A 72,089-nucleotide genomic window follows, 5' to 3' on the forward strand; every position below is an offset into this window, starting at 1 on the left:
AAAGCGATAGCAATCAAAACAATACAGTATTGGCAGAAAAACAAACATCAGTGGAACCAAATTGAGAACCCAGAAATAAACCCACCTGTGTATGGACAATTAATTTATGACAAAAGAGCAAAGAACATACAGTGGAGAAAGGATATTCTTGTCAATAAATGTTTTGGGGAAAACTGAACTTGCAAAAGAATGAAACTAGACCACTATGCCACACCATACAAAAAGTAATTCAAAATGCATTAAAGTCTTGAATGTAAGACCTGAAACCATAAAACTCATAAAAGAAAACATGGACAGAATGCTCTTTGACATAGATCTTAACAATGTGTTTCTAGGTATATCTTGTGAGGCAAGGGAAACAAAAGCAAATAAGTGAATGGGGCTACATCAAACCAAAAAGCTTCTGCACAGCAAAGGAAACCATCAACCAAATGAAAGACAACCTATCAAATAGGAGAAGATATTTGCAAATCATATATCTGATAAGGGGTTGATATCCAAAATACATAAAGAACTCATACAACTGAACAACAACAACAGAACAAACAAACAACCTGATTAAAAGATGGGTAGAAAAGCTGAATAGACATTTTTCCAAAGAAGACGTATAGGTGGCCAATAGGCACATGAAAAGATGTTCAACATCACTAATTATTAGGGAAATGTAAATCAAAACCACAATGAGATATCACCTCATGCCAGTTTGAATGACTATTATCAAAAAGGCAAGAAATAACAAGTGTTGGAGAGAATGTGGAGAAAAGGGAACCCTCATATACTGTTGGTAGTAATGTAAATTGGTACAGCCAGTATGGAAAGCAGAATGGAGTTTCCTCAAAAATTAAAAATAGAATTACCATATGATCCATCTATTCCACTTTGGGATGTTTTTGTGAAGAATATAAAACACTAATTTGAAAAGATATATGGATCCCTATGTTCATTACAACATTATTTACAATAGCAAGATATGGAAACAACCTAAGTGCCCATTAATGAATTGCTGTATAATAAGATGTTGTATATATATACAATGGGATACTACTCAGCCATAAAAAAATGACATCTTGATATTTGTAATAGCATGGCTTGGCCTCAAGATTATTATGCTAAGTGAAATAAGTCAGATAGAAAGACAAGTATCATATGATTTTATCCACATGTGGATTATAAAAAACAAACAAAACACCCCAAAATAAATGAACAAACCAAATAAAGCAAAAACAAACACAGAGATATAGAGAACAGAGTAGTGGTTACCAGAGGGAAAGGAGGTAGAGGAGGATGAAATGGGTAAAGGGAATCAACTTTGTGATGATGCGTGGAAACTAAACTTTTAGTGGTGAGCACCTTATAGTGCGTACAGAAGTCAAAATATAATGTACACATGAAATGTATATAATGTTATAAAACAATGTTACCTCAATAAATTAACAAAAAGGAAAATCAAGAGTCAAAAATGTGTCCTTTGAGAAGGTCAATAAAATCAAAGAGGAAAAAAAATCTAGCAAGACCAGTCAGAAAATAAAAAGAGAAAAGACATTCCAGTAATAAGAAAGAGATGTGACATTCTTATAGATAGCTTAAATATTAAAAGGATAATTATGAAGTACTATAAACAATATACAGCAGGCCCTTTGTTTCAATGAGTCTGCATCCATGGATTCAACCACCTGCAGATTGAAAATATATTTTTTAAGTTCCAGAAAGTTCCAAAAAGCAAAATTATTATAGCTTACTTTTGGTAATCATTTGCATGGTATGTATTTTCCCATATTTTCATTTTTAACCTATTTCTGTCTTTAAATATAAAGTGTGTCTCTTGTAGACAGCATACAGATGGATCTTTTTTCTTATCCATTCTACCATTCTCCACCTTTTGATTTGAGAATTTAATCTATTTATTTTCAATTTAATTAATGATAAGCTAGGATTTATATCTGCTATGTATTACTTGTTTTCTATATATCCTATGTCTTTTTGTTCCTCCCTTTCTCCATTACTGACTTCTTTTGCATTTGGATATGTTCTAGTATACCATTTAATTTCCTTATCATTTTCTTTTTTTGTTGTTAATTATTTTCTTAGTGGTCTCCCTGAGGATTAAAATTATCATCTTAACTTAAAACAACCTAGTTTGGATTAGTATCCATTTAATTTCAGTACTATATAAAAATTTTACTTCAGTATATATCCATTAACTGATCCTTCCTTTGTAACTTTATGGTCATCCAAATTGCATATGTATATATTATAAACCCATTAACACAGTTTTTTAACCCTTACTTTATGCAATTATGTTTTAAATAAAATGGTAAAATAAAAGATATCAAAAACATATTTATACAGTCTTCTACATACACCTATGTAGTTCTCAAGTACTCTTTAGTTCTTCATGTTGATTTAACTTATTGTCCAGTGTCCTTTCATTTAACATAATGGACTCCCTATAATATTTCTTATAGGATATATCTGTTAGCAAAATATTCTCTAGAGTTTTGTTTATCTGGGAATGTCTTGTTTTCTCCTTTTACTTTGAAGGACAGTTTTGCTGGCTATTGAGTTTGTATTTGACAGTCTTTTTCTTTCAGCACTTTGAATATATTATTTCACTGTCTCCATTGTTCTTTTTTTTCTGTGTTTTTATCAATTTTTATTTAAGTATAGTTGATTTACAATGTTGTGTTAATTTCTGCTATACAGCAAAGTGATTCAGTTATACATATATATTCTATTTTATAGTTTTCCATTGTGGTTTATCATAGGATACTGAATATAGTTCTCTGTGCTATACAGTAGGACCTTGTTGCTTATCCATTCTATATATAAACACTTACAGCTGCTAACCCCAACCTCCCACTCCATCCCTCCCCACAAATCCATTGTTTATGATGAGAAGTCATCTGTTTATTGAGAATTTCTTGTATGTGGTAAGCTTTTTTCTCTTACTGTTTTTTTTTTATCCTCTCTTTGTCTTTGACTTTTTTACAGTGTGACTGTTTTAAAATTTTACAGTGTGACTTACTACGGTTTGTAATCTTAAGAGTACCAATGAGAAAATAACAGTTTGTCTTTGACATTTTACAGTGTGGCTTTTTATAGTTAGATAGTTTGAGTGCCTTTTTTTTTTATTCCTCACAAACTCACACTTATTCACTGACAGACAAAGAAACAGGGATAGATTTGCTCATTGGGGATCCCCAGGGTCTGGAGTTCAAAAGAGGTAATTGTTTCTAGTGTGTATGTGTGCACAGTGTGGGACATGCAGACAAGGGAATCTCCACCAGCCTCTATATCTGTGTTTAATTTTCTTCCTTCTCCAAGTCATCTTCCCTTAAGACGTGTTAGGATAAGTAAGAGGTTCCTAACCACCAGCAGGGCACCTGAGGATTGGCAATGGAGAGGGAGTTGTGTTTCAGACTGTATCTATGTGTGGACTGCTTTTAACTTGTACTACTTGGGGTTTATAAGACATCTTAGATATGTAGATTAATGTTTTTCATCTGTTTGGGCAAGTTTTTAGACATAATTTTTTCAAACAGTATTTCTGCCCCTTTTCTCCCTTATCTCCTCTGGGAAATTTGTTATGCATTTGTTAGTACAACTTGATGGTGCACCACAGGTCTCAGAGGTACTACTCATTTTCTTCATTATTTTGTTTTCTGTTCCATAGTTTGATGATATAAATGTTTCTCTCTTCAAGTTTGCTGCTTATTTCTTCTGTCAGTTCAAGTCAACTCTAGAGCCCCGCTAATGAATTCTTCATTATTGTTATTGTACTTTTAAATTCCAGAATTTCTATTTGGTTCTTTTTTTAAATTTCATAATTTAATTATACACATTTAAAACCATGTATCATATAAAATAATGTCATTAAAAATACTGCAATTTTTCAATTCACATTCAAGAAAACAATAGTATTCTAACTATATTCATATATCATCCACATAAGTATCTTCATCATCAGTTTTTGAGTCATCTTGTATGATTTTCAGAGAGTAATGTTTCCCTTATAAAATTTCTGTCTCTTTGTTGATAGTCTCACTTATGAATGATGAGAATCATTGTCATGTCTTTAATTCTTTAGACATGCTTGTCCTACTTCTTTGAATGCACTTATACTAGCTGATTTAAGTCTGTGTCTAGTAAGCTTAACATCTGGGTCCTCTTAGGGATAGTTTCTATTGAATGAATTTATTCCTGTGTATGGGCAATACTTTCATCTTTTTTGTAATTTTTTTTGTTAAAAAATGAACATTTGAGATAGTATAATATGGTAAGTATAGAAATTTCTTTCTCCCTCTCCCTTAGATTTGTTGTTATTGTTGCTATTCATTTGCTTAGTAACTTTCCTGAATTAATTCTATAAAGTCTGTATTCTTAACAGTGTGTTGCCACTGAAATCTCTGATTGATTAACTTATTGATCAGCTAATGATTGGTCAGAGATTTCTTTAAATGCCTTGAACCAGTAAATATTTCATCCTTTACAAAGGGTATCTGTATGTCGGTTAAGACATGCCTTCAGTGCACAGGCTGTTCAAAACTCTGCCTTATCCTTTATTTCCTGTTTGGATAGTACTTAAATTTCAGCCACATCTGAGAGATTGGGGTGCTCCCATGTTTTTCTTGAGCATGTGCACAGCCTTGAACATGTACACAGAAGTAGTTACAGAACTATGTTAGAAATTTCCAGTGTTTCCTTTGGACATTTTTGATCCTCAAATATCACTTTTAACTTTTTGTTAGGCCCATATTTGCCTCAATGGTATTGCAGATTTAGAAGGCTACAATGATTAAACAATTGCCATTGATTTTTTCCAACAAAGGCCATGGAGGTAGAGATTCTATAGTGCACTGAGCTCTGAGTTAGGTTAAATTATGACAATTCCCTGTAAATCAAACTTTTCTAGATGTATAAATCTAATAGTAACAATAGTATGGAAAAGGGATGTTCTGAAGAGCTGAAATCCTTATCTGCTCTTTCTGGTTGTTCTAAGACTCCTAGCTTTTGCTGCTATTGTGGTTGTGAGGCTACTTGTTTTCAAGACTACCGTGAAGTTTTAAAATTAGATTAATAATGAATATATTTGGAGAGAGGAGTGGGAATAGGCCAAGCATAAAAGCCAAAAACCCTGCTTTTGTTACCAAGGTGCAGCAGTTTTGTTTTGTTTGGCTTTTTAACAAACACTCCTCTCACTGTCACAAACCAATGAATAATTTCCAGAGTCCTGAGAAAGTTGCTTTTGACATTTTTTTTTCTAGAATTTTCATTGTTTTATGGAGGAAGACTCAGAGAGGTTCTCAAGGTATCCATTGGGAAGCCCTATTCTTCCATAGCAATTTTTAAAATAGAAATTGAAACATTGATTCTAAACTTCATTTGGAAATGCAAAGGACATTGAACAGCCAAAAAGTAATCTGACAGCAAAACTAAGAGCAAAACTGGAGTACTAAGAATGTCTGAATGTAAAACTTATAATAAAGCAATAGTAATGGAGGCTGTGTGGTATTTGTATCAAAGTAGACAAATAGATGAATGAAACAAGCTCACATATATATTGACAACTGATTTTTGACAAAGTTGCAAAGTCAGTTTAGTGGAGAAAGGATAGTATTTTCAACATTGATTATTTGTATGCAAAAACAAAAAACAAAAAGATCTTTGATACATACCTCACCCCATATTTAAAAAGCTAACACAAAAAAGATTTTGGACCTAAATGTAAAACCTAAAACTAGAAAACTAAGAAAAATACAGAGGAAAACTCTTGTGATTTGTGTTTAGGGAAGGATTTCTTAGATATGACCTCAAAAGCATAGTCCATAAAAGAAGAGATTGGAAAACTGAACTTCATATAAGCTAGAAACTTTGTTTTTGAAGCATACTATTAAAATAATGAAAAGATAAGCCACAGCCTGGAAGAAAATATTTGCAATTATATATATTATAAAGTATTTATATCCAGAATATGTAAAGAACTCTCAAAACTAAATACCAGGATAAAAAAAAAAAACCTCAATAAAAAGTTTTATTTAAACAGATATTTCATTATTAGAAAAATGAAAGTAAAAAGTATAATATAATACCACTATATTATAATTGCTAAAAAATTTTAAAAAAACAACTATACCATTTATTGGTAAGTATTTGGAGAAATTGGAATTCTCATACACTGCTGGTTGAAATGTAGAAGAGTACAACCACTTTGGAAAACAGTTTGGCAGGTTTTGTTTGGTTTGGTTTTTGTTTATTTATTTTTAAGTTAAACATACATCTACCATATGATCTAGCCATTTCACTCCAGATATTTACCCAAGAGAAATGACAGAATATGTCAACAAATAGACTTGTACATCAATATTCATAGCAACTTTATTAACAATTGCCTGAAACTTGGAAACAATTAAGTTTCTATCAGCAGATGAATGGATATAATGTAGTAGTATTCAGCAATGAAAAGACAGGAACCATTGATGCATGTTACAAAAGGGATGAATCTCAGAACAATTGCATTTAATGGAAAAAGTTAGACCAAAAAAAAGATTATATATTATATGATCCTATGAATGTTAAATTCTAGAAAAGCAAGCTAATCTGTATTGATGGAAAGCAGATCAATGCTTATATAGGACAGTGTGAGGGGAAAGTGGGTGAAAGAGACAGGAGGATAAATTACAAAGTACATGAAAAAAATTGGGGGAGTGATGCATAGTTTCATTATCTTAACTATGGTAATGGTTCCACTGGAGTACCTAAGTCAAAACATGTACAATTTGTTATATGTCAATTATATTTCCAATAAAGTTGTTAAAAATAATTTCAGCCATTTTGATAAATGAAGTATATGTTTTTTAGGTTAGTGATAAAACAATATTCCTGGATTAGCAAAAAGTATAGAGTATCATTAATCATCATGGAAATGAAATTAAAATCACAGTTATAGAAAGACAGCCCCCAAACTCCTGGAACTGCAGCATTTTAATCTCCACAGACACTCCCCGTGGTGAAACTGGGGAAAAATGGTGAAAACATAACTGGAAAAATTGTCTTTTTTTTAAAAACCAAACAATTTAAAGTTTCTGGAAATCATCCTAACAAATAAAATACTTTTTCAAGAAAATCTATTAAATATCAGTAAGAACACTGAAGGTTCTACCAATTGACTGAAAGAAAATCAAGCATAAAGAAAATGTTTTCCACCAGGAGGAAAACTGGAGGAACATTTACTCTGAGCTATACTGAAACAGGGATGGTTTAAAGCAAATTGCTGAAGGTGGTTTAGATACAAAGTCAAATAGGTAAGAAAATAGGTCCTTGTATTTCCATTTGAAGGTAAATATATGACTTCCTTAAAGAGGAAGAATGAGTTATAAGTCAATAGGAAGGAAACAATTTAGAAAAACACATGATATATTATTTCTTTAAATATTTTTTTGTTTTTATTGTGGTAAGAACACTTAACATGAGATCTGCCTTCTTGACAAATTTTTAAGTGCACACTGCAGTATTACTAACTATATTATTAGCTATATTGTTGGCACAGTGTTGTGCAGTAGATCTTTAGAACTTATTCGGCGTGCATAACTGAAACTATGTACACATTGAACAGCAACTTCTCATTTATTGGTTTGCTCTAAAATATCTCTTTGAAAGTTTTGTCTGTTTTAAGGTTTGTTAAACGTCACTCAATTTTGATTATTTTTAGAGAGGAAGCTATATTTGAACCTTAAAGGTATTGGCAATCCATGACCATGTATACTTCAATATGTGTGCAATTTCTGAAGAGAAGCTTTGTTCTTGAGGAAAACTATACAACACAGACATGCTGCTACTTGGTAACAGAATTTGAATAAAACAGGTAAGGTTTTAAAAAGTCAGATTACCACATTGACCCTGAAATTATCAAACAGGCATCAACAGCATTTCCTTTTCTTGGGCTTCTTGGTAAGTTACCATTTTTTTTTTTTTTCTTCATTTGCACCTGGAATGTGATATCAGTGTTTCTCTAAAATTTTTTTCAAAGAGAGCTATACTTTCCAATGTCATAGATTTTCATGCTTGCAGCATTTAGTTTTTCTTTATGTGAGGCAGCAATTTAATCCAAGTGAGAGTGAGTGAACCGCATCCGAATGGTGACAGTAGGAAGGAGTTAAATAGTTGGTGGGAAATTTGACCTTTACTTTTACATGATCGCATGGTTACTCTCTTTTTTATTACAGAGTTTCAGTCATGGGAATTTATAGTTTTCTTGCTATTCATGAATAATTTTAATTTAATATTTACTTTTTAATAATATAAAGAAATGACATAACTTTGAATTAGATTTGTTCAGTATTACTGTGTGTTACTTACATTTCATAAACTTTAGAGACTAATATTTCATTTAGACAGTACCATTTTAAAATGGTACAATTAACAATTAACAATTTCAGTCTTAGGAATACAGAGGCATAAAGTTTTAAGACGGTGTTTTCTAGTTGGGTTGGCTCAAATACTTGGGTTTGTGTCATTAATATCTTTCCAGCCTATGAGTTGACTGGCAGAAGTGTTTGTAAGTGAATCAAGTCCACGGATAAAGAGTAACCATTGCAAATCTGATTTACCCACATGGAGATATTCAATTTTAAATCACAATGTTTTTTCTCTCTTTATACCATGGGGCATTGAAGCTGGTATAGTTCTCTCATTCTTGGCAGACAGGAGGGTATCTTTTCCAGGTAATGTAGGTATACATTTCACTCATGTCCTTGGAGTAGAAAGGAAACAGCATAATACTGCAGTGTGGTATCATGCAGAGGCTTGAATTTGGGGTTAAATATTCCCTAAAAAGTGGAAGATGAATATAGGTCCCAAAATAGCTGGGTTTGACTCTTGGCTCTGTTACTTGTGAAATGCGAGTTTGATCAAGTTACTTAGCATTTTAAGCCTGTTTACTTATCTGTTAAATGGAGAAAATAGGGTTATTTTGAGGAATAAATGAGATGAATGCATATGAAAAAGTGGCCACATAAGTGTTTAACAAATGTTTGCTAATATTATATTCCTTTTTGAAAAAGCATGTGCAACTTTTTAGCATTATTACCTCAGTAAATTACACTAACATATCAGACACTAAATTTACTTATATACAAAGTCGAGGTAGTATTATTAAACCATTCTGAGAAGTTTTAATTAAATAACATTGTTTATCATATTTTATAAATGAAAAACACAGCTATGTTAACTCTGGAGATGCCTTAATGCAATGTCTCAGTTGGAAAAATTATGTTTATAATAACTGATATTTATTAAGAACTTATTTATGTTCTTTGTACCACTGTAAATACTTTATGTACTTTATATAATCCCTGAAACAAACCTATACATTTGTTGAATTTGAAATTTGTTGACCTATAACGTAGATATGACTATTATCCTAATTTTACACACTAAGAAAACTGAGTCACAGAAATATAAACAGTAACAGTGTGAACCAGGAGTCTATATGAGGGGATATATTTAAGCTCAGGCATTCCATCTTGTTATAGAACTATCTCCTGATAATGTGGGGGGAAAATGTTGACTTCACCTTTAAAGAGCAGGAAAATGGAGGAAAGAGAAGACAAAATGTACAATGTGAATAAAGTTAGTAGAAAAGAATGACCAAATCATAGTGAGAGAGAAAAAAGCTAAATCAGAATATTTATTATGTGCTTATTTTACTCCTTGCAGCAGATAAGAGTAATGAAATATACTACTGTCTTGCCATGTAGCTGAAAAGATGAGATAAAAACATGAAATAATTGAAGATAGTATAAAATCATATATTTAAGTACTAAATATAATTATGTGCATATGTGAGATTGAAACAAGTTAAATATTTTCCCTCATTCTTTCCTTTATTTTTTTAAAATTTGATTTATAAAGATTGAAAAGGATAGTTGCTATTGTATGAAAAACTCCAAGAAAAACACAGTTTAAGACACTGTTTCTAACTAAAACTAAAGGTACTGGTAATTGGAGGAGAGAGTCAAAGTGACCAGTGTTTCCTCAGACATCCCAAGATTTATCCCATTGACAGAATGCTCTGAACTGTAAAACAGAGAAGTTGTAACACTAAGGAAACCAAGTATTTTAATGTAATCTTTAAGGACAAAATAATAATAATAGGCCTCTTTCTCTAAAAACTATTTGAAAAAGGATGAAGGGAGGAAGAGAATTGAATCCCTCCTCTTCTTCCCCTGATGCCATGTCATTTTTTAAAAATTCGTACTTTAGATACAAAATCAAATGCAAGCCAGTTTAGTCCCTGAGCACATCTATTGCATTGTTTTCAGTATAGGGTCTACATGCCATCATCTTCAAAATCATCTAGGGTGCTTATTAAGTAGATTCTTTTTTCTAGATGGCCAACAGATACATGAAAATGTGCTCAGCATCATTAATCATCAAGGAAATGCAAATCAAAAGCACAATGAGAGATCACCTCACACATGTTAGAATGGTGATCATCAAAAAACAAGAGACAACAAGCTTTGGCAAGAATGTGGTGAAAAGGGAGCTCTTGTGCACTGTTGGTGGGAATGTAAATTGGTACAACCACTATGGAAAACAGTATGGAGGTTTCTTAAAGATTAAAAAATGGAGCTACCATATGATCCAGCAATCCCACTCCTGGGAAGGTATCCAAAGGAAATGAAAACAGGATCTCAAAGGGATATCTGTACTCCCATGTTCACTGGAACATTATTCATATTAGCCAAGATATGAAAACAATCTAAGGTTCATCTATAGATGAGTAGATAAAGAAAATATGATTATATATTATTCAGCCATGAGATAATGGCTGGACCTTGAGGGTACAATATGGATAAACCTTGAGGGTATTATGCTAAATGAAGTTAAGTCAGAGAAAGGCAAATACTATATGATACCACTTATATATGGAATCAAGAAAAATTTGATTCACTCTGGTGGATGAAATAATACACAAGATTGTGGGCACTCTGGGTTGGGACAGAGTCTTGGGCATCCATTTGCCTGTAAATGGCAACATTTCCCCAGTTCTCAACCTGTGGCCCCAAGCAGCATGCCTAAGCTTCCCTCAGTTTCTTGCTTTTGTGAAAACATCCTTGCCCTGAAGTGTAGAGAGCCTAAAGTGGTTGAAATCAAAAACCTATTCCTCAACTGATTCTTAAGGTGTGCTTGTAACCTCATTAAGAATCATGTAAAACTCTCCCATAATCAGAAATGTGATCATAAAATGCTTGGAAAAAATATAGGCACTGAAAGTAACATATCGGGTTCTAACTAAGTATTAGGCACTGGTTTAAGCATTCTCACATAGTCCTCACTGCAACCCTGAGGAGGTAATATTATAACCATTATACAAATGGGAAAACTGAGGCCAGAGGGATTAGGTAATTTGTTCAAGTCATTTACTTGATTAGTTGCAGCCCAGATATCAAAATCCAAATAATCTAGTTCCTGAGCAAGCACTTTGAACCAGCATACTGTATTGACTCTTCAATAAAGTATAAATAAATACAGTTAAAAATTACATAAACTTGTGATAAAGAAGATTTCTACATGTAGCACCAAAGGAGAAGCAACATGAGAATACATAAATAGTGTGGAAATAAATGAAGACTAGCCAAATTAGAAGAGCAAAGTTATTTATACAGAGCTTGCAATGGCAAGGGAGTCAGCCACCATCACTTGTGTTTTGCCAGAAACTCAGGCAGAGTGAAAAAGCTGTATGGTGGAAAAAAGGGAAGGATTCTGGTATGGACTGATTGAGGCTGTTGGCAAGGGGAAGCTCTAAACTGGATAACAAGAAGTGGGACATCTTATGTGAATGGTTAGGGGTACATATTTGGCTTTCTCTGCTTGGTTCTAAGTTGGAAGTGGGGACAAAATTAAGGAAGCTGTCAGTTACTAATCAAATCCTGTCCATTTCGGGCTGATTGATACAGAAGTCATTGTTTAGCTTCCTGGATTGGCACTAGGCATAGCAATCTCTGTTCCTTCAAGTCTGACTTGTAGCAAACTAGCTTCCTAGTTGTTTATTGTAGGAGTTGGTTTCCTGGGAAGGGGGCTGCACATTGTGGATCAAAGTTCTAGTTTTATATATGGCCTGGTCATTGTTCATTTATATGTTTAGTCTGTCAATCTATTTAAAAATAAAATGTAAAACTTCCTTGTCTATGGGAAAAAACCAGAATAAATGAAGTTGAGACTGAACACTGAACTGGGAAAGATAATTACAAAATATATTAATATATGTTGATATACTATCATACAAAGAGTTTCAATGGCAATTGTTAAACATCTCAATTGAAAAAATACTCTGGACAATAACAGATAATTTAAGAGAGAGAGAAGAAAGTATATTTAACTTCAAAAAATGCAAATAAGATGAGATTTAATTTTTAGCTTACTACACTGACAAATATTAAAATGACTGACAAAACTGAGTGGCAGCATGGGTTGGAAGAAACAGACATTCTGATACACTGCTAATGGTAGTCTAAATTGGTCCAACTTTCCTGAAAGACAATTTGGCAACTGTATCAAATGTCTTAAACATATGCCTTCCCTTTGGGCCAGCAATGCTTTTCTAGGAATTTATCCTAAGAAATAATGAGACAAATGCACAAATATGAAGGGAGAAGGAGGAACATAAAACAACCTATGATTCCAACAGTAATAAACTCATTTATTATGGTACATTTTATATACAGTCCTTAAAATAGTAATGCAGAATTATATTAAGTGATATGGAAAGTTATGTATTAGGTGTTAAATTAGCATAATCTATTTGAGAAAACAATCTGGAAGAATAAGCATCTAAAAGCTAAACAGTTGTCTTTGAATGGATCATGGGGTTTGAAAATGTTTTAGTAGTATTTTTTTTTGTCTATCAGTTATTTCTGATTTTTAACAATGAATGAATATTGCTCAAAAATAGCATCAGTGCTTTTAGTACACAAAAGTATAAAAATGAAAAAATATATAGTTCACAATCTTTCCACCTACAAAATACCTATTGACATTTTAAAAAGGTAATCCATGTACCTTATTAGAATATCCAAATAATTGTTCAAAATGTTTATAATGGGTATCAGAGCTTTCCTCCTCTGCCTCTTGTCCCTCCCCCAAAGATAATTATTGTTAACAGAATTTTACGTATTGTTTGGTCACATTTTCGAGGGTGAAAAAGGTCCATCCATCAAAAAGGAGAAAAAAATGAACCAACAATTTTAGCCTGATGTTAGTTGGCTCAGGAAATAAATCCCACCTTCTGTTTCTCTTTAGCTCTTGTCTGAATTCCCGAGTTTCCAACTCAGTGGCTTCATATTAGGATGATCTAAGTTATACCTTACGATCTATATTAGAATACATAGCATTTTATGTCTTTGAGTTCAAATACCCATATTTTTCTACCACTCATATTAAAAGTGCTTTTAAAAAGGCACAGCATTTCCTGTATACTGACTATATATTCATTTTGTTGTAGTCCCAATGCAGAGTTGCATCATTTTGCAGATTATCCATGATGCTAAAAATTCTTCCCACACTTGCATTTGACACAGGAATTGAAATAGAAAACTGAACCTATTTAAACAAATTTAGAGCTACAGTTTCTGTGCTAAAAACAAGTTTTGATTTTTTTTAGTGTTGTTTCCTCAAGAGAAATGATCATCTCATGTCCAAAGCACAGGCTTTCTCATAAAGAGAATTTGAAGTGGGCTCTTATTTTCATGATGAAAACATTCAGATATGAATTACTTCATCAAAAGAAGGAGATGACTCATGATTAGGCAAGCACAAAGCACCCAGAGCAATATATGGTGGATTTTCAAAAAGAAATTACTTCTCTCTATATATGAGAGTTCTTGTATTCATATTTAATTCTTCACAGGTAAATTTACTGCCTACACAAACTGGTAAACAGTTATTTTGCAATGTGTATAAAGCTCCTGCTGAAAAACTTAATACTGATTTTTTTCTTCAGGAATTTTGGAACTAAATTAAAGAAAAAAATTCTTGACTGATGGTAGATTTAGTTTAATAAAGTTTCTAAATACTCCTTATCTTAAAAGTGGATTGTAAATATCAGAGCTAAACAAGAATCTAAGAGCTGTAGGTTTACATGAAGAAAGTCTATAGTTCTGCTGCATAGTTACATGTGTCCTCAGGGCATGGATTCAGACTGTGAGGTTTGGCCTCCTACCCTGCCTTGTAAAAAGGCACGATTGCATTGATTAAATGCTCAGACTCATGGCCAATCAGATCAGAAAGTGCCCTTGACTTTGACTGGAAAATCTAAGCTTCAGCTCTTCAGTAATCTCAGTAGCTCCTGCCATATGCCACCATGCCTGTCACTTCTATGCCCTGGATTCTGAACATACATGCTAGTTACAGTCAGGAGCTTTCAGGTGAGGAGGTGCTTTCCCTAGATTACAAAGGACAGACATCTTGCACAATATATAGATAATACATTGAAGTAGGCCTTGTTAAGAACCTTTACTCCCACTGCTGGGACTCTAGTTTCATTAGAAATAACCTCCTCCAGGACTGTTTTGGCCTCAAATACGTCAACCCCTATGACTATTCCTAGTTCTGATCATCTGAAAATCTGAAATACTGAGTTATGGAAATCAGTCTTCTAAAGCCTACAGCCTCATGAATATCCAGAAGCGATACCATCTTCCATCACCGTTTCCTCAATGGATTACTAAATCATCACTGTCTGGCATCAGCTTATGTCTTGATTTGGCAGCACTGCATAAGGTCTCAAGGTTTCTGTCTCTCATCTATTATTCTTTTATTGATGGAGTAACTATGTACAAAAACCTGGAAGACTACTACTCTTATCCTTCCTATTGATAAAACACCTCTCCATAGTTTAGACCAGCTATAATAATTCATTGTCTTCTCCTTAAGAATTGGCCTTTTCAAAATAATCATGGCTGCTTTTGCCATTAGAGTAGCTGAGTTGCATGGAGTATATGCTGAACAATCCAGGGGATACCATTTGCATGATAATATTAGTGTCGGCCCTGGAGTTGAGCAATGTGGTACTCTCACTAAACACAGGAATGTCACATCTAACCAAGACATAGAGGGTCAGAGGAGGTATCCCAGAAGTAATATAAAAGGATCCTTCTGACAACCCCAGTTCCACTTAGATGTCTGTCATTTTTCTATTTCCTTATCACACTGTGGTATAATTGCTTATTTTATTTCTTTACCTTGTCAACTTATCATAAGTTTCATAAAGACAGGGATTACTCACATTTTATCACTAAGTGATAGCAGGTGCTTTGCACATTTTAAGACTATTTGTTGAAAAAATAGACTAAAAGGCATTCAGTGGTGTGCGAAATAGAAAGAAAAGGAAGTAGCTCTGGGGGATGAGATTCAAATAATAGGTGTCACGTAATTGTTGCCCCAGTGAAAGTTGTGTGCTTATGTCAGTATCTATAGGTCTATATCTTGGAATGGTTAAAGATGAAAAAGGTCACAAATCCTCAAAGTTTGAAATCCAGCTGCCCTCTCCAAGTGCATCCACCACATTTCCATAGCTCTTTTAGATGCTTAGAACACTGAGGCTGCCACTCTCTCTAAACCCAACATTACACCCCAATGAACCAAAATAGGACAATATACAATGAAAGTTGTGATAGGCACTAGTAACACCATGGCTAGAACTAGTACTTAGATCTGCTCTATGGGTATATAGCAAAGGATCATGCATATGAACTTGACTTTCATCTAGAAATATACCTGAGACTGAAGAAACCCTTGCTGGGGAAATCTAGAAAGTTTTCAATAGCTATGCACCAGGATGTACATACCACAAGTGCAGGGACTATGCTTATTAATTTATTCATTCTCTTATTCATTCATTTAAATCTATATTATCTAACTTCCATATTCTAGGTATTATACTATACTACTATACTAGGTATATACCACAAGTGCAGGGACTATACTCATTAATTATTCATTTTCTTATTCATTCATTTAAGTCTATATTATCTAACTTCCATATTCTAGGTACTATACTAGGTTTAAATACCCAGTGATGTGCAAAATGGGCATAATTTCCATCCACATAGAACTTATGACCCAGAAGCTTTTCTATACACTAGTAATGAACTTTCAGAAAGAGAAAGCAAGAAAACACTTCCATTTTAAATTGCATCAATAAGAATAACATAACTGAGAATAAACTTAACCAAGGAGGTGAAAGACCTATACTCTCAAAACTCTAAGACATTGATGAAATAAATTAAATATGATGTGGAGAAATGGAAAAATATCCTCTGTTCTTGGATTGGAAGAATTAATATTGTGAAAATGTCCATACTACCCAAAGCAATCAGCAGATTCAATGCAATCCCTATCAAAATATTTGACATTTTTCACAGAACTAGGAGAAAATAATCCTAAAATTTATATGGAACCATAAAAACCTTGAATAGCTCAAGCAATCTTGAGAAAAAAAGAACAAAGCTGGAGGTATCATGCTCCCCGACTTCAGATTATACTAGAAAGCTACAGTAATCAAAACAATATGGTTCTGGCACAAAAAAGACACAGAGATCAATGGAACAGTCAGAGAGCCCAGAAATAAACCCATGCACTTATGGTACATTAATCTACAACAAAGGAGGCAAGAATACAATGAGGAAAAGACAGTGTTTTCAGTAAGTGGTCTTGGGAAAACTTGTCAGGTACATGTTAAAAACGAAATTAGAACATTTTCTCACACCATATACCAAAAAAAATAAAAACAAAAACAAAACTCAAAGTGAATTAAAACCTAAATGTAATACTGGAAACCATAAAATTCCTAGAAGAGAACCTAGGCAGAACATTCTCCAACATAAATTGTAGCAATATTTTCACAGATCTGTCTCCTAAGGCAGAGGAAACAAAAGCAAAATGAACAAATGGGACCTAATTAAATTTAAAAGCTTTTGCACAACAGGGAAACCATTAAAAAAACAAATACAACCTAGTGGATGGGAGAAAATACTTGCAAATGATATTGTTGACTGTGGGTTAATATCCAAAATATATAAGCAGTTCATACAACTCAATATGGAGAAAACAAACAACCCAATTAAAAATGGGCAGAAGACTTGAATAGACATTTTTCCAAAGAAGGTATACAGATGGCCAACAGGCACATGAAAATATGCTCAACATCACTCATCATCAGGGAAATGAAAATCAAACCCACAATGGGATATCACCTCACACCTGTCAGAATGTCTATCATCAAAAAGACCACAAATAACAAATGTTGGTGAAGATGTAAAGAAAAGTGAGCCCTAGTATATTTTTGGTGCTAATGTAAATTCTTGAAGCCACTATAGAAAACAGTGTAAAATTCCCCCTCCAAATAAAAAAAATAGAACTACCAGATGATCCAGTAATTTCATGCTGGGTGTATATCCAAAGAAAATGAAAACACTAACTTGAAGAGATACATGGACCCTAATGTTCATAGCGACATTATTTACAATAGCTGAGATATGGAAGCAACCTAAGTGTCCCTCAACAGATAAATGGATAAAGAAGATGTGACTGATACACACAAACACACACACACTTAATGGAATATTACTCAGCCATTAAAAAAATGAGATTTTGCCAATTGCAACAACATGGATGAACCTGGAGGGTATTATGCAGTGGAATCAATCAGACAGAGAAAGACACATACTATATGGCATCACTTATATGTGGAATCTAAAAAAGAAAACAAGCAAATGAATGTAAAAAAACAGAAACAGACTCACAGATATAGAGAACAAACTAGTGGTTATCAGAGGAAGGAAGGAATGAGGGAGGGCAATAAAAGGGTAGGGGACTAAGAGGTACAAACTATTATGTAAAAAATAACTAAGCATCAAGGACATATTGCACAGCAAAGGGAATATAGCCAAAATTTAATAATAAATTTTAAAAGTATAATCCATAAAAATACTGAATCACTATGCTGTACACCTGAAACTAATATAATATTGTAAATCAACAATACTTCAATAAATAAATAAAATAAAATAAATATAATGAGACTGGGAACAAAGAGTTTATACTGTGTGTAAGAAAAATATCTAAAATGCATAGGTATAGAAAATGCTGAAATTCAGTGCATGGAAAAAGACACACCATTAAATCTTAATTAAAAGGCTGTTGATATAACACATTAATTGGCAACAAAATATATCTTAAGGCAAATAGAATTAGTAGAATTAAAAGGAATCATTTGAACTGATAAAAGATTCAATGATCAGAATGATACAGCAATTTAAAAATTATATGCCTATATTAGCAAAGTATCAAATTATTTAAAGCAAAAGTTGACAAAAGTGCAATGAGAAATTGATAAATTTCCAAAGTTAGGAAGTTCAACACTCTTTTCTTAGAAATTGATAGAAAAGCACTTAAAAATATCAGGTTATAAAATATTAGAAAATATAATTAACAAAGTTGACTCATCAACTGCAGAATGTACATTAATTTCAATCATGCATAAATCATTTATAAATATTTAACACATACCAGGCCATAAAACATGTCTAAACACAAACTCTTCCAGAAAATTGAGGAGACTATTTCTTATTATCATTTATAAGACTGGTGGTACTCTGATAGCAAAACCAGACTAACTCATTACAAGAAAAGACTACAGAACAGTATCCCTCATGAACATACATGAAATATTTTCAACAAAATTTTAGCAAATTATATCCAACAGTATATAAAGAAAATAATATAATATGACCAATATGGGTTTATCCCAGGAATGCAAAGTTGGTTTGACATTTAAATATCAATCCATGTAATTGACCTTATTAAAACTAAACTTACGCATACACACACACACACTACCACCACCACCAACAGCAACAGCAAAGGAAGTGATTATTTCAATAGATATAGGGAAAGCATTTGAAAAACCCAACATCCATTACTGATAAAATCTTCCCAGAAATCAAGGAGTAGAAGAGATGTCTTGAATTGGATAAATGTCATCTACAAGAAGCTTTCAGCTGATGTCATTCTTAATGGTGCATAAAGTTAGTGTTTTCTCCTATGATCATGAACAAAGTAAAGATATTCATTCTCACTACTTTTATTTAACATTGTACTGGAGGTTCCAGTCAGTCCAAAAAGATAAGAAAAAGATTAAATAACATTGTAGGAAGGGAAGAATTAAAATTGTCTTAATTTACAGAAAACACAATTGGTTATGTAAAATATCTTATGGACTCTAAAATAAATAAGACAATAAATCTAATATGTGAGGTTAGCAAGGTTGTAGGATATAAGATCAGCATACAAAATTAGTTGGATTTCTATGTACTAATAATCAGTAGTTAACATACTAAAAATACCATTTACAATAGCATCAAAAATAGCAAATACTTAGAAATAAATCTGATAAAAATGTACAAGGCCTTTACACTAAAAAATAGAAAATTCTGAGAAAAATTAAGGAATCTCTAAAAGGATGGCGATACTGTGTTCCTATATTGGGTGACTCAATATTTTTAACTTGTCATTTCTCTCTAAATTGCTCTATAGATTCCATGTAATATCAATTAAAACCCTATAAGGAGTTTTTTGTAGGCTAGTTTTTTGAAAGGCTGATTTTAACATTCATATTGAAATGTAAAGTATCTAAAGTAGACAAAATAGCATTGAAAATACAGAGTAAAGTTGTAGAACTTATATTACCTGACATTAGGATTTATTTATTTTAAAATTATAATAATCAATGGGCTTCCCTGGTGGCGCAGTGGTTGAGAGTCCGCCTGCCAATGCAGGGGACACGGGTTCGTGCCCTGGTCCGGGAGGATCCCACATGCCGCGGAGCGGCTGGGCCCGTGAGCTATGGCCACTGAGCCTGCGCGTCTGGAGCCTGTGCTCCGCAACGGGAGAGGCCACAACAGTGAGAGGCCCGCGTACCACAAAAAAAAAAAAAAAAAAAAAATTATAATAATCAAGATACTGTGGTTTTGCCATGAAAATTGACAAATAGATCAAGGGAGCCAAATCAAGTCCAGAAATAGACTTGCAAATACATAGTTAATTTAAAAAATTTAATATATACTTATATGAATTTGACAAAGGTAAAGAGGCAATTCATTGGAGAAGCATAAATTTTTCAACAAATAGTTCTTAAAAAATTTGTTTATCCAGATGCAAAAAGGCCTCAATATTCATTCATTTCATTTAATTCATATCCCACACTATACCAAAATTAACTCAAAATAGCTAATAGGTTTAAATATAAAACCTAAAACCATAGAATTTCAAGAACACATAGAGTGTGTCTTAATGATCTTAGGTTAGGCAAAGAAAGGTTCCTTTGATAAAACAGTAAAAAGTACAATCCATAAAGTAAAAGGACCAATAAATTAGACTTCAAAATTTCTGCTCTGTGAAATACACTGTTAGTAGAATGGGGAAAAAAACACTAAAGATTGTGAGAAAATATTTGCAAATCCCATGTCTAATAAAGGAATTGTATCTAGAAAATATAAAGAATCCTCAAAACTCAAGAATAAGAAACCAACTGCCCCCCCCCGCCGAGAATAAACAAAGGGAATATTTGAAGATACACTTTTTTTTTTAAGAGTCAGGTGAGTTATTTCATTTATTTATTTGGTCACGCCGTGTAGCATGCAAGATCTTAGTGCAGCATGCGGGACCTTAGTGCCCCAAACAAGGGATCAAACGTGTGCCCCCTGCATTGAGAGTGCCAAGTCTTAACCACCAGAGTGCCAGAGAAGTCCTGAAGAGACACTTTATAAAGTGATATACAGATTGAAAATAAGCATATGAAAAGTTATTCAACATCTTTAGCCATTTTGGAAAGGCAAGTTAAAACATCAGTGGTACACTCCCACACCTATTAGAATAGCTAACATTAAAAAGACTGACAATACCAAGTTTGACAAGGGTATGGAACAACTGAACTTTTGTGTACTACTGGTAGGAATGTAAAATGGTAGAACCATTTTGAAAAATAATTTGGCAATTTCTTAAAAGTCAAATGTATCCCTACATATGACCCCAACTTGAAACATTTACATATTTACCCTAGAGAAATTAGAATGTTTATTCATACAAATAGTCATACAACAATATTCAGAGCACCTTAATTTGTAATAGTCAAAAGCTGTACACAACTCAAATGCCCATCAATGGATGAATGAATAACTAATTGTGGTATGTCAATATAATGGAATATTATTTGGCAATAACAGTATCAAACTCTTGATATGTACAATATAAATGAATGTCAAAATAGTTAATTTTGAGTGAAAGTAGTTAGACCATAAAAAGTACACACTGTATAATTCTACTTATATGAAGTTCTAGACAGTGCAAACTAATCCATAGTGACAGAAAGTAATTCAGTGGTTGCCAGGAGATGGAAGTGGGTTTAAGGATGAGCCAAATGGAGAGATAAAAAATGGACATGAGGAAACTTTTGAGAGTGATGTGTATGTTCGTTATCTTGATTGTGGTGATAATTTACTAGTGTGTGTGTGCTTGTGTAAATACACACACATATATATATATATATATATATAAAGATAGATCAAAATTGCATACTTAAAAATGTACTTTTTAGTGTGTGTATGGTACACATTAATATATTTTTATAAACTGCTGAGGACTAGACTAGAAATTAAAATTAAAGTCCAACACCAGTCATGAATTATAAATGCAAAAATTCAAGCAAAATATTAGCAAATGCAAACTCCAAGAATATACAGTACTGTATAAGAAAGATAATACATCACTGCCAAGCTCAAATGTATCACAGGAGTACAAGTTTGATTTAGCATTAAAAATTAACCATTTTAAGCCATCAAAAATTTACATTACAGTGAAAAGTTATTAATTTCAATATACATAGAAAAAGAAGTTGACAAAAATCAACACCATTTGTTGATTCAAAAAATTAAAATATTTGGAATCTAGAAGTAGAAGGGAACCTCATCAATATGATAAGGGATATCTATAATAAAAGTTTCCAGAAACATTTAATGATCAAATGTTGAAAGCTTTCTTTTCAAGTTTGTGAATAAGGCAAAGATCCCCATTATCATCACTGTCCTCAAGGTCTCAACCAAGGCAATGAAGAAAAAGAGAAGCTAAAAGAATTTGAAATAAATAAATTCTTATTATCTGTAAGTGAGATGATTGTGAATCTAGAAAAATGTACAAATAAATTATTCAAATTTCTGACAGATTAGCAAGTTCAGTATATACAAAAATTCTTATAAAATATCAATTGTATGCAAGTGCCCATCAACAGACGATAGGCTTAAGAAGATGTGGTATATATTTACAATGGAATATTATTCAGCCATAAAAATAATGAAATAGTGCCAGTTGCTGCAACATGGTTGAACCAAGAGAATATTATACTTAGTGAATTAAGTCAGCCAGAGAATGACAAATACTATATGATATCACGTATATGTGGAAGCTAAAAATAATACAAATGAATCTAAATACAAAACACAAACAGACTCACAGACATAGAAAATAAACTTATGGTTACCAAAGGAGAGAGGGAGGGAGGGATGGAGTGACAAATTGGGAGTGTGGGATTAACAGATATAAATTACCATACATAAAATAGATAAGCAACAAGGATTCACGTATAGCGCAGGTAATAATATTCAATATCTTGTAATAATCTATGATGGAATGTAACCTGAAAAAAAAAAACTGAGTCACTTTGCTGTACAACAGAAGCTAACACAATATTATAGATCAACTATACTTCAATAAAAAAACATTATTTTTCTAGTAGTGACTAATCACTTGATTTTTTTGTTATATGGACTTTTGTATGTGTATAACCAAAAGAATGTAGTATCAGTATGATATAGTTTTATTTAGAAAACTAGAAAAGCTTTAATTCTGAATTTCACTTAGAGGAATTTCTCTTAATCTTGCTAAGGAAAGAAGAAGTATAGCTTTAGCATTTGCATGCAGCCATGTCTAAGAAATGTAATATAGCTCCCTTGAGGATACACATAGACAAGAGAATGGAGTTAGCATCTATTATCAAATCTTGGTTATGTTCTATTTCCTGTGTTCTGCCAAATGGTGAGAATTATGAGTGTCTCTCGTAGATTACACTCACTAAAGAAGACTTTAATTTGTTAATAGGGTTAACTAGCTTATCAAAATAGCATTGAATAGGGTTTAAGAATGCGGATTCTGAAGTCAGTCTACCGGTTTCTGAATGTCAGTTCCATCACTGATTAGCTATGTAAACTTGGCCCAGTCATTTATCTTCTCTTGCCTTTAGTTCTATAAACTGGTAATAACAATACAATACTAATTCATTACTAAGAGTTGATAAGATACGACAATTAAGTGATTTAATAAAAGTCAAACACTTAGAATGATTCTTGGTATGTAGAAAGTACTATGTTAATACTAGCTATTAATTTTACTACCATATATTTTGTTGCTAATATTATTATGATTGTACAGTTATTAGAAGACGAAGCTATAGTAAATATAGCAGTCAGCTAAAGAAATTCAAGTCACCATTCCAAACACTCTTTTCTCTTTACTTTCCGCATTTTACCCCACAATCCTCATCACATAATTAAGAATACAGGAAGAATATTCTGGAATGATGTCGTATGTCTACACTGCTAACACACCTGGCCCTATACAGAGATAAGGATGTTCTTTTGATTTCCCTCCAGTATTTTCCTGTAATCTATGCAGTATTCTCTAAGCCATACTTTCTTGTATTAAAAATCATAAAGGTCTACAGAAAGATCTATACATGAATGTTTATAACAGCTTTATTATTAATACTCTCAAACTAAGAAAAACCCCAAATGCTTGTCAATTGGTGAATGGATAAATAAATTGTGGTATATTCATATGATGGAATACTGCTCAGCAGTAAAAGGAACAAACTACTGAAAAATGTAATACCATGGATGAATCTTAAAAGCAGTATGCTAAATAAAGGAAACTAGATGCAAAAGAGTTTAAAATAATTAATTAATTAATTAAAATAAGAGATCAATTGTATATTTATATGCAATCAAAACATTTAGTAAATAAATATTTAAAAATCTATCATTTATATATTCATATAAATTATCTAAAAGCTGCAAATGAATCTAATAAAAGAAGTGCAAAAGCTTACAGGTACAATTTATAACCTTATTAAAAAACATTAAAGAAGACTTAAGGACATGGAAATACACAGTGTTCATGTATTCTTCAGAAAGTAATTTATACTTTCAATGAAACTTCAGTCATGATCTCAACAAGCTGAATTTTAAATTTATATGAAACTGCAAAGAGCTAAAAATATCCAAAAACATCTTTTAAGAAAACAAGATAGAAGAACTTTCTCTGTTATTATTACATATTGCAAACCTGGAGTAATAAGAACAGTGGTTTTGGCAAAAGTAGATCAATGACACAGAATACAGAGCTTAGTATCAGCACTAAGTATAAATGGATACTTGACTTTTTACACAAATATTACTGCAGGTAAGTGTAAAAAACTCACAAAATTTAAATAAACTATGCAGGCATAATTGCTATCAATATTTTTTTTAAAGTAAACTCTTGATTTGCACCATATTAAGAAAAATCAATTATTTAAGGTCTAAATTGATCCTCAAGATCTACATTTTAAAGTTAAAAAACTATAATGTGTTTAAGAGAGAAATAGGAGAATATCTTTAGACCTCAGGGTAGGAATGATTTCTTGGACAAGACACAAATTACAGAGCCATAATGATAAAGATGTACAAAGAGGAGAGCGTTAAGTTAATAATTTCCATTAATCAAAAGACATTTTGTTATACAGACAAGATAAGCTACAGAGTGGGAGAAGATTTTTGCAATACTTATAACTAACAAAGTATCCAGAATATACAACAGAATCCAAAATATATAACAGCCTCCAAAAAAATCAAAGTGGCAAAGGCAGATAACTCAACAGAAAAATTATCTAAGAGTTTTGAAGTGGTACTTCACAAAACAGCACATCTAAATAAGTGCTATGGACTGAATATTTGTGTCCTCCTAAAATGTCTAATTTTAATTGAAGACCTAATCCCCAGTGTGATGGTATTTGGAAAGGGGGGGGCTCTTTAGGAGGTAATTAGGTCAATAAAGTGGAACCCTCATGAATGAGATAAGTACCCTTATAAGAAGAGACAGGTAAGAAATTATCTCTCTTCATCATGTGAGGATACAGCAAGAAGGCAGCCATTTGCAAACCAGAAAGAGGGCTCTCACCAAGGACCAAACTGGCTGACACCTTGGTCTCATATTTTCCAGCCTCCAGAACTCTGAGAAATAAATTTCTGTTGTTTAAGCCACCCAGTCTAGGATGTTTTGTTACAGAAGCCTGAGCAGACTATGACAATGATCAATAAGTATGATAAAATTGACAATGAATATTCATTAGTAATGAGGGAAATGCATATTATAATTACAATGAGATTCTAATACACATGCTCCATACTGGCAGATACTAATGCATACTTGACTATACCAAGTGTTGGCACACATATATACCAAGTGTTGACACACATAAACTCTCATGTATCACTTAGGAATGGAAATTAGTACAACATTTTGCAAACTGGTATAGCATTATCTGGCAATGCTATAGTTGGGAGAAAAACTAGTAAAGTTGAAAATATACACATATCCTAGTCTTTCCATTTCTAAGTGTATACTCTACAAATCTGCATTTGTATATGCAACAAGAAATAGGATATAAGAATGTTCAAAGCAGCATTTTTCAAATTTTCCAAAATCCAAAGAGTCCTTTAATAGCAAAATGGATAAACAATTTGCAATATCAATAATGAATATTATACAGCAGTGAAAATTAATGAATAGTTCTATATACATCAATATGGTAAAACTTACAATCTTTATAGTGAAAGAAAAATAGCAAATAATAGAAAATATACACAGCCTGATTCCATTTATATAGTATTCAAAACAAGCAAAAGTAAAGTATTTTGCTTGGGGAGGCATAAACAAGAACTAAAACTAAAGAAAACAAGGAATTGACTATTATTAGTGTCAGGATAACGATTACCTCAAAGGGGAGGGAATGGTAGGAAGAGACACATGTGAGGGTTCTGGAATACTAATAATATTCTTTTGCTTGACCTATGTAACATTTACATGAATGTTGTTTATAGCTATTTACTAAACTGAAAATGCATTTTATGCACTTTACTAGATGTGTATATATTCTATTTCATAATAAAAGTATTTCAAAAGCAAAAACCACAAGTCTGTACAACCTCATGAGAGGTGTTTGGGCTCTTTTCCTGGCTGGACCAGACCTCATGATATTAAAGCCCAAATATTAGTCTCTTATGAAGCATCATAGGGCCTATCAGCAGAATGATTGGGTGAGTGTGGGAGTCGGGGTGGTATATGCATTTTTAAGCCCACTCCAGTGCTACCCATGTGTCAGAAGTGACCTCTCTGAAAATCTTTTTTTCCGCTTCTTACACTCACCTATACTTACAATCTAAAAACCAACGTCTCCAGACTGACTCACAAGCTTTAAGAGAAAATGTAGAGCTACTTTGAGCTAAAGGTAAAGACATAACTTGAGTGTAACCAATCATGATGGAACATTTCACCTACTCAGTGGAGCCTGCAGATTGTCCCTTCATGCGAACTGACAGCACCTTAGAGCATTGGATTGGTTCGGCAGTGAAGCAGGGAAAACTGTGTCGAAGTGAAAATAATATGATACACAAAAATGCTCTAAATCGTTATAATGGTAGAGAAATGTTATGGCTGGTGTAAAAGCAAGTCATTACTGGAGGCAAATGACTGAACTAAAGAAATTTGATTTCTCCTGGATTTTAACTTCATGGGTGGCTGCCTACAAGAAAACTCAATATGTCTCTGAGACTTCTGCCTCTTTGTCAATTTGACTGAAATCAGCCTATGAAATCCAAATGATTTGATTCTATAAGAAACTAGAAGTATATCTGAAGGCTATATTTTTAATCAAAATTCAGAATTCCTTGAAGAATATGGGGGTTTTTGTCAGATTAATTTATGGAATCATAAAAATTTTAGTTTCTTATACATATAAATGGGAAAATTTGACCTCTGAAAGAGGTCAGTTTGAGATAAAACTTAGTGAAACGTCACAGATGATGATACACAGGAGAACTATGTCTGGTCATTTGAAAAGTGCTAGTTTCTGGAACTAGAAAAAAATGATATAAGGGGGAAAACAGAGGAAGATTCTTTACACTTATTATGTTTGTAATTTCAGTTCCAGGCTGGCAAAGTCATGAGTTTGTTGGATCTAGTGAAAATATTACTGTCTAGAAAGGATCATGGATCAAAGAGACTACAAGCTGTCTGAATTAGTGTGCTTTGGTATAACATTCTAAAGGCAGAATAGATAGGAAATTAGGTAAGACATAGACATGACTCCTTGAGGTTTCTTCCCATAGGAAAGCAGATTGGAGAACTGCTCCATTAAATAATAAACTACTTGAGGCCATGAGCCATGCTTTTCTTTCATTCCAGTATTGTAACTGAACTTACAGTTACTCATACAGTATTCCTGTGAATCATCCACTCAAGGATTATTGATTTGCCAACAGAGGCAACTTGTTTATTGTTGAGCCACTGAAAAAGAAACAGTATGAAATAGAAGTACTTTTTCCTGCAGTTGTTATAGCAGTTAACCCCATATGGTTCCCAGAAGCTAGCACTTCCATTTCAAATCACACAAAGAATATCTTGCTTACATTAGGATTTACTTTATTTTAGGAAGGTGATCATGAAAAATGATTAGCAAGACTGCTTCAGTCCCCTGTAAATACTGAATGAGGATTTTGGCATCTTCCGTTAACAATTGGCCCAGGTTTAAGAGAGGCCGCGAGAAAAACAGAATGTCAGGGTAAATCTGTTAGAGTACTTTAGCTACATTGCAATTCCAATTGTTCTCAATAAAAAGGTCCTTTATTGGCTTATCTAACTGGAATCACAGAAATGCGATGGGCTTGAGGGTAACCATAAGATTGTGACTGGCAATTTCTCTGCAATTTCCCTGGCTGTGTCACCTTCTAAGTAAAGATCTCATCTTTGGGCTGCTTCTCCTCTGGAGAAAAATGCCTGTGCTGGTTCCTGGCTTCACATCTACCTCCCACATTGTCCTGAGGAAGGAAGAAAATGTTCTTAACACAGACTTCTAATCTAAGGAAGTGTCCTAAGATCCATCCTAACTTGGCTGTTCCTATTACTTGCTCATTCCTGGACCAGTGACTGTGGACAAGGCAATAGAATGGGCTGATTAACACAAGCCAAGAAGGCTGGGCCTTGAAGCTGGGAGAAGTCAATTTTTCTCACAGTTTCCTAAATGAATAAGGGCAAAACTCTGAACCAAAATTTAGAATTTTAGATATCATAGGAAATAGAAAAATTATTCTGGGTAGGCAAACCATAAAGGAAAAAAAAAAGGAAGAAGAAGAAAGAAAAGAAAGGAAAAGAAAAACCTATAGCAATGGTTCAATTTGGCTGCACATTAGAATCACCTGGGAGCATTTACAAATTTTAATGTTCAGGCCAAAACCTTGGGTGAGGGCAGTACTTTTTAAGGTTCCACAGTTGATTCAATGCGCACTTTCTTGAGACTACTACATTGCATGGGAAGAGTTTATTACAGGAGGACAGAACTAATATCTGTCAGCTTCTCTTATCATGTGGGTATTTTGAAGAGAGATGAGTTGGTTTTATTTCCCAAGCTCTGGCAGCTTAAAGCCACCTCAACTGACAGCTGTATTTCCCCTTACAAAGTGGCTTAAATGCAGTGGAACTCTACTTTTCTCACCTCACAATGAACAACACAAAGGTTACAACAGTGCCTAAATCCCACATGGGAGGCATAGAGAAAGTCATTGTAAACACTGCTTTTCGAGAGCAATGGAAAACAGAGGCGGATTACAGTTGGGTTTAAAATACCATTTATTTCCCTCTACCATTGGCAATATTTGTAGAGTCTGCAACTGCGGGTTCAGCATGGTCAGCTGTGGCATGGCTTTGTTTTGTTTTGTTCAGTGATCTTATCACTATCGTTTCATCCATTTACTACCCATTTTCTCACTCTGTTTGGTGCTCAGGATTCCCTCCTGAGAGTTTAGCAGATAAATCAAGCTGAATTACAACAAAGAAAAACCAAAACCCTCTTCAGACTTGTACTTTCCTGTTTTTTTTTTTTTTTTTTTCATTTTTGGTGGGTGGTGGCAGTTAAAAGAGGAATAAGAAAATAGAAAATAGATTTCTATTGTTTGATTTATAAAATTGATTGCGCTTTTTTGGAAAGTCTTACTTTCTCTTTTGATTCATTTATTTCACTTGTGTTCAGAAAAAGATCAGCTAATATTGGCCTTCATTTCATCCTAAATTAATTCACGCACCCAGTAATTTATTCATGCAACAAAAAATTATTGAATGCCTAATATATGTCAGGTAATGTACTGAGGTAAAACTAAAAAATAAAGTCTCTGTCCTTATGAAGCTTGTATTCTAATGAAAGAAGACAGTCTATAAACAAATATACAGTAGGTCAGGTAGCAGTAAATTTGATGTGGAATAATAAAGGAAGTTAAGAATGAAAGAGAATCTTGGAGGAAGGGCACAGTGGGAAAGAATGGAGGTTATCAGTTACTATTTTAAATAGAATGATGAGGGAAGAACTCCAACTAAGGTAACGTATGAAGAGAGACCTGAAGGAAATGATTGAGCAAACCATGGGGACATCCGGGGGAAACATTGTAGACAGAGCAAACAGCAGGTGTAAAGACCCTGAGATGGGAGAATGCTGGTGTGTCTGAGGGACGGTGAGGCTAGCTGAGCGGGAAGAGAGTAGAGGAGGAAAGTGGTTGGACAGAGAGAACAGGGGTCAGTTTATGTAATATCTTATGTACCATTTGCAGAACTTCAGACTTAAAGGAGAAGCTTTAACTTAAAGGAGAAGCCATTAGAAGACTCTGAACAAAGGAGTGACATCATCTGACATATTCGAAAGGTATTCTCTGTTGAGAAAAAGCTAAGGAGGGCAAGAGTAGACTCACAGAGGGTTAAATATTTATGTTTAATAATTTTACCTTTAATATTGGGTTAGGGTGTGAGATAAGATTATGGCTCCATTTGTTGAATACATTCCTTCTTGGTAAGTGAGGTTCCTTTTCTGTAAATTAAATTTTCATACTGAACTATAATCTGTTTCAGAGGCCTTATCCAGTTCATTGAACCATTGATTATTGCACTAATACCTTAATTACTGAATTATTGTAGCTCTTATTGTATAGTGATAAAATGTTTCTAGTGAATATTTGATCAATCAGAAAATACTCACCATATAATATTAAATCACCAGAAGGAAATATACAGAAATACAAATAGTGATGTTCAATGGTAGTATTATGATTTTTTCTTTATGCTTCTATATAGCTTCATAATTTTCCATGATAATCAATATTTAATTTTATGATTAGACAAAAAATGTATAAACATTCAAACAAGACAAACAATTCTCTCCCTTACCACAAATACTCGTCCTTAGTATATTCATAACACTTGTGTTATTTTAGTAAATATAAATGCTTTGAAGAAAAACTGATTTCTCAATAAATTAAGAATTCCAAGCTCATATATCTCTGCCTGTTCAACATTTCAGCTTGAACATCTAATAAGCAAATATCAAACTTAACATGACTGAAAAAAAGCTTAAATCCCCTCTCCTCAAAACTGCTTCTCTGCACATTTTCCTAATGTGGTAAATGGCACCACTTGTCATCTAGCTGCTCAAGTCAAAAAGTTTGCTCTCATTTTGACTCCTCATTTTCTTTCATGCATGACCGCTGACTATTTAGCAAAATTTGTTGGTTCTCCCCTAAAAAACCTCAACCAAATCTTTTTATTTCTCACTACCTCAAAGGCTACCACTTCCTAATTCATCTTCCCCTGCTATACTCAATTTTCCATACAGCAGCCAGAGAGATGGTTAAAATACCTGAATCCGATCATGTTAGTCACTCCCACAAAACACTTCAATAGTTTCCTATCACACTAAAAATAGAAACCAAAATCTTTCCATGGCCAACTAAGTCCTGCTTGTTTGTTTCCCTGGAGGACTCCTCCCCTTCTGACCAGGCTCCATCCACCCTGGCCTTCTTAATGTTTCTCAACGAAAGGTATTTATCTAAGACTTTTTGCATTTCCTGTTCTTTCTGCCTGGAATGCTCTTCTTCCAAATATTTTCATTTGTTGTTCCCTTACATCATTCGGTCCCAGCTTAAAATACCACCTCTTCAAGAGAGGACTTCCATGACCGGCCTTTTAAAATATAACACTCAAAATCATGCTCCATCTTTTTACCTGGCTTACTTTTCCTCAAAGTATTTGTCATTACCGACTTATATATTTTGTGTTGGTCCTTTTTTTTTATTGTCTCCCATCTCACTTGAATAATATTATTCAAAAGAATGAGTTCAAAAACAAAGGAGGATACTACATTTTACCTAAAATGTATAATGATTAGAAACAACCAAAGGAGATATACATAGGAAAATATCTATCCCTAGAAATGTATGAAGTACTCAGTTTCTTAATTTATTGTTATGTCCAGCCTTCTGAGCATAAGCATAAATATTCAATTCCTTTCTATTACTTGTTATTTCTACAGAAAGTAAATTCAAGATTTTAAAAATATTTACTTCTGTTTTTCTGCTTTTAAATTTAAACCATATTTTCTTACAAACAGGAAAAACCACCAGCTCTCTGTCCATAATTCAGGGTCATCTCTCTCTATCTCTCCACCTTCATTAATCACTCCTAAACTCAATTGTATCTTCATCTTCTTTTTTAGCTTCAGTCTATATTTAGTGTATCAACTAGGGCCCAATGTAGGAAACAGAAAATATCCAAGGTATGACAAGCAGAAATATCTAATAAAGGGAACTAGGTGCTGACAAGTTTATAGACATGCTGGAGAGAGAAAGTGTGCCATCACTGGACTTTTGGTTTCAAAAGCTGCCTGTCCAGCTGTGATTCAGAGACCCAAAACTATTGTAGTTATTGCCACCACCCCTGCCTCTGCCAGAGAGATGATGGAGAAATGAGAAGAAAACATTTTTTTTTATATCTGTGATGGATATAATCAAGATTTTAAGAGAAATATTGTAGTCACAAAGCAGAAATAAGAGGTTCTTAAGAAATAAAGAAGGAAAGGGAGGAAGGAGGGAAGGAAGGAGAGAAGGAGGGAAGGAAAATGAACAGAGGGAGTTTAAAACTATGATAGTAGAAGTGATATATATATATATGTTTTTTTCTAGCTTTTTGTAGAAAACTTGAAAGATAAAATTGTGAAAAATCATTCCAGGAATAGAATAACAAGACATACATCGAAAATGGAACACAATAGGAAAAAAATAGGGTTTCAATCCAACAGGTCACACATCTGATAAAGAGAATTCCTGAAATAGGAATTAGAAAACAGAGAACAAAAATTATTAAAGAAAGAATGCAATAAACAAAAGTCATAACAGAGGACACAACTTTCCAAAATGAGAAAGTCACTGAGTACCAGGCAACAATTTTTTAAAGACCCATGCTAAGACACATTGTCATGAGATATTAGTACACTAGGAAAAAAGAAGACTCTCTTCTAGAGGGTAAAGAATTAAGATTCAAGCAAGTGATAGGGAATCAATGTGGCAGTGGACTTCTCAACAGCAACACTGGAAGCAGGAAATGCCAGAGTATATGTTTTCAGTTCTGTACCCATAAAAAGTGTGGGGTGTATTGTAAGTAGGTATGTAAAAAGAACATAGAAAAAGTCAAATAATTAGAAAACAGAGAGAAAACAAACTTTAGCAGAGTCATCCTAATGGATATGGGAACCAGATCCCAGAGGCTCCAGGAATTTTAGCAAAAGGTGTTAAAGAATCTTTAATCTAGTGCTTCACCATTAACCTGACTCAGCTGCTTCCTGCTTTTTCTGTATTCTATATCCTCTTCTGACTATCCACTTACCTTTTATTTTGTTGAAATATAGTTGATGTACAATATTGTTAGTTTCAGGTGTACTACATAAAAATTAGATATCTGTCTATGTTGTGAAATGATCAGTGTAATAAGTCTAGTAACCATCTGTCTTCATACCAAGTTATAACTATATTATTGACCACATTCCTTATGCTGTGTATTATATCCTCATGACTTATTATTATATAACTGGAAATTTATATCTCTGATCCCCTTCACCTATTTTGCCCACCCCCACACCCCTCCTTTCTGGCAACCACCCATTTGCTCTCTGTATCTATAACTCTGTTTTCATTTTGATTTGTTTGTTTTGTATTTTAGAGTTCACGTATAAGTGAGATCATGCAGTATTTTACTTTCTCTGTGTTATTTATTTCACTTAGCATAATACCCTCTAGATCCATCCATGCTTTCACAAATGGCAAGCTTTCATTTGTTTTTATGGCTAATATTCCATTATATATGTGTGTGTATATGTATATACATACATATATATACACACGTATATGTATATATATATATACACACATATATGTATATATATATATATACTGCATCTGCTTTACCTATTCTTCTGTTAATGGATACTTAGATTGCTTCCAAATCTTGGCTATTGTAAATAATGCTGCAATAATCATAGGGGTATATATATCTTTTTGAATTAGTATTTTCACTTACTTTGGATAAATACCTAGAGTGAAATTTCTGGATCATATGGTAATTCTATTTTTAAGTCTTTGAAGAACCTCTATACTGTTTTCCATAGTGGCTACACCAATCTACAATTCTAGCAATGGTGCACAAGGGTTCACTTTTCTCCACATGCTTGCTGAAATTTGTTATTTGTTATCTTTTTAGATAATAGCCATTCTTACAGGTATGAGGTAGTATCTTATTGTGGTTTTGATTGGCATTGCCTTGATAATTAGTGATGTTGAGCATCTTTTCATGTATCTGTTTGCCATCTGTATGTACTCTTTGGAAAAATGTCTATTCAGGTCCTCTGCCCATTTAGTAATGCTTTTTTATTTTTTAAGTTGAGTTGTATGAGTTTTTGTATATTTTGGATATTAACCTCTTACTGGATATTTCATTTGCTGTGCAAAAGCTTTTTATTTGATGTAATTCCACTTGTTTATTTTTGCTTTTGTTTCCCTTGCCTGACAAGATATGTCCAAAAAATATTACTAAGATCAATGTCAAAGAGCTGTGTTTTATTCTAGGAAATTTATGGTTTCAAGTCTTACATTTAAGTCTTTAACCAACTTTGAGATATTTTTATATATGGTGTGAGAAAGTAGTCCAGTTTGATTCTTTGCATGTAGCTGTTCAGGTTTTGCAACATTTATGTCTTTTCCAAATTGTATATTCTTACCTTCTTTGCTGTAGATTAATTGACCACGTAAATGTGAGCTTATTTCTCGGCTCTCTATTCTATTCCATTGAACTATGTGTCTATTTTTGTGCAAGTACTATACTGTTTTGATTACTTTAGCTTTGTAATATAGTTTAAAATCTGGGAGCATGATGCCTCGCAGCTCCGTTTTTCTTTCTCAAAACTGTTTTGTTTGTGTTGTCTTCCATTTCTTTCATTGATGTCTTATAAGTTTCTTAGTACATGTTTTTTATCTCTTTGGTTAGATTTATTCTTAACCCATTTTATTCTTTTTTTTTTTTTTTTTTTTTACGGTACGTGGGCCTCTCACTGCTGTGGCCTCTCCCATTGTGGAGCACAGGCTCCGGACATGCAGGCTCAGTGGCCATGGCTCACAGGCCCAGCCACTCCATGGCATGTTGGATCCTCTCGGACCGGGGCATGAACCCGTGTCTCCTGCATTGGCAGGCAGACTCTCAACCACTGTACCACCAGGGAAGCCCATTTTATTCTTTTTGATGCAATTATAAATGGGATTGTTTTCTTAATTCTCTTTCTATAGTTTGTGGTTACTGTGTAGAAGTGTTAGTGTATAGATTTATGTATATTAATTTTCTATCTTGCAACTTTACTGAATCCATTTATTAGTTCTAATAGTTTTGATGGCATTTTTAGGATTTTCTATATATAGTATCATGTCATCTGCAAGCAATGACAGTTTTACTTCTTTAATTCCAATTTGAATTCCTTTTATTATTTTTTTTCTTGTTGGTTGCTGTGACTAGGACTACCAATACTTTGTTGAACAAAAATGGTGAGAGTGGGCATTCTTAACTTGTTTCTGATTTTAGAGAAAATGCTTTCAGCTTTTCACCATTGAGTATGATATGGCCTTTATTATGTTGAGGTATGTTCCCTCTACACCTACTTTGTTGAGAAGTTTTTTTCATAAATGGACATTGAATTTTGTCAAAACCTTTTTTCTTCATCTATTGAAATGATCATATAATTTTTATTCTTCAATTTGCTAATGTAGTGAATCACCTGGATTGATATTGAACCATCCTGGCATCCTTGAGATAAATCCTGCTTGATCTTGGTATATGATCCTTTTAATGTATTGTTGAATTTGGTTTGCTAATATTTTGTTTAGGATTTTTGAATCTGTGTTTATCAGTGATATTGGCCTGTAATCTTCTTTCTTCATTGTGTCTTTGTCTGGTTTTGATATCAGGATGATGCTGGCCTCATAGAATGAGTTTGGAAGCATTCCTTCCTCTTCAATTATTTGTGAAAGTTTGGGAAGTATATGTGTTAACTCTCCTTTAAATGTTTGGTAGAATGCACCTGTGAAGCAATCTCATTCTGGATATTTGTTTGTTGGGTGTTTTTTGATTACTGATTCATTTTTAATACTGATAATCAGCCTGTTTATATTTTCTATTTCTTCCTAATTCAGTCTTGGGAAATTGTATGTTTCTAGGAATTTATGCATTTCTTCTAGGTTGTCCATTTTATTGGTGTATAATTGTTTGCAGTAATCTTTTATGATCCTTTGTACTACTGCAGTGTTTATTGTAACTTCTCATTCATTTATAGTTTTATTTATTTAGGCCCCCCTCCCTTTTTTTCTTGATGAGTCTAGCTAAAGCTTTATTTATCTTTTCAAAGAACCATCTCTTAGTTTCATTGATCTTTCCTATTGTTTTTTTGTCTCTAACTTGTTTGTTTCTGTTCTGATCTTTTAAATTTAGTTCCTTCTACTAATGTGAGGCTTTGTTCTTTTTTTTTTCCAGTTCCTTTATGTGTAAGGTTAGATTATCTATTTGAGATTTTGCTTTTCTTGAGATAGGCTTGTGTGGCTATAAACTTCTCTCTTAGAACTGCTTTGGCTGCATCCTGTAAACTTTGGATTATTGTGTTTCCATTTTCTTTGATTTCTTCATTGACCTATTGGCTGTTTAGCAGCATATTGTTTCACCTCCATGTTTTTGTGTTTTTTGCAATTTTTTCCTTATGGTTGATTTCTAGGCTCATAGCGTTGTGGTTGGAAAAATGCATGATATGATTTCAATCTTAAATTTATTGAGACTTGTTTTGTGGCCTAGCATGTAATCTATCCTGGTGATTGTTCCATGTGCCTTTGAAAAGAATGTGTAGTCTGCTGCTTTTGGATGGAAGTTTTTATATATTTATTAAGTCCATTTTTCCTAATGTGTCATTTAAAGCCAGTATTTCCTTATTGATTTACTGTCTGGATGATCTGACTATTGATGTAAGTGGGGTGTTAAAGTTCCCTACTATTATTGCTTTTTCCTTTTATGTCTGTGAATATTTGCTTTATGTATTTAAGTGCTCCTCTGTTAGGTGCATATATATTTACAAATGTTATATTTTCTTATTGAATTGACCACTTAATCATTAAGTAATGTCCTTCTTTATCTCTTATTACAGTCTTTGTTTTTTAAAGTCAATTTTGTCTAATATAGGATTATACCCCAGCTTACTCTTCATTTGCATTTACATGGAATACCTTTTTCCATCTCCTTACTTTCAGTCTCTATGTGTCTTTAGATCAGAACTGAGTCTCTTGTAGGCAGCATGTATGTATGGGTCTTGTTTTTTATCCATTCAGCCACTCTAGGTCTTTTGAATGGAGCATTTAGTTTATTTACATTATGTATTTATTGCCATTATTGTCATTTTTTAGTTGTTTTCTGGTTGTTTTGTAGTTCTTTATGTTCCTTTCTTATTCTTTTGTTCATTTTCCTTGTGATTTGATAACTGTCTTTGATGTTGTTTGAATATTTTTCTCTTTTTGTTTGTGGTTACCATGAGATTCACATATAATAACATATAAATATGACTATTTTAAGTTGATGATATCTTAAGTTCAAATACATTCTAATAAACCTATACCTTTATTCTACCACCCCATGTTTAATGTTTTGACATCATATTTTACATCTTTTTGTTTTGTGCATATCTTAACTACTGATTGTGGATATAGATGATTTTACAACTTTTGTCTTTTAAACTTTCCTCCTTTCCTGTATGTTTGCCTTTACCAATGAGATTTTTCCTTTCCTAATTTTGACATACCTAGTTGTGGTCTTTTCTTTCTGTTTAGAGAAGTCTCTTGAACATTTCTTTTGAAGCCAGGGGAGTGCTGAACTCTTAGCTTTCACTCATCTGTAAAACTTTTTATCTCTCCTTCAAATCTGAATGATAGCCTTGCTGGGTAGAGTATTTGGGATTGTAGGTTTTACTTTCATCTCTTTAAATGTATTATGCCAGTCCTTTCTGGCTTGCAAAATTTCTGCTGAAAGGTCAACTGATAGTCTTATAGGAGTTCCCTTTTATGTGACTAGTTGCTTTTCTCTTGCTGCTTTTAAGATTCTCTGTCTTTAGGTTTTGCTCTTTTGATTATATTGTGTCTTGGTGTGGACTTTTTCGAGTTCATCTTATTTGGTACTCTCTGTGTTCCTGAACCTGGATGTCTGTTTCCTTTTTCAGAGTATGGACATTCTCAGCTATTATTTCATTGAATATGTTTTCTTCCCCCTTTTCCCACTCCTCTCCTTCTGGGATTCCTATGATGCAAATGCTAGTATGCTCAATATTGTCTCAGAGGCTCTTAAACTATCCTCATTATAAAGGAAAAAAAAATTCTGTTCAGTTTGGGTGAATTCCATTACTCCATCTTTCAGCTTACTGAAACACTTCTCTGTATCATCTAATCTACTGTTGATTCCTTCTAATGTACTTTCTACTTCAGTTATTGTATTTTTCGGCTCTGTCTGGTTCTTCTTTATATTTTCTAACTCTGTTAAAATTCTCACTCTGTTTATCCATTCTTCTCTGTAGTTTGTTGAGAATCTTTATGGTCTTTACCTTGAACTATTTGTCAGGTAGATGGCTAATCTCCATTTTGTTTAGTTCATTTTCTGCGGCTTTGTCTTGTTCCTTCCTTGTTTGGAACACATTCCTCTATCTCCTCATTTTTGCCTAATTCTCTGTGTTTATTTCTATGTATTAGGTCAGTCAGTTATGTTTTCCAGTCTTGGAGAAGAGATTTAATACAGGAGATGTCCTTTAAGGTCCAGCAGTACACTCCTCTCTGGTCACCAGAGCTGTATGCTTTAGGGGTGCCCACTAAGTAGGCTGCATGGGCCTTTCTGTTATGGTAGGGCCAACTACTATGGGCATGATGGTAGATGGAACTGACCCCTGGACTGGTTGACTGCCAGACCCTGCCTCCTTTGGTGGCTGCCGGCCCACTGGTGGGCATGGCAGGGTCCAAGTGGGTGTGGGGAGGGCCTGGGGCTGGTGCCAACCTGCTGGGGGCAGGGCTTGGTTCCTGAATGGCTGGCTGTGCAGGGGTTTCAGGATTATTGCCAGACTGCTGGTAGGTAGATAAGCCCCTGACAATAATATGCTAGAGGGAGGATTCCAAAATGGCACTTGCCACAAGCATTAGTGTCTTTGTGGTAGAATGAGCTCCCCAAAAAGGCTGCCACCAGTACCTATGTACCACGGGGAATCCCAGTTGCCTCCTGCCTCCTTGGGAGACTCTACAAGAACAGCAGTGGGTCTGACTCAGGGTCCTTTTAAAGTATATCTTTTCTGCTAGTCTTGAGTTCATTCTCATATATAGTTGCTCTGTAAATAGTTGTAATTTTGGTGTGACCATGGAAGGACGTGAGCTCAGGATCTCTTTACTCCACCATCTTGGCCACACTTCTGTCCACTTACCTGTTCACTATTTCCTTTATACTTGTTGGTTTTTCTATTTCTGTTTCTTATATCAATAGCTTCTCTTTTAAACACACACATGTTTAGATTCTTGACAAATGATACTTGATTTTTTCTGCTTGTCTTTTCATGTCAAGGGACATTATAGGTCACTGAACAGCCTGTGGATTGATTAGGTTCTGACCTCTAGTTATTAACTGAGGATTTTGGGATAATTTACTGTATAAAAAATATGGCCTGTTTCCTTTGTTTCTTTAGCAAGGAGTATGAACAAGGCAATTTTACTCTGAGCAGTGATTTTTCATCGGTATCACTTGAGAGTTTGTTAGATGTACATTTTGGGGCCCCATCAAGGTCTACTGATTCATAAACTCTGGGCATAAGTTACAGCCATATGTATTTTAGCAAGACCTCTGAGTGATTCTGATACTAATGTTTGAAAACTACTACCTTAGAAAAGGGCTATCACAGTATTATTCAATATTTAGTTTACATAATCTCTCTGTATCTATGACTCTCCACTGTTAAAAGGTAATAACATTAACTCCCTTTCATTTTTTTTGGAAAATGTACTGGCTTTTTCTATATTAACTCTTCTTAGCTGTGGGATGGGTATGGATGGAATGCAGGTGTATAATTATAACAACGTGATTCTAATTATATACCTGCCTGATAAGACAACACTGATAGATACAAAACTTCTAGCAAATTCCAGAAACATTCTAAGTAACAATAAATGTTAGTTTCCTTGATTATTTCCAACCACAGGAAACTCATTCCTTTTATTTTAACTTTACTGACCCACCTAGCCATAGGTTCATATTCTTCCCAATAGAGCTATGCAGAATGGATTTAGATTCAACTGTCACTTAACTGAGAATCTAGTATGTGCCATGTTTTCTCTTTTAGATCTCCCATTTACTCTGTGTAGTAGACATTCTTAGACCTTTGCTATGTAAAAGCCCTTGAAACATTTGTAGATACCTTTATCATCACTTTCCAAGCAAAACAACTCTAACTCTGCCAATTGCTTCTCATGTGATATAGTTTTAAGACTTTCTAAATTCTGGTTGCTTTCCCCAGGTCATATTTCAGCTTCCTAACATGGAGCTCAGTTCCTCATATTTTAATATTAAATACTTCATATATAAGCAATGATCTAACACATATAGCATATTATCTCTTGTTCTGGACACTGTATCCCTATAAATAAACCTAAAAATTACCTTCAACTCTGAGCCACATAACTGTGGTTCATATAAACTGATGTCTTAACAGGTCTCTCTTGACATGATTTTTTATAACCGAAATGTATGTTACATCTGTTCATATTAAATATCATTTTAGTAGTTTTAATCATCACTCTAATCTGTTATGATTTCTTTGAACTTTGATTCTCTCTCCCCTTCTTTTTATTAGCTATTCCTCCCATATGTCTGTCATCTGCAAAGCTTATAGTTGTGCTTTTATGTCTTTGTTCAAGTTATTGATAAAAATGTTGGGTAGAACATATTCCCATAATAATGCACATAATACTAATATTTTATATTTGCATGATGCTAAAGCATTCACAAAGCATATTCATATACATGATCTCATTTAATACTATTATCCTGGGTGGTAGGAAGGGCAACCATTTTTGTTTTCTTCTCTCATATTATGGATAAAAAATTTTGATGCTAAGAAAACATAAGTCACACCACTACTGGTAGAGAGTTAGTGGTACTATAACTTAAGTGTTTTAAAGAGGTTTTTGTTTACAGTTCTAACCAACTATGAATTTAAATCCACCTAGGTATATTACCATTCAGCCCATATTCATGCATCTGTAATTAGTTTCTTGAAGCAGGAAAGATTAACTCACTCTTCTGGAAGAAATGGTGTTAAAACAGATAAGAAAGGATAGGACCCAGCCAACAGAAGTGATGAGGGAGGCAAATGGAAGTCAGACAGGCTCTGGCTCTCCCAACACAGCACAGGCAAAATAGTCTTGGAGAAGGGAAGTCAGGAAAGCTGATGGGGAATCTGCTTTGGGGTGGGCAAATGGCCATGTGGGGATCTCCTCCTGTGAGATAAAAGGTACCACATATTACATGTTTTGAAGCCTAGTTTGCATATCTCAGAACATATTTGATGAAGAATCTCACTGATTGAAGATGTCAACTCTGACAGTAAGCATACAAGGCCAGGATTGGATAATATCTTCCTCTAATGTACACCCCTACTTAACCCTTTCCTACTCCTCTGAGGCTTTATTCCCAAATGTTGCACAACAGTGAGGAACACATGGCACTAGTTATCCACAACATAGCAATCCTGCTCTCTAGTAAACAGGAATAGGGGTGAGCTAAAGGGCCTGGATATTGAAGCACAATCCTGCTCTCTAGTAAACAGGAATAGGGGTGAGCTAAAGGGCCTGGATATTGAAGCACAAACCCATCCTTACCAGGTTAAGTTCATGGTGATGACTGAGGCACTGTATAGAGTAAGTATCTCTTAGGTTGAATCTTATAAAATTATGAATATTTGACTCTTTTTGACCAATGGCAATTTCATACAGTTCACCTAATACCTTCTAGTTTTGTCCTGAGAGGATTTAAAAGGACCAGGATAAGCAAATGTGCCTAAAATGTTCACCATAGCTTCCTTCCTTTTGAAGGTCTTTTGAAAAAGAAATAATTTTAGCTGGCTTTTGTTATTTCAGATTAACATATTCACAAAAAAAAGGTTCACAAACCTATCAAATCACTAATTAGTGGGAAAATGTCAAGATAAAGATCATCAAACATATATATTGTGAATGTTTATGTGCACTATAGCAGGCACTAGGGATTGGAGAAATGTGTAAGACAAAATTCCTAACTTCAAGAGTTTTAAACCAAATCTAGGGTCAGACAAAAACAAAAAATCTATAATACAGTAAAATTAATTCAAGATAAGAATATATAAAGATAGAGCCCACTTTTCCAAGCCAGCAAGGGTAAGGGGGATAAGATAAGATGACCAAAGATCTGAGTTTTGAAGGATAAATATGAGTTAGCCAGATAGACAAGAGGAATAAAGGGCATTCCGGGCCAGAAAAGTAATTGTTCAAAGGCCAGGGATATGGGGATGGGGGTAGGGATGGAACATGATGGAGAGTCAGATAGGGGCACACAATTTGGAAATGTTTTCTTTTACTGATGGGATAAATTACTTGTAATGTTAATCAACCTTGTCCTGATGAAAAATTTAAATATGTTTAATTTTTTGAAGAGGTAACATCAACATTTCAATTATTTCCTTTTGAATTTTTTTGCATTTAATTTTCCTATGTTTTAGATTTAAGAAACTAAGATGGTAAATTTAAAAAAAGGAAAGCTGTACCTTGATTGAGTTACCTAACTTTATTTGCATAACTATGTACAGTTTAAGATAGAGCACAATATGAAAACAAATAATAATATCCCTGCCATGTTACACAGAGGTATGATTACACAATTTAAAACTCAATTGTATTGTGCATATATGAAGACTGGTTTTTGATTGCTCAGTTTTTTTCCCCCAAACTCATAACAATTTCATGCTTCATCTTAAAGTTCTAAGGTTCAACTATATTTGAATTATCCATAAAAAAATCATAACTATTTTCTCTGCATGAAAATTTCCCCCATACTTCATAACTTGAAAATGACTGAAGCAATTTATGCACTAAAAAGGAAGAGGGGGGAATCTCTCTTTGTTCTCAGACAAGGGCAATGGAGTTTGAGAATCAAAGGATAATTTCTTGAAAGAAAAGTTTGAACAGGTCAAAACAAAAGGTGATACTGCATGTTGATTTGAAATGCTAACAATAGCATCCCTTCCTACTTGCCTTTCTGGTGACGTGGTCTGAAATAAAATCGTGAGGGGTTAGCACCCCAGGGTCTCTCTGTAGATCATCTTTAAGAGCCATAAAAACCTAGTGTCCTCCATCTACTCTCTTCTATTTTAGAGTGAGAGAAACACATATGATTGAAAGGAAGGTTAAAATCTAAGCCAGACAACAAGGAGGCAGCTGAAAGGCTTATTCACCCTGGAGTGTAATGAAAGATGTTGCTTCTGAGGTGTAAGTTAGGCTTTGTTGGAGACTTCTGGTTGCCTAGAAGTTTGCAATCAAAGAGGAATCGGAGTCTGATGTGGTTGTGAGCAAGTGTACCTCTGTTACATGCTCTCCTGTGATGTAGGGGCTGTGTACAGGCATATGTATTGAACTGGGAATCCCTGGGAAGTCCCCAAAAGAAGACTTCCAGTAGTGTTCTGCTGAAGTAGTCAACTTCAAAGGGACCCAGGGTTGCTATTACAGAGACAGTGTGACTGAGACTTGTGGCCTTTTCCTGCCATTTCTGTTGTTCTTATGCATAGTACCCTTTGCCAGACAGCCCCTGACACACCATGTCAGTATACACAGATTGTTTTACTACATTGTGTGGAAACCTCAAAGTCTAGACTGTTTACGAAGTGGGTCCAGTTAAAAGCATAAAGACTGCTTAATCATAATCTGTGCATCAATCTCTTCTAGAAAAGGGGCCTGGACCTTACTTACTTAGGTGTTAATAATTGTGTATGTATTAAAAACCAATAACATATTTTGAAATGAGAGTGGTGTGGTAAGAAATTACAGTGTTAAGATATGGGCAGACATCTCAACATTAAATCCTATTCACTAAATATTAATAGACTTGAAGTTAAGGTGGTAATGGGTATCGTACATTGAAAGCTGAAAATGAGGACAGAAGAGGGGCTGACAAAGAGTAATTGGATCTCTTACCATCACTTGTTTAAGGCTTGGCAGAGCCTAGCTAGAGGATTGCTGCAGATTCAGCATAAATACAGGATCTAGGAAAATGAAACAGTACTTGAGCAAAGTGGCTTATAAATTTCATGATTTGTTGCTAGTAAACTCACTGAACCAATTCAATTGTCATGTGTAATTCAGTAGTCAGTCACATTGTAGTAAGAGTTTGCTGTGCATTACATCACATCATCTAACTACACTAAGCTTGGGGGTTGGGGAGAATCTTAGGACTGAGGGAGAAGATAAGAATGTGATGTCAATTAAATTGTCAGAGAAGACATTGAGAGCAGGGAGTGCCTATTGGAGTAGCTTGTCTTTTGTGAGAAATCCGCCTGTCCCATCAGCCTTTGCTTGCTCCTTGAACTGAGACATTGGAGGAAGAAAGCTAACATTTGTTATAGATGAAGTCCCAGTGTTGAGCAAAACTGAAGAGCAACTCTACATCAATCAGGTGCCTTCACGCAAACATAAGAAGAGTCAAAGAACACCAAAGGGCCACCAAAGAACACCCTTTACCCAGATTCACCTAGTGGTAATATTTTGCTCTGTTTGCTTTATCTCTGAAGATATTTTGAGTACGAGAAGATTCAGATGTTCCTGGATGCCTGGATGACTTTCCTCAAAATCTAAAAGAGATGCTGCTCTACCCTCTCCCATTTCTGTATTTCCTTACTTTAGTTCCAAACCTAGGAAAACCTTGTCTCTCTTTGTTGAACTGGCAAGGCTCTTTCCTCTCTGGCCTTCTAGTGGAAACCACTCTTCCCAGAGCCTTCAGCATCCCAACTTTATCCAAGGTTAGTTCCTGAGCTTGCCTCCCTCGTTTCAGGCCCAATGCATCATTATTGAGATTCTGCAGTCTGAGTCCTGCCTCCACATCTTCTGCCTCCTTGGAGCATTTGTTTCCTTACAACTCCATATGCTTGCTCAGTTTTCACTCCCAGCTTCCACCAACCTCTCTCTACTGGCCTTCCCTCCCATCTGTAAACAGTCCTCCCCCAGTTACATTAGTATTAAAAAATATCCTCATTCATGCCACACTTCTGACCTAGTACTGTATCATTCTCTCTCCCACTGGAAGCTGTGCATTTGCATTTTATCACATCCACCCCAGCCCATACGGGGTCACCCTTCAATCCTCTGATATTTTTAGAGAAAGTGAGCATTTTGCTACAATCATTAGTCTGGTATTTGTGGCTTTTCTGCTGAAAGTTTGGCTTTCTAGTGACAGCTGCAGTCGAGATTGAAGTGTGGATCATAGCTATTGTCAAGGAGAAAAAGCTTGCTCAGGATTCTAGAAGCCTGTAGCCTCCTTTTTTCTCCCATGTGTTGAAATGTTAGAGAATAAATTAGTGATGAATTTGGCTGAGAGGAAGTAATGTACCAGGTAAAGAGAGGACCAGATACAGTTAGAGTTAGAATCTTTCAAATACTACTAGCATCTTCACCAGTTAAAATTCTTAGGGATAATTGTTGGTCCCAGAGTACTAATAACTATCTTTGCTAGGACATATTCAAGTTGTTACTTTTAACCTTTCATCTTAGATACTTAAATGATAAACTGAGAATATGGAGTTGTGTGATATGTTGATTTCAACTGTTGGCTATTCATCTCCTTGAATAGCTGTTTAAATCAAACTGGATTTGATTATCCCAAAGGTCTAGTTCATTCTGCTTCTATGTGTGCATAACTACTGTGAAGCATGCTGGAAGGTAGAGTCAGGAACTCCTTCCTTGGAAGGAGAAACAGTTGAAATGAGAGTAGGAGCATTGAGCACTCCTTGTTTGTACCTGGAATTATCCAACTACAACAAAGAGAGGAAAAGTTATTACTTAACATCCAAAATGACAATAAATGCTTCTGCTTTCTAAACGAAATTGGATAAAATCATCTCTATGTACTGTTTCTTTCCTCTCATGGAGATTGGTTGAGATGATAGAAAGTAAAGAAATTCAAAGCTTCTTCCAGTTCATTTGTGTACTTTGGGAGGCCCTGGAAGAATCTGTAGCCTGGCGCTGTCCCCTGCAATGGCAGGCTCTGAGCTGGGTAGGTGGTGGAGAGCTGTTACTCTGCATAATAATGTACAAGGGAGTGTCCTCTCTGGGAGGCTAAAGGAAGGAGCCTCAGAAAATAGTGAGGCAAGGAGTTTTCAGGCAGCTAAGCAGCAGATTGAAGCAAACACCTGTCACCTCAACCCTTCAGGAAAGTCTGCTCCATGTAAACACCTTAAGTGAGAAAATTTGAGTAGACAGAAAACACTAGGTAGAGGAAGTGAGACCCGAGTAAGATCAGAGTTCATTGGAAGATAGAACTCAATACTGGAATAGATATTTTAGAAACATTTTGACAAGAGCATTGCAAATTTGGGATAGTGGAATCAAGACACATAAAGAACATGTCTTATTTGCCTAGTTGTCTCTGGTTTCTAAACATTACCACCCACAAGGCACACTTTTGACATACTTTCTGTTTTTGTACCTGAAAGCTGTAGGAAACCTCACATATGTGAATGTGTTTGCCCTTTAAATGTGGCATAATCAACTGCAAGAGCTTTATGTGCCCATTTAGAAACTGAGGGCTAATTAGATATAATCTATATATTATAACACATTTCAAAGGGAGACATTTAAATGTCATAAATTTTATCTATAATGTAGACCTAATTCCATTTTATCATATTACTTTATTCCAGCTCTAATATTGGATTCACTGTATATGTTCTAATCTAACAGCACACCCTCAAACATTTTTCATCCCTTTAAAAACTTGGGAGCTGTGATAATCAATACTTGATGGGACTGTTGAATTACTTGATATGATAGCTTTTAACAAAACATTGACTTTTATTGAAAACATATTCACATGCTTTAGTACAGTGCCTGGCCGTAGTAATTGTACAATAAATATTAGTTATTGCCAATCTTACTATTTTTACAGTTGTTATTGGATACTAAATGTGATCCTTTTCACAACTATTATCTCATTAAAACCAAACAACTGTACTTCAAGGTAAATACTATCATCCTAGCTTCATAGAAAGGGAGTATAAGGTTCAAATAAGCCCAGTACTTACTTACCTATATTTTAATAAATAGAAAATGGAAAAGTGACTATTCAAACCCAAAGCACATGTTCCTTCCATGACATGCATTTTTCTAAATACAGTGTGCCTTTGCTGGAGACGAACTGTTTATAAGTGGTACATAGAAAAACATTTACAATATTTACTAGACTTACATTAATTTTAATATATACAAGAAAAATATTTATGACTAGTAATAATGGATTTCTCGGTATAGCAGTGATTATGAAGATACTCTTAAATATTTTTATTAGAGTAAAAATGCATATTAAACTTAAAAAAATATTCATAATAATACAGCTCTGGAAAAAGTCACAAAGGAGGTACTTGAATGGTTGAAGTTTAAATAACACTGCAACAAATCATACTTACTGGACTTCTTAAACTTCTCTCTTCAGGAACTCAGTGATGGCTTGGGTATTAGAAAAATCCACTCACGTACTCACACAAAATATCTTATGTTAAAATATCATTTAAAATGTTGTCTACTAAATTGTTATTGTAAGGGAAATATCATTTTATTTTATTTATTTATTTATTTGGCCGAGTTTATTTATTTATTTTAACATCTTTATTGGAGTATAATTGCTTTACAATGGTGTGTTAGTTTCTGCTTTATAACAAAGTGAATCAGCTATATGTATACATATATCCCCATATCCCCTCCCTATCCCACCCCTCTAGGTGGACACAAAGCACCGAACTGATCTTCCTGTCCTATGCAGCTTCTTCCCACTAGCTATCTAGAAAACCATAATTCAAAAAGAGTCATGTACCACAATGTTCGTTGCATCTCTATTTACAATAGCCAGGACATGGAAGCAACCTAAGTCTCCATCAACAGATGAATGGATAAAGAAGATGTGGCATATATATACAATGGAATATTACTCAGCCATAAAAAGGAAATATCACTTTAAAAGCAAGTAAATGTTCTTATATGCTTTAGCACTACCATTTCCTCTTTTCCCTTACTAGCTACTTCTTACAATTTTCCCTCATCTCCTGCCTCACTGTGGTGACTCCAGGCATCTGAGCCTGTCAGTTTTCTGAGCACCTGAGGGACTTGATCCACTCCAAATGTTGAATTTTATTTAGGATGTCACTCTCCAAAAGGAACAACATGCCACAGCAGCATAAGTAAATACTTCCCCCACTCCTACTAGTTTTCTTGTCTGTGGAAGACACCCAAAGATCCCCACCTCCTGGTATTTATAGCCTCTTCTTTGATGTGCACTGGGCCTGTGATTTGCCTCTAATGGAATGAATCAGACAAAACTGACAGGATGCTGCTTTCATGATTAAATTACAAAAGACTGTGACCTCCATCTTGCTGGACTCTCTCCCCTTGGACTTCTCTATTTGCACTTTGATGAAGCAAGCTGCCATGTTGGAGAGGTACACGTGGCAAGGGGCTATAGGCAGCCTCCAGCCACAAGCCTTCTAGGAACTGAGACCCTCTGTCCATGCACATAACACCATACACAAAAATAAACTCAAAATGGATTAAAGACCTAAGTGTAAGGCCAGACAGTATCAAACTCTTAGAGGAAAACATAGGCAGAACACTCTGACATAAATCGCAGCAAGATCCTTTTTGACCCACCTCCTAGAGAAATGGAAATAAAAACAAAAATAAACAAATGGGACCTAATGAAACTTAAAAGCTTTTGCACAGCAAAGCAAACCATAAACAAGACCAAAAGACAACCCTCAGAATGGGAGAAAATATTTGCAAATGAAGCAACTGACAAAGGATTAATCTCCAAAATATACAAGCAGCTCATGCAGCTCAATAACAAAAATACAAAAAACCCAATCCAAAAATGGGCAGAAGACCTAAATAGACATTTCTCCAAAGAAGATATACAGATTGCCAACAAACACATGAAAGAATGCTCAACATCATTAATCATTAGAGAAATGCAAATCAAAACTACAATGAGGTATCACCTCACACCAGTCAGAATGGCCATCATCAAAAAATCTACAAACAATGAATGCTGGAGAGGGTGTGGAGAAAAGGGAACCCTCTTGCACTGTTGGTGAGAATGTACATTGATACAGCCACTATGGAGAACAGTATGGAGGTTCCTTTAAAAACTAAAAATAGAACTACCATATGACCCAGAAATCCCACTCCTGGGCATATACCCTAAGAAAACCATAATTAAAAAAGAGTCATGTACCAAAATTTTCTATGCAGCTCTATTTACAATAACCAGAACATGGAAGCAACCTAAGTGTCCATCAACAGATGAATGGATAAAGAAGATGTGGCACATGTATACAATGGAATATTACTCAGCCATAAAAAGAAACAAAATTGAGTTATTTGTAGTGAGGTGGATGGACCTAGAATCTGTCATACAGAGTGAAGTAAGTCAGAAAGAGAAAAACAAATACCGTATGCTCACACATATATATGGAATGTAAAAAAAAAAAAAAAAAAAAAAAAAAGGTCATGAAGAACCTAGGGGCAAAATGGGAATAAAGACACAGACCTACTAGAGAATGGACTTGAGGATACAGGGAGGGGAAGGGTAAGCTGGGACGAAGTGAGAGAGGGGCATGGACATATATACACTACCAAACATAGGGTGGATAGCTAGTGGGAAGCAGCCACATAACACAGGGGGATCAGCTCAGTGCTTTGTGACCACCTAGAGGGGTGGGATAGGGAGAGTGGGAGGGAGGGAGATGCAAGAGGGAAGAGATATAGGGACATATGTATATGTATAACTGATTCACTTTGTTATAAAGCAGAAACTAACACACTGTTGTAAAGCAATTATACTCCAATAAAGATGTTAAAAATCTTTAAAAAAATTTAAAAACGAACAAATGGGAGATTAACAGGCAGAGGACAGGTTGGGGGTGAGGCCAAGGAAATGATAGAAACAAAGGTATGCAGGTAAATGGGGTAGATTGTACCCTAGAAACAGAATAATCCAGTTTGTAAGAAAAAAAAAATTACAAGTCTACTTGATTGTTTTAAGCTTTATTTTAACATTAAGACTTGTTTATTAGTTTAGGCTTAGAGTGTCTTTTATTTGTTTAACTCTACTACTAAAGTAGGAGTCTCCTGGGATCTCTACTGAATGCTCCAATGAGGAGTGTTCCCTCTGGTTGGTCAGAAATCAAATGTATCCCAAGACTGTGTGGTATCTGGGACTTGTTCACATTACAGCTCTTAGGAGCTCTTCTTTTTCTAGGGGTTGTTCTTAGCCCAGTCCTATGAAGACCCATATTTTTAGGCTTAGCTAATATTCAGTCAAAGCCTCAGGAAACCCTTGTGCAATTTCTAGAGATCTTCACAGAATAATTACCTCTTCTCTGGTACTCTGCCATGCAAAATCCAACCACCCGTCCCCGCAACTCTGATCTCCATCACATCAACTCAGCAAAATCACTGTGTTCTCTTTGGATTTATCCTCCCTGTGCTAGTCTGTCCTAAGGCAACCATCATTTGTTTACCTCTTCTCAAGAGTCAAAGTGTAGCCTATTGCACAGTGTCTGAAAAGTTGTTCTCTATTTTGTACAGTTTTATATTTTACACAGTTTTCCAGTTGTTTTAGCAGGAGGGCAAGGTTCTCTCTGCCACCTTGTTGCCCAAGTAAAGATTCCCTGTGTCATAATACCTATAAAGAAATGAAAACCAATAGGTTTATTAGTGTTTACTTCTTTTCTCCTTAGAATAAGATGTAAATAAGTTCATTGGAATTCAGGTAGAAGGCAACTTCAGATTACAGACACCAAGTTATACTCAGAATCACTCCTCCCTTTTACAACAATGCTTTGTTATTAGTCTAAGCATTCTGCCTACTCCTTCCTTCCTTTAGAATAAGTCTCCACCTAAGTCTTTGAATACTCATGTAAGTACGCACCTGTCAGGCCAGAGCCCATCACAGTGTTTGACAAGCTTATGCCTGCGTCTAAACACTGCATATAGCTCAGCTTCAGAGTTCCAACCTTACCCCCAAACCTATATGCAATTGCGAGATACCCTTACTCTCGATCATATATGTATAATAACAATCTGGCTCAATCTTCCTCCAATTGCATATATAGAGTAGGCAAAAGAACTCCTTGTTTTTAATTCTTTTCTTTAGAAATTTGCCTATAAGAGATTGCCAGTTTTGGTGTTTGCCTCCTGTTTGTAGCTTAGGGAAAATATTCTCCCTAAAGCAATGGTTCTTAAATGTTAGCAGGTTGAAGAATCACATGGACAGTTATTAAAGATTCATAAGCAGGTTATCTTTATTTTTCTAATATCAAATCAAATGTGACACCAAATCCCTCCATTTCCTAAGGCTAATGAGTAATTGATTTTCTGTCATTAATTGGGATTCTTCCCTTCAGGGCATGAAATGATTCTAGGGGTCTTATTCAAAGTATAACTTTTAGGGAGATAACTCTGGTTTTTGGTCCACATATGATTTCATTTTCAAAGACTTCATCGTTCCTGAAGGAAAATGTTCCTGTGGTTTTTGTGTCATACTTGGGCAGAAAGAACTTTGTCACAGCTGGAAGCTGTGCTCATATAGTTTACCTGGTGGGAATGTATCGTACAACCAGAACCCCCCCATACCCCCAAGATTTTCAACCTGCCTTGGCTCTGCCAAGGAGAAGTGCAAGCACTCCTGTTTCTTGCAGAGCCTCTCTATTCTCTGGTCTTGAAGAAGCTCTTCTGCCTCTGCTCTGTCCTTTTCTTCACCAAAAGCTTGCCTTACTCCTCAGAGACGTTGCATTATTGCTCATCTTCCTCAGGAAGACATTGAGGTGGTGGTAGCAATCGCCTTACACTGTCATTAGTCCTAAAGTAATAGGATACTAACATCTATCTCCTTGAAACAGAGAGGTGAGAATTACAAAATCGAACACACACTGACACATAAGGATTAATGTCCCAATAATTTATCGCACTGTACATCATTTTTTGTCTAAGTTCATTTGGCTTCTGGTTGTCTCACATACAGTTACTACATTGTATTTTCTTTCTTTCTTTCTTTTTTTTTTTGTGGTATGTGGTCCTCTCACTGCTGTGGCCTCTCCCGTTGTGGAGCACAGGCTCCGGACGCGCAGGCTTACTGGCCATGGCCCACAGGCCCAGCTGCTCTGCGGCATGTGGGATCTTCCCAGACGGGGGTACGAACCTGTGTACCCTGCATCGGCAGGCAGACTCTCAACCACTGCACCACCAGGGAAGCCCTATATTGTATTTTATTAAAAATTTAACTGTAATATCTAATATCATTTATTTTGAAGTCTATATTATTTTAACTTTTATAGTATGTATGTTTACAGCTCGCTGTACTTCTCAAAGAAAATGAATTCCATTTGCTCAATGGTGATAGAGCCTGAAGGAAAAAGGCAGACAAGGGTAATTTTGTAAGAAATCAAAATGTATCCCTCTGATGATTTTGGCAAAAGAGCCAAAAGATCTCCTAAGGTGGCAGATTTTCTTTTTTTATTTTAGCAAATGTAAATTTAGTGCCTACTATGGGTTCAATACATAGCACACTATTTTAAATATTGTAGGTGGCTTCAAAGATGGTCTCTACCCATCAGATGCTTGCATTCTGACAGACTATTTATTATACTGCATTATGCATGCCTCCTCCTCTCCAACTTTACACTTTTCTCTTTTTCTCCTATCTCTTTCTGTCTGCATGTGTGTCTCTCTTTGTCTTTCTCTCTGTCTTTCTCTGTCACTCTCTCTCTGTTTTTCTATCTCTCTCTCCTCTTCCCTCCAACACTCTGTTCCTCCCTTGATGCATCGTCTCCTGGTATTTCTGCTTCATTCTGCCTGTCTGCCCAATTCTTTTCCCTGCTGACAGTTTTTATTGTCTTAATCCATTTCTTTTTCTTATAACTTATCCCAAAGTTAGCACGGTGGCCACGTGACCCTTTTCTAGCTACTTTTCACTTTAATGCTCATTCTTAACTGCTTTCAAAGGTTGTGTTGTAGATTGCCACTCAGATTTTTTTAATCATTCACCACCTTGAGGTCAGAGATTATGTTTTACTCATCTCTTCTCTGCCAGGGGAGCACATTCTAAAGACTTATTAGCTGCTTGACAAACAGTAAATGATATCCCAAATAAAACACTGGCAAAAAGTAGTACACTGGGATTGGGCAGACAGAGAGCAAAGTGGGGTGGCAGCACAATGAAACAGGAGGTTCTTTTGGCAATCCTGTTGGTTGGGTTTGTACATTCTGTATATTTCTACACTGATGAAATGTGATGGATGTTGCAAATGATAAGCCAATATTGCATCTCTCTTTTCACCGTTGTGGCATTTTAGGTTGTAGACTTCATTAAGGGAAGATTGAAATGAAATTCCAGCTGTGGGAGGGAAAATTACCATTTCCCCCAGAAGCAGATTGATTTGCCCTTTAACACTGATGTTAAAAAACACGGAGTTTCCTCCCCACCATACAGAGCTGCCCTTTGATTACAGGAAGGTTATCACTTTTTTTTTTCAGTGACTCTGCCCTGCCTCTCTGCTTTATTTATTTTGCTCTTAGTGGTGTGCTACAGGGAACTTTAGTTTGCAGGGAATGCTATGCCTCATTATGTACACCATGTGGACATGGGCTTTATGCCTGTGAAATGGTTCTTAGTTTGCTTAGGCTACTTTTTTTACTTCAGAAGGAATTCATGTATCACAGTCTCCTTATGCAACCTCATGAAAATTAACACCTGCCTTCGCCTTGCTGCAAAGAGATGTACTGAAGAATTATGTTTGTAAGAAGAACTGAACTCCTTTGAGCTAGTTGCCACCAGTGGAAATGTTATTATGTCCAATTTATATATGGAACAAGGAGAGTAGATCGATTGTATGATCTGTTCAAGGTTATACATTTAACAAATATAGTTATCAAAATGAGAGAAAGGATGAGTGCACAGAAAATGTCTCCCCACCACACAGGGTTTTACATTATTCAAAAAGAGTTCATTAAAAACAAACGGTTCACTTGTATGCTTCCCACTGTGCCCCTCTAACACAGCTCAGCCTCCGCCTTCAATATCTCCTAATGCCCATTATATAAGGGAGCAGTTGAAGAGGCAGAGTTTCACGCCAAGCAGTGAGAGTGGCACCACCAAGCCACCTCTCTGGGAACCATACTCAGCATCTCAGCATCAAGCTGCCATAGCTTTGAACTCTGTCTCCATGTAGCTGACAGGGTCTTGGTTCTCAAGTCGGGTGTCAGGCCTGAGCCTCTGAGGTGGGAAAGCCACCTCATGGGTGGAGACTATGTGTGGCGCGGGGCGGGAAGCTTCAGAGGCACGGAGGAGAGCACAGTAACAGGGGTGCGGAGGGCAAAGCGGAGAGGTTCCCCCACAGAGGATCAGTGCCGACCGGCACTCACCAGCCTGAGAGGCTTGTCTGCTCACCCACTGGGGCGGGTGGGGGCTGGGAGCTGAGGCTCGGGCTTTAGAGCTTAGATCCCAGGGAGAGGACTGGGGTTGGCTGCATGAACACAGCCTGAAGTGGGCCAGTGCACCACAGCTAGCCGGGGGGTCGTCCGGGAAAAAGTCTGGAACTGCCTAAGAAGCAAGAGACTTTTTCTTTTCTCTTTTGTTTCCTGGTGCACGAGGAGAGGGGATTAAGAGCGCTGCTTAAAGGAGCTCCAGAGACGGGCATGAGCCGCTGCTATCAGCGCAGACCCCAGTGACGGGCATGAGACGCTAAGGCCACTGCTGCCGCCACCAAGAAGCCTGTGTGCAAGCACAGGTCACTATCCACACTTCCTCTCCTAGGAGCCTGTGCAGCCCGCCACTGCCAGGGTCCCGTGATCTAGGGACAACTTCCCTGGGAGAACGCAGGATGTGCCTCAGGCTGCTGCAATGTCACATTGGCCTCTGAGGCCACAGGCTCACCCCGTATTCGTACCCCTCCCTCCCCCTGGCCTGAGTGAGCCAGAACCCCTAAATCAGCTGCTCCTTTAACCCTGTCCTGTCTGAGTGAAGAACAGATGCCCTCAGGCTACCTACATGCAGAGGCAGGGCCAAATCCAAAGCTGAAACCCGGGAGCTCTGCTAACAAAGAAGAGAAAAGGAAATTTCTCCCAGCAGTTTCAGGAGCAGTGGATTGAATCTCCACAATCAACTTGATGTACCCTGCATCTGTGGAATACCTGAATAGACAACGAATCATCCCAAATTGAGGAGGTGGACTTTGGGAGCAAGATATATTATATTTTCCCCTTTTCCTCTTTTTGTGAGTGTGTATGTGTATGCTTCTGTGTGAGATTTTGTCTCTATACCTTTGCTTTCACCATTTGTCCTAGGGAACTGTCCGTCCATTTTTTTTTTTTTTTTTACTTAAAAAAATTTTTTTAATAATTATTTTTTTATTTTAATAACTTTATTTTATTTTATCTTACTTTATTTTATTTTATCCTTTTTCTTTCTATTTTATCTCCCTTTTATTCTGAGCCGTTTGGATGAAAGGATCTTGGTGCTCCAGCCACGAGTCAGTGCTGTGCCTCTGAGGTGGGAAAGCCAACTTCAGGACACTGATCCACAAAAGACCTCCCAGCTCCATGTAATATCAAATGGCAAAAATCTCCCAGAGATCTCCATCTCAACAATAAGACCCAGCTTCACTCAATGACCAGCAAGCTACAGTGCTGGACTCGCTATGCCAAAAAACTAACAAGAAAGGAACACAACCCCACCCATTAGAAGAGAGGCTGCCTAAAATCATAATAAGGTCACAGACACCCGAAAACATACTACTGGACATGGTCCTGCCCACCAGAAAGACAAGATCCAGCCTCATCCACCAGAACACAGGCAGTAGTCCCCTCCACCAGGAAGCCTACACAAACCACTAAACCAACCTTAGCCACTGGGGACAGACACCAAAAACAATGGGAACTACGAACCTGCAGCCGGCAAAAAGGACACCCCAAACACAGTAAGTTAAGCAAAACAAGAAGACAGAGAAACACACAGCAGATGAAGGAGCAAGGTAAAAACCCACCAGACCTAACAAATGAAGAGGAAATAAGCAGTCTACCTGAAAAAGAATTCCGAATAATGATAGTAAAGATGATCCAAAATCTGGGAAATACAATAGAGAAAATAAAAGAAACATTTAACAAGGACTAGAAGAACTAAAGAAGAAACAAGCAACGATGAACAACACAACAAATGAAATTTAAAATACTCTCAAAGGGATCAATAGCAGAATAACTGAGGCAGAAGGACGGGTAAGTGACCTGGAAGATAAAATAGGGGAAATAACTACCACAGAGCAGAATAAAGAAAAAAGAATGAAAAGAACTGAGGACAGTCTCAAAGACCTCTGGGACAACTTTAAACGCAACAACGTTCGAATTATAGGGGTCCCAGAAGGAGAAGAGAAAAAGAAAGGGACTGAGAAGATATTTGAAGAGATTATAGGTGAAAACTTCCCTAATATGGGAAGGACATAGTTACTCAAGTCCAGAAAGCACAGAGAGTCCCACAGGATAAATCCAAGGATAAACATGCCAAGACACATATTAATCAAACTATCAAAAATTAAATACAATGAAAACATATTGAAAGCAGCAAGGGAAAAACAACAAATACCACACAAGGGAATCCCCATAAGGTTAACAGCTGATCTTTCAGCAGAAACTCTTCAAGCCAGAAGGGAGTAGCAGGGCATATTTAAAGTGATGAAGGAAAAAACCTATAACCAAGGTTACTCTACCCAGCAAGGATCTCATTCAGATTTGATGGAGAAATGAAAACTTTTACAGACAAGCAAAAGCTGAGAGAGTTCAGCACCACCAAAGTAGCTTTACAACAAATGCTAAAGGAACTTCTCTAGGCAGTAAACACAAGAGAAGGAAAAGATCTTCAATAACAAACCCAAAACAATTATGAAAATGGAATAGGAACATACATATCGATAATTACCTTAAATGTAAATGGATTAAATGCTACCACCAAAAGACACAGACTAGCTGAATGGATACAAAAACAAGACCCATATATATGCTGTCTATAAGAGACCCACTTCAGACCTAGGGACACATACAGGCTGAAAGTGAGGGGATGGAAAAAGATATTCCATGCAAATGGAAATCAACAAAAAGCTGGAATAGAAATTCTCATATCAGACAAAATAAATTTTAAAATAAAGACTATTGCAAGAGACAAAGAAGGACACTACATAATAATCAAGTGATCAATCCAAGAAGAAGATATAACAATTGTACATATTTATGCATCCAACATAGGAGCACCTCAATACATAAGGCAAATGCTAACAGCCATAAAACGGGAAATTGACAGTAACACAATCATAGTAGGGAATTTTAACACCCCAGTTTCACCAATGGACAGATCATCCAAAATGAAAATAAATAAGGAAACACAAGCTTTAAATGATACATTAAACAAGATGTACTTGATTGATATTTATAAGACATTCCATCCAAAAATAACAGAATACACATTTTCTCAAGGGCTCATGGAACATTCTCAAGGATAGATCATATCTTGGGTCACAAATCTAGCCTTGGTAAATTTAAGAAAATTGAATTTGTATCAATTATCTTTTCTGACCACAACGCTATGATACTAGATATCAATTACAGGAAAAGATTTGTAAAAAATACAAACACATGAAGGCTAAACAATACACTACTTAATAACCAAGTGATTATTGAAGAAATAGAAGGGGAAATCAAAAAATACCTAGAAACAAATGACAATGGAGACATGACAACTAAAACCTATGGGATGCAGCAAAAGCAGTTCTAAGAGGGAAGTTTATAGCAATACAATCCTACCTTAAGAAACAGGAAACATCTCAAATAAACAACCTAACCTTGCACTTAAGCAATTAGAGAACAAAAACTAAAAACCCCCAAAGTTAACAGACGGAAAGAAATCATAAAGATCAGATCAGAAATAAATGAAAAAGAAATGAAGGGAATGATAGCAAAGATCAATAAAACTAAAAGCTGATTCTTTGAGAAGATAAACAGAATTGATAAACCATTAGCCAGACTCATCATGAAAAAAAGGGAGAAGACTCAAATCAGTAGAATTAGAAATGAAATAGGAGAAGTAACAACTGACACTGCAGAAATACAAAGGATCATGAGAGATTACTACAAGCAACACTATGCCAATAAAATGGACAACCTGGAAGAAATGGACAAATTCCTAGAAATGCACAACATGCCAAGACTGAACCGGGAAGAAAGAGAAAATATAAGCAGAACAATCACAAGGACTGAAATTGAAACTGTGATTAAAAATCTTCCAACAAACAAAAGACCAGGACCAGATGCCTTCACAGGCGAATTCTATCAAACATTTAGAGAAGAGCTAACGCCTATCCTTCACAAACTCTTCCAAAATATAGCAGAGGGTGGAACACTCCCAAACTCATTCTGTTAGGCCACCATCACCCTGATACCAAAACTACACAAAGATGTCACAAAGAACGAAAACTACAGGCCAATATCACTGATGAGCTTAGATGCAAAAATCCTCAGCAAAATACTAGCAAACAGAATTCAACAGCACATAAAAAGGATCATACGCCATGATCAAGTGGGGTTTATTCCAGGAATGCAAGGATTATTCAATATATGCAAATCAATCAACATGATACACCATATCAACAAATTGAAGGAGAAAAACCATATGATCATCTTAGTAGATGCAGAGAAAGCTTTTGACAAAATTCAACACCCATTTATGATAAAAACTCTGAAGAAAGCAGGCACAGAGGGAACTTTCCTCAACATAATAAAAGCCATATATGACAAAACCACAGCCAATATCATCCTCAATGGTGAAAAACTGAAACCATTTCCACTAAGATCAGGAACAAGATAAGGTTGCCCACTCTCACCACTGTTATTCAACATAGTTTTGGAAGTTTTAGCCACAGCAATCAGAGAAGAAAAAGAAATAAAAGGAATCCAAATCAGAAAAGAAGAAGTAAAGCTGTCACTGTTCGCAGATGACATGATACTATACACAGAGAATCCTAAAGATGCTACCAGAAAACTACTAGAGCTAATCAATGAATTTGGTAAAGTAGCAGGGTACAAAATTAATGCACAGAAGTCTCTTGCATTCCTACACACTAATGATGAAAAATCTGAAAGTGAAATTAAGAAAACACTCTCATTTACCATTGCAACAAAAAGAATAAACTTACTAGGAATAAACCTACCTAAGGAGACAAAAGACCTGTATGCAGAAAATTATAAGACACTGATGAAAGAAAGTAAGTATGATACAAATAGTTGGAGAGATATACCATGTTCTTAGATTGGAAGAATCAACATTGTGAAAATGACTGTACTACCCAAAGCTATCTACAGATTCAATGCAATCCCTATCAAACTACCACTGGCATTTTTCACAGAACTAGAACAAAAATTTTCAAAATTTACATGGAAACACAAAAGACCCTGAACAGTCAAAGCAATCCTGAGAATGAAAAATGGGGCTGGAGGAATCAGGCTCCCTGACCTCAGACTATACTACAAAGCTATAGTAATCAAGACAGTATGGTACTGGCACAAAAACAGAAATACACATCAATGGAACAGGATAGAAAGCCCAGAGATAAACCCACGTACATATGGTCACCTTATCTTTGATGAAGGAGGCAAGAATATACAGTGAAGAAAAGGCAGCCTCTTCAATAAGTGGTGCTGGGAAAACTGGACAGCTACATGTAAAATAATGAAATTAGAACACTCCCTAACACCATACACAAAAATAAACTCAAAATGGATTAAAGAGCTAAATATTAGGCCAGACACTATCAAACTTTTAGAGGAACACATAGGCAGAACCCTCTGTGACATAAATCACAGCAAAATCCTGTTTGACCCACCTCTTGGAGAAATGGAAATAAAAACAAAAATAAACAAAGGGGACCTAATGAAACTTAAATGCTTTTGCACAGCAAAGGAAACCATAAACAAGACCAAAGACAACCCTCAGAATGGGAGAAAATAATTGCAAATGAAGCAACTGACAAAGGATTAATCTCCAAGATTTACAAGCAGCTCAATAACAAAAATGGGCAGAAAACCTAAATAGACATTTCTCCAAGTAAGATACACAGATTGCCAACAAATACATGAAAGAATGCTCAACATCATTAATCATTAGAGAAATGCAAATCAAAACTACAATGATATATCATCTCACACCAGTCAGAATGACCATCATCAAAATATCTAGAAACAATGAATGCTAGAGAGGGTGTGGAGGAAAAGGAACACTCTTGCACTGTTGGTGGGAATGTAAATTGATTCAGCCACTATGGAGAAGAGTATGGAGGTTCATTAAAAAACTAAAAATAGGACTACCATACGACCCTGCAATCCCACTCCTGGCCATATATCCTGAGAAAACCATAATTCAAAAAGAGTCATGTACCAAAATGTTCATTGCAGCTCTATTTACAAAAGCCAGGACATGGAAGCAACCTAAGTGTCCATCATCGGATGAATGTATAAAGAAGATGTGGCACATATATACAATGGAATACTACTCATCCGTAAAAAGAAACGCAGTTGAGATATTTGCAGTGAGGTGGATGGACCTAGAATCTGTCATACAGAGTGAAGTAAGTCAGAAAGAGAAAAACAAATACCGTATGCTAACACATATATATGGAATCTAAGAAAAGAAAAGAAAAAAAAAGTTAATGAAGAACCTAGGGGCAAGATGGGAATAAAGACACAGACCTACTAGAGAATGGACTCGAGGATATGGACAGGGAAGGTTAAGCTTTGACAAAGTGAGAGAGTGGCATGGACATATATACACTACCAAATGTAAAATAGATAGCTAGTGGGAAGCAGCCACATAGCACAGGGAGATCAGCTCAGTGGTTTTTGACTACCTTGATGGGTGGGATAGGCAGTGTGGGAGGGAGGGAGACATAAAAGGGAAGAGATATGGGAACATATGTATATGTATAACTGATTCACTTTGTTATAAAGCAGAAACGAACACACCATTGTAAAGCAATTATAGTCCAATAAAGATGTTAAAACAAGATTTAATGAATACCTGCTATTTGAAAAGAATATTTTAAAAGTTGTTTGGGGTCCAATATTTATTAGGTAGAGTTAATGTCAACATTATATATTATATAAATCATTCATCAAACACTCAAGCTGGATTCCTAAGAGGTACCAGACATTGAGACTGGTGCTGGGGAATTAACAATAGCAATAATGACAATAATAGTAATGATGCAGTTACCATTTATTGAGAGATTTCTATGTGTCAGACACTGCACAAATATTATCCGTCTTGTTTTATCCCATTCTTTTAGTGAAAGGCCAGAGGGTTGGAGAAATTAAGTATCTAATACAAATGGTCAGATCTACTTGTAGAGCAGGTAACAAAATTATCATCTGTTTCCCTCAAAAGATGCTCAACTGTATCATATTAATTCTCTTACAAAGACATAGGAAGGTAAGTATGCTTTCCTTGAAAGATCACAGGTCATAGAGGTGATGTTGATATATAAATAGTTATAAAACAATGCAGTAATTGCTGTGATGCAGAAATATCTGTAACATAACATGCAGCAAAATAATGGAGCTTCTAACTGCCTCATGGGGTCCATTCACAGAGGAGATGACAGTCATCTTGAGTTGAAGGATGAGTCAAGAGAACAGGCAAAGTATCGTATTACTGCATGAAGGGAGTGAATAAGGTTTAGTGAGTCTTTTTCACAGAGTGAATTTGTGGAACTGACCAGGAACTCTGCTAGAGGAAGAAATAGGCTGAGATCATACGGAGGATCAGGTATGCCTTACTGAGAAGGTCACAATTGAGTCTGTAAGCATTGGGGAGAGATTGACACAGAGCAGTGAACCAATTAAGCTCGCATTGGAAAATGAGCACCTTAGAATGGGTGAGGGCAATGAGTAAGAACAGGGCATAGCCAGAAACAGGGAAACCATCTGTAATATTCAGGAGGGAAATGATGTAGATGAAGTCAAGAGACCTGTTGAAAATATATGCCCCATGCTACTCACTTGAGTAACCAAGTAGAGGGTGATATCACTGAGTCTTGGGAATACTGGAAATGGAAGAAGTTTTGACAGTGGTATGGTTATGGTGAGTTTAGTTTTAAACATGCTGAATTTTAGGTGCTAAGGTACCTGTACATATAGATCAAATCCAGAAATCCATGGATGTCTGCAAAAGAGAAAAGGATCTGTGGCATTATAAGCAATATAGGTAGTAAAAAGTATCTGGCTTCTGTTGAAATGACCCAGAGTGAGTGGAAAATAAGAAGAATGTAAATCAAATGTCATGTGAAGACCCTGACTTTTAAAGGGGAAGAAAATTATGGTAAACTCATGGAGCACAATGCTGGGCTAAGATTGGGGAAATGCTGTCATGGAAGCTTAGTGTTTCAGACTAGCTCAGTAAAAAGACAAAACTGAGTCCTCATTACATGCCTTCTCTCTGCCAGGGAATGGACACATGACGATGATGAAGACATGGTTTCCGTACTCAAGGAGCTCACAGTATAGTGAAGGGGAGAAGGTTAAGTCGGAAAGCGACTGAAAGTAATCTTTGATTTGGCCGTTAGGTGATTGTCATTGCAACTTGGGGATGGTGGTGAGGGAAGTAGGCAGAGAAGTAAAAGTGGGATCTGTCAATGAGCTCAGATGGGGGACATTATTTTCTAAGAAAAAAATCTGATTTGTTTTCCACCTATAATTTCAGAATTGGAATTAAATTCTTGTCAACACTGTTAGACAGGAGTTAGCTCCATATTTTTTTCCTTTATGCAAACCCAAATGTCCCTATTAAAAAGAATACTATTCCTTCATGCCTGTGCAATATCATCTGTGTCACAGAGAAAGTGTTCAGAAGCATATGCTCTATTTCCATACTATGTTCTATTCCACTGGTGTATTGATCCATCCTTGTATGAAGACCATACTGTTTTGGTTATTATAGTTTTATCATGAGACTCAAGAACCTAGATGAATTCCTGCTACCTTATTTTTTCTAAATGTGTTTTGAATATTCTCTACCCTCTGAATATCCATAAACATTAAAGAATCCACTTGAAAAATTCCCCTAAATAATTGGAATTATGTTAGTATTCCATGAATCTACACATCATTTTGTAGAGAATTGACAAATTACAATATTATTTTTTAATGCATGATAGATGTATGTTTATCTATTTATTCAAGTATTCTTTAATTTCTCTTAGCTACATTTCATAGTTTTCCATATAAAGCTCTTGCATTTATTAGACTTCTCCCTTGATATTTTGTATTTTTGTTGCCTTTGAAATTAAATTTTTAAAACTTCTCTTTCAATTTCTTGCTGGTATATAGACATAAAATTCATTTGGATATACTGACCTTTTTTTTTTTAACATCTTTATTGGAGTATAATTGCTTTACAATGGTGTGTTCGTTTCTGCTTTACAACAAAATGAATCAGTTATACAAATACATATGTACCCATATCTCTTCCCTCTTGTGTCTCCCTCCCTCCCTATCCCACCCCTCTAGGTGATCAAAAACCACCTACCTGATCTCCCTGTGCCATGCTTTAGTAGTGGGAAGCAGCCACATGGATATATTGACCTTTAATAAAGCAATTAAGAAAAAAACTAGTTTGTTAATTCTAATAATCTGTACATTTTTTTGGATATTTTATATAACAATCATCATCTATAAATAACAGTAGTATTTTCTAGGGTTTAAATTTTGTAAATTTGGTTTCCTATATAGATATAGAGATGGATAAAGAACTTTCTCTGCATTCCTTAAGACCTCCAGTAGACTGATGAATAATAGTGATGACAGTAAGCAACCTTTTCTTGTTGCTAATAACAGAGGCAAGGTATGTACTGTTTCATCTTTAAATAAAATGTTTTTTGACCAAAAAAAAAAAAAAACTTCCAACAAACAAAAGCCAAGGACCAAATGGCTTCACAGGCAAATTCTATCAAACATTTAGAGAAGAGCTAACACCCATTCTTCTCAAATTCTTCCAAAGTACAGCAGAGGGAGGAACACTCCCAAACTCATTCTACAAGGTCACCATCACCCTGATACCAATAGCAGACAAAGATGTTACAAAAAAAGAGAACTACAGGCTCATACTACTGATGAACATAGATGCAAAAATCCTCTTCAAAATACTTGCTAACAGAATCCAGCAGCACATTAAAAGGATCATACACCATGATCAAGTGGGGTTTATCCCAGGAATGCAAGAGTTATTCAATATACACAAATCAATGTGATACACCATATTAACAAATTGTAGGATAAAAACCATATGATCATCTCAATAGATGCAGAAAAAGCTTTTGACAAAATTCAACACCCATTTAATAAAGGCCATATATGACAAACCCACAGCAACATCATTCTCAATGGTGAAAAACTGAAACCATTTCCACTAAGATCAGGAAGAAGACCATGTTGCCCACTCTCACCACTATTATTCAATATAGTTTTGGAAGATTTAGCCACAGCAATAAGAGTGAAAAAGAAATAAAAGGAATCCAAATTGGAAAAGAAGAAGTAAAACTGTCACTGTTTGCAGATGACATGGTACTATACATAGAGAAGCCTAAAGATGCTACCAGAAAACTACTAGAGTTAATCAATGAATTTGGTAAAGTAGCAGGATACAATATTAATGCACAGAAATCTCTTGCATTCCTATACAGTAATGAATGACAAATCCGAAAGGGAAATTAAGAAAACACTCCCATTTACCACTGCAACAAAAAGAATAAAATACCTAGGAATAAACCTACCTAAGGAGACAAAAGACCTGTATGCAGAAAACTATAAGACACTGATGAAAAAAATTAAAGATGATACAAACAGATGAAGAGATATACCATGTTTCTGGATTGGAAGAATCAACATTGTGAAAATGACTGTACTACCCAAAGCTATCTACAGATTCAATGCAATCCCTATCAAACTACCACTGGCATTTTTCACAGAACTAGAACAAAACTTTTCACAATTTGTGTGGTAACACAAAAGACCCTGAACAGCCAAAGCAATCTTGAGAAAGAAAAACGGGGCTGGAGGAATCAGACTCCCTGACTTTAGACTATACTACAAAGCTACAGTAATCAAGACAGTATGGTACTGGCACAAAAACAGAAATACACATCAATGGAACAGGATAGAAAACCCAGAGATAAACCCACACACATATGGTCACCTTATCTTTGATAAAGGAGGCAGGAATATCAGTGGAGAAAAGGCGGCCTCTTCAATAAGTGGTGCTGGGAAAACTGGACAGCTACATGTAAAATAATGAAATTAGAACACTCCCTAACACCATACACAAAAATAAACTCAAAATGGATTAAAGACCTAAATGTAAGTCCAGACACTATAAAGTCTTAGATGAAAACATAGGCAGAATACCCGATGACATAAATCACAACAAGATCCTTTATGACCCACCTCCTAGAGAAATGGAAATAAAAACATAAATAAACAAATGGGACCTAACGAAACTTAAAAGCTTTTGCACAGCAAAGGAAACCATAAACAAGACGAAAGACAACCCTCAGGGTGGGAGAAAATATTTGCAAACAAAGCAGATGACAAGGGATTAATCTCCAAAGTATACAAGCAGCTCAATATCAAAAAAACAAACAACCCAATCCAAAAATGGGCAGAAAACCTAAATAGACATTTCTCCAAAGAAGATATACAGATTGCCAACAAACACATGAAAGGATCCTCAACATCACTAATCATTAGAGAAATGCAAATCAAAATTACAATGAGGTATCACCTCAAACTGGTCAGAATGGCCATCATCAAAAAAATCTACAAACAATAAATGCTGGAGAGGGTGTGGAGAAAAGGGAACTCTCTTACACTGTTGGTGGGAATATAAAGTGATATACCCACTTTGGAGAACAGTATGGACCTTCCTTAAGAAACTAAAAATAGAACTACCATATGACCCAGCAATTCCACTATGGGGCATATACCTTGAGAAAACCATAAATCAAAAAGTGTCATGTACCACAATATTCATTGCAGCACTGTTTACAATAGCCAGGACATGGAAGCAACCTAAGTGTCCATCTACAGATGAATGGATAAAGAAGATGTGGAACATATATATAGTGGGATATTACTCAGCCATAAAAAGAAACGCAATTGAGATATTTGTAGTGAGGTGGATGGACCTAGAGTCTGTCATACAGAGTGAAGTAAGTCAGAAAGAGAAAAACAAATACCGTATGCTGACACACATATATATATATATGGAATCTTAAAAAAAAAAAAAAAAAAAAGGAATGGTTCTGAAAGACCTAGGGACAGGACAGGAATAAAGACTCAGGCGTAGAGAGTGGACTTGAGGTCACAGGGTGGGGGAAATGTAAGTTGAGACAAAGTGAGAAATTGGCATGGACATATATACACTACCAAATGTAAAATAGATAGCTAGTGGGATGCAGCCGCATAGCATAGGGAGATCACCTCGGTGCTTTGTGACCACCTAGAGGGGTGGGATAGGGAGGGTGGGAGGGAGATGCAAGAGGGAGGGGATATGGGGATGTATGTATACATATAGCTGATTCACTTTGTTATACAGCAGCAACTAATACAACAATATGAATCAATTATACTCCCGTAAAGATGTTAAAAAAAAAAAAAAGAAGAAAAAAGTAAAAAATAAAAACAAATGGTTCCTGCATCGTGTGCAGTGTTTCTGTTTTTGTTCAGTTTAAGATTAACAGCTCACCTGGAACATTCTTTTCATTTGTCTCTTCTGTTATACATAATTTTACTTCCCATAAAGCCCTATTCCAAACTCACCTACTTCCCAGATTAATCTCACGTCCTCAGACTCTGACGGTGGAATGTTATAGAAATAAGAACAAGAACTCAGAGCCCTAGTGTGATCAGAGTGTTCACAAACTCTGAGTCTTCATTCCTTCATCAGCTGGATGGGATAATGAAAAGTTAGTCCTTTATTTGAAAGGGTTTTAGCCAATGAGGTAAGGCAAGAGAGGTATTTGTAAATTAGAAAAGGCAATATAATTCTAGTTATTATTTTTATTATCCTTCCTTTGCTCTGTAGATTCTGCCTGGCCTTAATATAATATTCTGTTTACAGTCTATTAATGTCTATTTGCGAATTGCTTTCTAAGTCTTCCCAAGCCCTTTTCATGACTTATAAATTCTCCAAGGACAGGACTATATCTTCTGTTTCTTTTATATCCAGTGCCTCCTGCTTCCACACTGGTGCATTGTCAATCAATTCCACCTTGAACATAAAGTGCCCTGAGAAGCAAGTGACAGAAAATGACTTTGGATTGTCCACAGACTATGACACCAGCAATCTAAACAATGTGCTTTAGTCAGAAGAATGAGAACAGGAGCTAGATAATGTGGTAGTAAACTATAGCAGCCTTGATATGAAGCCACAGAGCAAATGGTTATTAGCGTTAGTGCAGACTTTGGGGGTAAAAGGTGAGAGATGTAAAAAAAAAAAAAAAAAAAAAAAAAATTACTGCCTTATGGATAAAAGCACTGTTCCCTTATTAATTCAAAGCATGCAAACTTCATGGCTTAGCAAGTGGAGAGCTGTGGCCCCCTCGGGTACCCCCATATCTCTTCTCTATGAGGCTTATCCTTTTCTTGGGCACTTCACTGGGAATCCATTGCCACTGGCTCTTCCCTAAGCTCAGGACCAAATACAGACAAAAATCATTTTAGTAGTGTTAAGAATAGCTGGAAATGTCAAGAAGTTTCCTAAAAGCGACAAAAGAAAGGAAAAAAAAGAAAGACATCTCAAATCAGTACATTTTACAAAGCATAGGTTCTTAGCCCAAGAGATATGCCAACTTTTTTCCAAGGTTCACAGCTTGGTCCACTTCTGAACAGATTTCTTTACTTTTTCTACTGAAAACTGCATCTTGCCTTGTTTTCCTGTTTCCAAAATCTGACTCAACGTGGGGTTGCCATTATACTTCCCTGTTTGTCTCTGCTACTTGTTTGCAAACTGCGGTTTAAAGACTAAAGGAGAAGCTTCCTTCTCTCCGCCTACCAGCCAGGACCCTTTTACTAAGTTTTTAATTTCATGAGAGCAAACTTTTCCACTGGCCATTGCTGTAGCTTGGGCTTGAGATTCACATGTTGTTTTACAAATGAGAAGTGGCTTGCCCTTTTGCATGAGGGCATCTCAGTTTTGCAATAAAATTATATCCATACCACATGAATTATGCACCTGAAAAAAATCACAGCTTCTTTACACTGGAGAAACCTGATTTTACGTTTTGAAAATTCCTATATTAATTTTTAGGAAAACCTGTAGGTTTGAGGATGTGGCTGTCCATGTTTTCAGTCTTAATCCTACAGCCTACAATAAGGTGGTTACTAGATACTGTTTGATTGTTGCTTAGCTGGGACCTGATTATGTTGCTATTGCCAGCATATTAAATGAGAAATCATTTGCTTTCTTTCTTGTAGTCTATCAGAAGTTTCAATGCATAGAAAATGAGTCCCTAGTTGAAACTCTCTGATGTATCTGAAGACTAAAAGAGAACTGAGTCAAACGAAGGTTCTTGAAAAATATTGGGAGTTTCCCCCAATAACAATTTTCAAAATTATAATAATATCACAACCAAGATATATTCACATCTTATTCAGATTTTCCTAGTTTTACCTGGACACTTGTGTGTGCGCACGTGTGTGTGTGTATGTATCTTTGTCTGTGTATTAAGTGCTCTACGTTTTTGTCATCTATGAGGGTTTGTGTATGCACCACCGCAGTCAAGATATCCAACATTTCCAACACCACAAGGATCCCTTGTACTATCCTTTTGCATCCTCACTCCTACCCCCAAGCCCTCCATTTCTAAAGTTTTGTCACTTCAAAAATGTTATAAAATGGAATCATACAGTCTGTTACTGTTTGAGATTGGCTTTTTTCACTCAGCTTAATTTCATAGAGAGCCATCTAACTTGTTGCTTTCAATAATTCATTTGGTTTATTTTTTATTTATTTATTTTTTTATTTGGCTGTGTTGGGTCTTCTTTCTGGCACACAGGATCTCCGAGGCTGCATGTGGGATCTTCTGTTGTGGTGGTACTTGTGGAGCATGGGCTCTTTGGTTGTGTCATGTGGGCTTCTCTATAGCTGTGGTGCACAGGCTTTGGAGCGTGTGGGCTCTGTAGTTTGTGACACGCAGGCTCTCTAGCTGAGACGCACGAGCTCAGTAGTTGTGGTACACAGGCTTAGTTGCCCCATGGTATGTGGGATCTTAGTTCCCCAACCAGGGATCAAACCCATGTCCCCTGCATTGGAAGGCGGATTCTTTACCACTGACCACCGGGGAAGTCCCTCATTTGTTTTATTGATGAGTAATGTTCCATGGTATATATGTCCCACAGACTGTTTAAACATTCACTTGAAGAATATATGGGCTAGTTCTAGTTTTTGTCTATTATAAATAAAGCTATTATGAATATTTGTTTTTGTGGGGATTTTTGGTGAAAATAAAGTTTTCATTCTTCAGGGTTAGATGCCTAAGAGTGCAATTGCTGGGTCATGTAGTAATTTCATGTTTAGCTTTGTAAGAAACCATCAATTACCGTTCCATTTAAAATTTTAAATTCTCATCAGTAATGTCTGAGTGATCAGTTTCTCTGAATCCTCACCAGCATTTGCAGTTATCACAACTTTTTAATTTTAACCAGCCTGATAGGTGTGTGCTGCTATCTCATTGTGGTTTTACTTTATGTTTCTGTGATGGCTAACAATGTTGAACATCTTTTCATGTTCTTATTTGTCATCTGTATATCCTCTTAGTGAAATGTCTGTTCATGTTTTCTGCCCATTTTCTAATTGTATTTTTGTTACTGTTCAGTATTGAGAGTTATTTATATATTCTCAATACTAGTCTTTTGTCAGGTATGTTGTTTACAAATATTTTCTTCCAGTCTGTAGCTTGTCTTTTCATCCTCATAATATGGGCTTTCATAGAGTGAACACTTTTAATTTTGATGAGCTCCAGTTTTTAAAGTTTCCTTTTATGGATCTTACTTTTGTGTCAAGTATAACAGCCTTTGATTAGCTCTGGATTCCAAAGATTTTTCTTTTTTTTCCTAAAATTTTTGTTGTTTTATATTTTACATTTATGATTCATTTGTTTTATTCATTTATTTTATTTATTTATTTTTGGCTGCATTGGGTCTTCATTGCTGCACGCGGGCTTTCTCTAATTGTGGTGAGCAGGGGCTACTCTTCGTTGTGGTGTGCAGGCTTCTCATTGTGGTGGCTTCTCTTGTTGTGGAGCACAAGCTCTAGGTGTGCAGGCTCCAGTAGTTGTGGCATGCAGGCTTCAGCAGTTGTGGATCACGGACTCTAGAGCACAGACTCAGTAGTTGTGGCGCATGGGCTCAGTTGCTCCACGGCATGTGGGATCTTCCTGGACCAGGGCTCAAACCCGTGTCCCCTGAATTGGCAGGCAGACTATTAACCAATGCGCCACAAGGGAAGTCCCATATGATTCATTTTAATTAATAGTTATATAAGATGTGAGGTGTGAGATTTAAGTAGAGGTTCATTTTTTTCTTTTCCCTGTGAACATTCCATTGCTCCGGCACCTTTTATTGAAAAGGCTATCATTTTTACACTGAATTTCTTTCACCTTAAAAAATAATTTGGACGTATCTCTATGGGTCTGTTTCTAGGTTCATTATGTGTTCAACTGACCTATGAGTCTATTCTTTTGCCAATACCATGCTGTCTTTAATACTATAGCTATATAGTAAGATTTAATATTGGGTAGAGTGATTCCTCCCCTTTATTCTTCTCTACCAAGCTTGTTTTAGCTATTCTATGACCTGTGCCTTAAAGTAAGCTTGTTTATATCTACAAAAACAACTTGCTGGGATATTTATAGGTATTACATTAAACTTATAACTCTATTTGGGGAGAATTGACATCTTCACGATGTTGAATCTTCTAATCCATGAACATGGTATATTTCTCCATTTTTTTAGGTCTTCTTTGATTTCTTTTATCAATATTTTATAATTTTTAGCATACAGATACTATGCATGTTTTGATAAGTGTATCCCTGAATATTTCATTTTCTTTGGAGCAATTATAATTGGTGTTGTATTTTTTATTTCAGTTCCTGTATGTTCACTGTTAGTATAAAGAAATTGAATTGATTTTTGTGTTGAACTTGTAATCTATGACCTTACTAAACTCAGTTGTTTAAAAGTTTTGTAAACTCTAGGATTTTCTATGTAGACAGTCATATCACGGCAAATAGAGATAGTTTTATTCCTTTCTTTCCAGTCTACATGCCTGGTTAGAACTTTTGGTTCTATGTTAAGTAAGACTGTAAGAATGGATGTTGCGACCTAACTAATATGTTTTAAAAGCCCACTGAAAAAAAATGGGGTATATTCAAAGGAATGGAACTTGGTTTTGTCCAGCTCATTGGAGGAACCTGGATTGTTTAGTGAGTATAACCATAACACATATTAAAAGCCTATCTCTTAATATTTGAGAGCTCAATTGGAAACAAAAAGGTATAACAGTTTGTTGATACATGACACTGGGCAAGACTTGGACAAACCTATAAAAAGATTTTGCTTAGAAGAAGAAAGAGCATTCGAGTAGGAATACTCTTTGGAATTGATGAAGGATGTCTCATGTAGGATTATTTCTCTTTTCTAAAGGTATTCAAAGAAAGGCAAGATTATCTTCTAGGAAGGACTATATAGAAAGTAGTCCTTCCTGAGTCCCAGGTGCCCTCTAAGGCCTTGTGCTGTCGTCCATTCTGTTATACTAGGAGTCTATGATTGTTCCCCCTTTTCTAAAAACACATTGAGTTACATTTTTCTTTTATGTGGTTATTGAATCATGCT

Source organism: Kogia breviceps, chromosome 5 (assembly GCF_026419965.1).
Source record: "Kogia breviceps isolate mKogBre1 chromosome 5, mKogBre1 haplotype 1, whole genome shotgun sequence".
In the NCBI taxonomy this organism is placed as follows: domain Eukaryota; kingdom Metazoa; phylum Chordata; class Mammalia; order Artiodactyla; family Physeteridae; genus Kogia; species Kogia breviceps.